Here is a 72,089-nt window from a genome sequence, read left to right on the forward strand (position 1 = left end):
AATATTCCCTATACAAGCGAGATTTAAGGCAAAGTCAAAAACTCAATTTTTCCAGTTTTCTTTTAAAACCGGAAGTTGCCGTTTTTGCTTCCGGTAGGATCAACATATTTCAAAAGAACAAGAATGAAACAAAAATTTAATGTTCGTTCTGCGTCAAAAGAAAAAATCTGAAATTTTCGATTTCTTTGATCACTTCCGGTGAGGTCCGAAGTGACGACTGACGGAGTTAAGCATATTCGTCAAACCTACTTGTCATGATCTATCATTCTTGAAAGTTTGGTGCCTTAATCTGAGGAATTTCGTAAACAAAATCTCATTTTGAGGACAGGAAATCGCGTGACCGGAAGTAGATTTTACAAAGATATTTGACGTTACTTTAGATATTGTCGGTGTCTTTAACATATTTGAAAATTATTTCAAATACTTCATTCACAAGCGAGATTTATGGGAAATAAAAACGTTCAATTTATTTCGATTTTCTCTTATAACCGGAAGTTGTCGTTTTTGTTTCCTATGGGACTTACATATTTTGAAACTGCAAAAGAGATGCAATAAAGTGATGCAAGTTTTTATAAAAAGAAGAAAAGTTGAAATTTTCAATTTCTTTGATCACTTCCGGTGACGACAGGAAATGACACCGGACGTGCTTAACCCAAACTGGCCCGCCTACTCCTTAAGGTCTATCACTCCTGGAAGTTTGGTATCTTAATCTTTTACCATTTCTGAGATCTCACTCGGACAAAATATTTTTTGGAAAAATGGAAATCGGACATATCTGACGAACGGAAGTGAATTTCGAAAAAATAAAGAAAACATTGTCTGTAGGTATTTTTATTCTCTATGATTCCTGAAAATTTCAAGAAAATCCATCCAGCCATCTCTGAGAAATCGTTAGTGAAAAAAAAAAGAATAATAATAATAAACAGTACAATCACTATAAGGTCTTCCGCCTGAAACGGGAGACTTTAATAAGAAACAATGTAAAAACAATATGTTCCCAAAATTTGTTTGTTAAAAACGGATGTCCCGTATCATAGTAAGTGTGGCACGCTAAAGAGCTCTCATGACCGTAAGCGCCGAGCATAGGCCTGAACATAATGAGAAAGCCCTTTTTCTTTGATATCATATAAAAGATCTTGTAATTCAACACTGTTTCTGTTCAATATGTTACCTACTATTGAGTTTTGTCTTTCTTTTGATGTCTGTATTGTGTTTGTGCCTACATAACTTAAACCGGTGCAATTTCGAAGGATATGTAAATCTTGTCGCGGTCCACCCCCCCCCCCCACCCCCAAGATCTATAGATATGGACAGAACAGAAGCAGACCTTTTTATTTTTCACAAATGCAAAAAAATTATTTACGACTAAATAAATGTGATTTTTAGATTTTGAAATTTTCACATTTTCAGGGAAAGTGCTTATTACAAGAAAAGCACAGCTTAAATAAAGGTAGAGAAGCTTAAGATCATTGAAATTAGGTTGCATCTTGCTTAACGTCACTCTAGAGAATTTTTCACTCGGATAGAGACGTCACCAAGACCGGTGAATGGCTTCAAATTTAGTCTATGCTCAGCGCTTACGACCATTTGGCAGTGAGCGTTCTTTAGCGTGCCACACCTATTGTGAAAAAATAAATAGTACTCATGAATTTGTAATCAGAAACCAAATTGCACTGTTTATTGTGTGTTGGTTTTTGACTACTGTTTATTTTATGCTGTTTTCGGAACACTGTTTATTTGTTTGCTGGATTCTAAGTATTGTTTATTGTGTGATGGTTTCTCATCGGTTTGTAATTATGTAACATATGTTGCTGTTGTAACTCGCAGTAAATATCACATTTTTTGCTGACAAAAAAGAATAATAGAAGGGTCTTCCGCTGAAGGCAAAAAAGAAGCAAAAGAGTGATAGAAGGGTCTTTCAACTTTTCCGTTGAGATGGAAGACCTCAAAAACCAGAACACATTAAATAGTATTCAAAAACCAGCACTCAATAAACAGGACAGAGAAACTAGTAACAATAAACAGTACTCAAAAACCAGCAATCTATCAACAGTACTCAGAAACCAGCGCAAAATAAATAGTACTCATGAATTTGTAATCAGAAACCAAATTGCACTGTTTATTGTGTGTTGGTTTTTGACTACTGTTTATTTTATGCTGTTTTCGGAACACTGTTTATTTGTTTGCTGGATTCTAAGTATTGTTTATTGTGTGATGGTTTCTCATCGGTTTGTGATTACTGTTTATTTTGTGCTGGTTTCTGAGTACTGTTTATTGTGTGAGTACTGTTTATTGTGTGCTGGTTTCTAAGTACTGTTTATTGTGTGCTTGTTTCTGAGTACTGTTTATTGTGTGCTTGTTTCTGAGTACTGTGTATTGTGTGCTGGTTTGTATTTGTCCTGAGTTTTTTGTTCTATGTTCTTTGTTCTTTCATGTGCTGGTTGCTGAATAATGTTTGTTTTATTCTGGTTTCTGAGTACTGAACTCTAAAACCAGCACATAATAAAAAGTACTCAGAAACCAGCAAACTATTAACATAATTCAAATACCAGGTATCTTTAAATAGTACAAACAGTATTCAAAAATAAGTACACACAAAAAGTACCCAGAAACCGGGACACAATTAATGGTACTCAGAAACCAGCACAATAAATAATACTCAGAACAAAGATAAATAATATTCAGAAGATCAAAGACGATAAACAGTACTCGGAAACAATCACAGAATAATTAGCACCGAGAAACTAGCACAATAAAGTTAGGAGACAAAATACAGTACTCTGAAAGCAGCACTCAATAACTATCTCCGAAACCAGAATACAACAAACTGTATTCAGCAACCAGCATATGATAGATAGTACTCAGGACAAATACAAAAACCAGTTTCTAGAAATCAGCACACAATAAAAGCCAACAAACAATAAATAGTACTCAGAAACCAGTAATCTATCAATAATACCCAGAATCCAGCACAGAATGAATACTGCTCAGAAACCACCACATAATAAACAGTACTCGGAAACCAGCAGACAATGAACAGTACTCCGCAACCACATGATAAATAATACTTTAAAAGAACAAAGACAATAAACAGTATTCAGAAATAAAAAATTCTCAGAAAATAATTAAATAATACTCAGAATATCAAATACAATAAAACCAACACACAATAAAACTACTCCGCAACTAGCAAGCACACGATAAATAGTACTGAGGACAAAGACAAATAAACAGTACTCAGGAACAAGAACACCATAAATAGTACTCAAAAATAAATAGTCAAAAACCCAGTTTACAATAAAACAGTGCTAAGAAATCAGGACACAATAAATAGTACTGACAAACCAGCACATAATTCACAAGGCAGCATACAATAAATAGTACTGACAAACCAGCACATCATTCACACGGCAGCATACAATAAATAGTACTGACAAACCAGCACATGATTCACAAGGCAGCATACAATAAATAGTGTTCAGAAAGCAGTAGAACGCAACCAACACAATAAAAATTATAACTACTCATTTTTTGTGTGCTGGATTCCATTTATTGTATTTGATCTGAGCATTATGAGTATCATGACCATCCATATTATAAATAGTACTCAGCAAAAAATAAACAGTATTCAGAAACTAGTATACCATAAGCAGTGTTGGTTGTGTGCTGGTTTTGTGTATTTTTTATTGTATTTGTCATATGGAATAGAGTATTCCGAAGGCCAAATACAATAAAAAAAAAAATCATGTACTGTTCGTTGGTTTGTTGGTTTCTGCTTTCTCAGTACTGTTTATTGTCTGCTGTTTTCTGAATACTGTTTATTGTGTGCTGGTTTCTGGGTACTGTTTGATATGTTCTGGTTTCTGAGTACTATTTATTTTCTGCTAGTTTCTCAGTACTTTTGTGCTTGTTTCTAAATATCGTTTACCGATATTGTATTTGATCTTTTGAGTAAATTACTGTTTGTTGACTTTTTTAAAAATTTTATTTCTCCTTCTGAGTAAAATCTATCGTCTTTTTCTAGTATGCAGGGTCATGAGTACTATTTATTGTGGGCTGGTTTCTGAGTACTGTTTATTTTTTGCTGGTTTCTGAGTACTGTTTATGGTATTTGCCGTTCTGAGTACTATTTATCGTGTGCTGGTTTCTGAGTACTATTGTGTTTGTGTTGGGTTTCTAAGTATTGTTTATTGTGTACTGGTTTTCGAGTACTATTTATTGTGTGCTGTTTCCTGAGTACTGTTTATTGTACTGTTTATAGTTTCTTGGTTGCTGAGTGATGTTTTTTATGAGATGTTTTTGAGCATTATTTATTGTTTGTGGGGTTTCTGAATACAGTTTGTTATATGCTACTTTCTAACTACTGTTTTAAATATGCTGGTGAGTATTGTTTATTGTGAGCTGGTTTGTGAGTAGTGCTTATTTTGTGGTTTTTATTGTTCTGGTTTGTCTTTGTCTTTGTTTTTCTGAGTACTATTTATCTTGTGCTGGTTCCAAAGTACTGCTTATTGAGTGCTGATTTCTGAGGACAATTTATTATTTGCAGGTTTCTGAATACTGAGTAGTGCTGAGTAGTGTGCTGATAACTGAGTACTGTTTATTATGTGCTCGTTCCTGAGTGCTATTTATTGTGTGTTGGTTTCCGAGTATTGTTTATTGTGTGCTGGTTTCTGAGTAGTGTTTATTTTGTGCTAGGTTCTGAATACTGTTTATAGATTACTAGTTTTTGAGTACTGTTTATACATTGTTTGTTTCTGAGTACTATTGTGCTGGTTTTGGGTACTGTTTCATGTGTTCTGGTTTCTGAGTAGTATTTTTTTGTGTGTTGATTTTTCAGTACTTTTTATTGTGTGCTGGTTTCTGAGTACTGTTTATTGGATTTGATCTTCTAAGTACTATTTATCGTGTGCTGGTTGCAGAGTACTGTTTATTGTATATTGGTTTCTTAGAATTATTTATAGTTTCTTGGTTGCTGAGTACTGTTTTTTGTGAGCTGTTTTTTTAATACTACTTATTGTTTGTGTGTCTGAATACTGTTATTTATATTCTATTTTCTAACTACTGTTTTTAAGTATGCTGGTGAGTATTGTTTATTGTGAGCCGGTTTCTGATTAGTGTTTATTTTATGGTGTTAATTTATTAGTACTATTCATTGCTTTTTTCTTCTGAATACTATTTATCGTGTGTAGGTTCCAGAGTACTGTTTATTGTGTGTTGTTTTCTGAGTACTGTTTGATGTGTTCTGATTTCTGAGAACCATATGTTTTGTGCTGGTTTCTGAGTACTATTTTTTTGTGCTGGTTTCTAAGTATCGTTCATTGTAATTGATCTTTTGAGTACTATTCATTGTTTGCAGGTAGCTGAGACCTGTTTATTATATACTTGTTTCTGAGAATTTTTTATTTCATTTGTTCTTCTGAGTAATATCTATCGTGTGCTGGTTTTTTAGTACTGTTTATAGTGTGCTGGTTTCTGACTCGCGTCTAAGTATTGTTTATTGCCTACTGGTTTTTGAGTACTATTTTTGGCCTTCTCATTCCTGAGTATTGTTTGCTGTATTTGTCTTTCTGAGTACTATTTTTCCTTTGCTTGTTACTGAGTACTGTTTATTTTGTGTTGATTTTTGAGTACTATGGTTTCTGAATTCTTTTTATTGTCTACTGGTTTTTGAGTACTATTTATTGTGTGCTTGTTGTTGAGTACTGTTTATTGTATTTGTCCTCCCGAGTACTATCTATCGTTTGCTGGTTGCTGAGTATTGTTTATTGTGTGCTGGTTTCTGAATACTATTTATTTTGTGAGTACTATTTATGTGTGCTTGTTCCTGAGTACTGTTTATTGTATTTGTACTTCTGAGTACTCTTTATTGTTTGCTTGTTTCTGAATACTGTTTATTATATGCTATTTTTAAGTATGTTGGTGAATATTGTTTATTGTGAGCTGGTTTCTGAGTAGTTTTTATTGTGAGCTGGTTTCTGAGTAATTTTTATTGTGTGCTAGTTTCTGGGTACTGTTTGATGTGTTCTGGTTTCTGAATACTATTTATTTTGTAATGATTTTCGAGTACTATTTATTGTGTGCTGGTTTCTGAGAACTGTGTATTGGATTTGATCTTTTGAGTCCTATATTTCGTGTGCTCCTTCCAGAGTACTGTTTATTGTGTGTTGATTTCTGAGGACTGTTTATTGTGTGCAGGTTTCTGAGTAGTATTGATTTTGTGTTGGTTTATGTGTACTGTTTATTGTGTGCTGGTTTCTAAGTATTGATTATTGTGTACTGGTTTTCGAGTACTATTTATTGTGTGCTGTTTCCTGAGTACTGTATATAGTTTCTTGGTTGCTGAGCGCTGTTTTTTTATGAGATGGTTTTTGAGCATTATTTATTGTTTGTGGGTTTCTGAATACCGTTTATTATATGCTATTTTGTAACTACTATTTTAAATATGCTGGTGAGTATTGTTTATTGTGAGCTGGTTTCTGAGTAGTGCTTATTTTGTGGTTTTTATTGTTCTGGTTTGTGAGTACTATTCTTTGTCTTTGTTTTTCTGAGTACTATTTATCCAGAGTACTGCTTGTTGAGTGCTGATTTCTGAGGACAATTTATTATTTGCAGGTTTCTGAATACTGAGTAGTGTGCTGATTACTGAGTACTGTTTATTATGTGCTCGTTCCTGAGTGCTATTTATTGTGTGCTGGTTTCCGAGTATTGTTTATTATGTGCTGGTTTCTGAGTAGTGCTTATTTTGTGCTAGGTTCTGAATACTATTTATAGATTGCTAGTTTTTGAGTACTTTTGGGTACTGGATGTGTTCTGGTTTCTAAGCAGTATTATTTTGTGTTGATTTTTCCGTACTTTTTATTGTGTGCTGGTTTCTGAGTAGTGTTTATTGGATTTGATCTTCTGAGTACTATTTCTCGTGTGCTGGTTGCTGAGTACTGTTTTTTGTGAGCTGTTTTTTGAGTACTACTTATTGTTTGTGTGTCTGAATACTGTTATTTATATTCTAACTACTGTTTTTAAGTATGCTGGTGAGTACTGTATATTGTGTGCTGGTTTCTGGGTACTGTTTGATGTGTTCTGGTTTCTGAGTACTATTTATTTTCTGCTAGTTTCTCAGTACTTTTTATTTTGTGCTGGTTTCTAAATATCGTTTATTACATTTGATCATTTGAGTAAATTACTGTTTGTTGAATATTTTTCATTTTATTTGTCCTGAGTAAAATCTATCGTCTTTTTATAGTGTGCAGGGTCATGAGTACTGTTTATTGTGGGCTGGTTTCTAAGTACTGTTTATTGTATTTGCCGTTCAGAGTACGATAAATTATCGTGTGCTGGTTTCTGAGTAGTATTGATTTTGTGTTGGTTTATGTGTACTGTTTATTGTGTGGTGGCTTCTAAGTATTGTTTATTGTGTACTGGTTTTCGAGTACTATTTATTGTGTTCTGTTTCCTGAGTACTGTTTATTGTACTGTTTATAATTTCTTGGTTGCTGAGTGCTGTTTTTTATAAGGTGGTTTTTGAATACTGTTTATTATATGCTATTTTGTAACTACTATTTTAAATATGCTGATGAGTATTGTTTATTGTGAGCTGGTTTCTGAGCAGTGCTTATTTTGTGGTTTTTATTGTTCTGGTTTGTGAGTACTATTCTTTGTCTTTGTTTTTCTGAGTACTATTTATCGTGTGCTGGTTCCAGAGTACTGCTTATTGAGTGCTGATTTCTGAGTACTATTTTGAGTATTATTTGCAGGTTTCTGAATACTGAGTAGTGTGCTGATTACTGAGTACTGTTTATTATGTGCTCGTTACTGAGTGCTATTTATTGTGTGCTGGTTTCCGAGTATTGTTTATTGTGTGCTGGTTTCTGAGTAGTGTTTATTTTGTGCTAGGTTCTGAATACTGTTAATAGATTGCTAGTTTTGAGTACTGTTTATACATTGTTGGTTTCTGAGTACTGTGTGCTGGTTTTTGGGTACTGTTTGATGTGTTCTGGTTTCTGAGAAGTATTAATTTGTGTTTATTTTTCAGTACTTTTTATTGTGTGTTGGTTTCTGAGTACTGTTTATTGTATATTGGTTTCTTAGAATTATTTATAATTTCTTGGTTGCTGAGTAATGTTTTTTGTGAGCTGTTTTTTGAGTACTACTTATTGTTTGTGTGTCTGAATACTGTTATTTATATGCTATTTTCTAAGTACTGTTTTAAGTATGCTGGTGAGTATTGTTTATTGTGAGCCGGTTTCTGAGTAGTGTTTATTTTGTGGTGTTTATTTATTAGTACTATTCATTGCTTTCTTTTTCTCAATACTATTTATCGTGTGCAGGTTCCAGAGTACTGTTAATTGTGTGTTGGTTTGTGAGTACCATATGTTTTGTGCTGCTTTCTGAGTACTTTTTATTGTGTGCTGGTTTCTGAGTACTGTTTATTGTATTTGATTTTTTGAGTACTATTTATTGTTTGCTGGTAGCTGAGTACTGTTTATTATGTACTGGTTTCTGGTAAAAAAAATTTTTGTTCTTCTGAGTAAAATCTATCGTGTGATGGTTTCTAAGTACTGTTTGTAGTGGGCTGGTTTCTGAGTACTGTTTATACAATACTCGCTTCTAAGTATTGTTTATTGCCTACTGGTTTTTGAGTACTATTTTAGGCTTTCTTGTTCCTGAGTAATGTTTATTGTATTTGTCTTTCTGAGTACTATTTATCATTTGCTTGTTGCTGAGTACTGTTTAATGTGTGCTTGTTTCTGAGCACTATTTATTTTGTGTTATTTTTTAGTACTATGGTTTCTGAGTTCTTTTTATTCTCTACTGGTTTTTGAGTACTATTTAATGTGTGCTTGTTCCTGAGTACTGTTTATTGTATTTGTCCTTCCGAGTACTATTTATCGTTTGTTGGTTGCTGAGTACTGTTTATTGTGTGTTGGTTGCTGACTACTGTTTGTTTTATGTTGGTTTCTTAGAATTATTTATAGTTTTTTGGTTGCTGAGTACTGGGTTTTTTTTGTGAGCCGTTTTTTGATTTATTGTTTGCTGGTTTCTGAATACTGTTTATTATATGCTAATTTCTAAGTACTGTTTTAAGTATGCTGGTGAGTTGGTTTCTGAGTAGTTTTTATTGTCTGTTAGTTTCTGGGTACCGTTTGATGTGTTGTGGTTTCTGAATACTATTTATTTTGTATTGATTTTTGAGTAATATTTATTGTGTGCTGGTTTCTGAGTACTGTTTATTGTGTGTTGATTTTTGAGCACTGTTTATAGTGTGCAGGGTCATGAGTACTGTTTCATTTGTTCTGGTTTCTGATTGCCATTTATTTTGTGCTGGTTTCTGAGTACTCTTTATTTTGTGCTTGTTTTTAAGTATCGTTAATTTTTGTATTTGATCTTCTGAGTACTATTTATTGTGTGCTTGTTGATTTCTGAGGACTGTTTAATTTGTTCTGGTCTCTGAGTACTATTTATTTTGTGTTTGTTTTTAAGTATCGTTTATTGTATATATAAATAATTCTAAGAAACCAACATGCAACAAACAGTACTCAGCAACCAACACACAATAAACAGTACTCAGTAAACAACAAACGATAAATAGGACTCGGAATGACAAATACAATAAACAGAACTCAGCAACAAGCACACAATAAATAGTATTCAAAGAGCAGTCGACAATAAAAAGAACTCAGAAACCATGGTACTAAAAATCAACAGAAAATAAATAGTACTCAGAAACCAGCCCACAATAAACAGTACTCACAAACCACAATAAACAGTGCCCAGAAATCAACACACAATAAAACAGTACTCTAAAACGAGCACACGATAAATAGTACTCAGAAGATCAAATCCAATAAACAGTACTCAGAAACCAGCACACAATAAATAGTACTCAAAAATCAATACAAAATGAATAGTATTCAGAAACCAGAACACATCAAACAGTACCCAGAAACCAGCACACAATAAAAACTACTCAGAAACCAGCTCACAATAAACAATATTCACCAGCATACTTAAAACAGTACTAAGAAAATAGCATATAATTAACAGTATTTAGACACACAAACAATAAATAAAAAAACAGCTCACAAAAAACAGTACTCAGCAACCAAAAACCTACAAATAATTCTAAGAAACCAACATGCAACAAACAGTACTCAGCAACCAGCACACAATAAACAGTACTCAGCAACCAACAAACGATAAATAGAACTCGGAAGGACAAATACAATAAACAGAACTCAGCAACAAGCACACAATAAACAGTACTCACAAACCAGCACACGATAGATTTTACTCAGAAGAACAAATAAAACAAAAAATTCTCAGAAACCAGTAAACAGTACTCAGCTACCAGCAAACAATGAATAGTACTCAAAAGATCTAATACAATAAATGATACTTAGAAACGAGCACAAAAAAATAGTACTCACAAACCAGAAGAATAAATAGTTAAACAGCACAAAATAAACACTACTCAGAAACCAGCTCACAATACTCACAATAAACAATACTCACCAGCATACTTAAAAAAGTACTTAGAAAATAGCATATAATAAACGGTATTCAGAAACCCACAAACAATAAATAATACTCAAGAACCAACACTAAATAAATAGTACTCAGAGAACAAGCACACAATAAACCGTACTCAGCAACTAGCAAACGATAAAGAGAACTCGGAAGGACAAATACAAACAATGAATAGTACTCAAAAGATCAAATACAATAAATGATACTTAGAAACGAGCACAAAATAAATAGTACTCAGAAACAAGCACAAAATAAATAGTACTCAGAAACCAGAACACATCAAACAAATACCCTGAAACCAGCAGACTTTAAACAATACTCAAAAACCTGCACACAAAAGATAGCACTCAGAAGAACAAAGACAATGAATAGTACTCACAAACAAGAAGAATAAATAGTTAAACAGCACAAAACAAACACTACCCAGAAACCAGCTCACAATAAACAATACTCACCAGCATACTTAAAACAGTACTTAGAAAATAGCATATAATAAACGGTATTCAGAAACTCACAAACAATAAATAATACTCAAGAACACTAAATAAATAGTACTCAGAAACAAGCACCAGCAAACGATAAATAGTACTCAAAAGATCAAATACAATAAACGATACTTAAAAACCAGCACAAAATAAATAGTACTCAAAAACCAGCACAAAATAAATGGTAATCAGAAACCAGAACAAAGGAAACAGTACTCAGAAAACAGCACACAATAAACAGTCCTTAGAAATCAACACACAATAAACAGTACTCTGGAACGAGCACACGAGTAAAATAGTACTGAGAAGATCAAATGCAATAAACAGTACTCAGAAACCAGCACACAATAAATAGTACTCAAAAATCAATACAAAATGAATAGTATTCAGAAACCGGACACATCAAACAGTACCCAGAAACCAGCACACAATAAAAACTACTCAGAGAGCACTTCACAATAAAAAATATTCACCAGCATAACAGTACTTAGAAAATAGAAGATAATTAACAGTATTCACACACACAAAAATAAAAAAAACAGCTCACAAAAAACAGTACTCAGCAACCAAAAAACTATAAATAATTCTAAGAAACCAACATACAACAAACAGTACTCAGCAACCAGCACACAATAAACAGTACTCAGTAACCAACAAACGATAAATAGTACTCGGAAGGACAAATTGTTTTCGGGTTACTCAATACTGTTTATTGTGTGCTGATTGCTAAATACTGTTTGTTATGTTTTGGTTTCTGAGTACTATTTATTGGGTTCTGTTGAGTTTTTATTTTGCACTGCTTTTTGAGTACTATTTATTGTGTATTGATTTGTGAGTACTGTTTTGATAAATATTGTTTATTGTGTGCTTGTGTCTAAGTACTATTTATTGTGTGAGTATCATTTGTTCTCTACTGGTAACTGAGTACTGTTTAATGTATGCTGGTTTATGAACATATATTTTTTTATTGTATTTGTCCTTCTGAGAAATATCTATCGAGTTAAGGTCACTGAATACTGTTTATTGTGTTCTACTTTATGAGTACTGTTTATTGTCTTTGTTCTTCCCAGTACTATTTATTGTTCCTGAGTACTTCTTTCTGAGTAATTTTTATCGTGTGCTGATTTCTGATTACTGTTTATTGTCTGCTTGTTTTTTTGTGTAGTTTATTGTGTTGCTGGTAGCTTAGTACTGTTTGTGCTGGTTTCTGAGTATTTCTTTTTTGTATTTGTTTTTCTGAGTACTATTTATTCTATGCTGGTTTCTGAGTAGTATTTTTTTTCTATTGGTTTATGTGTACTGTTTATTGTGTGCTGGTTTCAGAGTACAATTTATTGTTTGCTGGTTTCTGAAAATTGTTTATTGTGTGCTGGTTTCTGAGTACTATTTATGAATTGTTAGTTCTTGAGTATAGTTTATACATTGCTGGTTCCTAAGTACTGTTCCTAAGTATTGTGTGGTTGTTTCTGAGTACAATTGATTGTTTGGAGGTTTCTCAAGACTGTTTATTATATGCTGGTTTTGTATTGTTCTTCTGAGTATTTTTTTTTTTATTGTGTTCTTGCTTCTGAGTACTGTTTATTTACTGATTTTATTATTTACTGAGTATTTGTCCTGAGTACAATCTATCATATGCTTCTTGCTGAATAATGTTTATTGTGCTGGCATCTGAATACTGTATATTGTTTGCGGGTTTCTGAGTACAATTCATTGTTTTCGGGTTACTCAATACTGTTTATTGTGTGCTGAATACTGTTTGTTATGTTCTGGTTTCTGAGTACTATTTATTGTGTGCTGTTTTCTGATGAGTATTTATTTTGCACTGCTTTTTGAGTACTATTTATTGTGTATTGATTTGTGAGTACTGTTTTGATAAATATTGTTTATTGTGTGCTTGTTTCTAATTACTATTTATTGTTTGAGTATTATTTGTTCTTTACTGATAGCTGAGTACTGTTTATTGTGTGCTGGTTTATGAATATATATTTTTTTATTGTATTTGTCCTTCTGAGAAATATCTATTATGTGCTGGTTACTGAATACTGTTTATTGTGTTCTACTTTATGAGTACTGTTTATTGTCTTTGTTCTTCTCAGTACTATTTAATCGTGTGGTAGTTCCTGAGTACTTTTTATTGTTTGCTGTTTATTGTGTGCAGATTTTTGATTACTTTTTATTATCTGCTTGTTGATTGGTATTGTTTATTGTGTCCTGGTTTCTGAGTATTTCTTTATTGTATTTGTCCTTTTCAGTACTTCTAATACTGTGCTGGTTGATGAGTACTGTTTATCGGTTGATTATTTCTGAGTAGTATTTATTTTCTGTTGGTTTATGTGTACTGTTTATTGTGTGCTGGTTTCGGAGTACAATTTATTGTTTGCGGGTTTCTGAAAACTTTATTGTGTGTTGATTTCTGAATACTGTTTATCATATGCTAGTTTATTGTGTGCTGATTTTTTAGTACTATTTATTTTGTGCTGGTTTCTGAGTACTATTTATTTGGTGCTGGTTTCTGAATACCGTTTATTTTTTTTTAATCATCTGACCATTATCTATTGTGGTTTCTCAGTACTATTTATGAATTGTTAGTTCTTGAGTATAGTTGATACATTGCTGGTTCCTAAGTACTGTTCCTAAGTATTGTGTGGTTGTTTCTGAGTACAATTTATTGTTTGGAGGTTTCTGAATACTGTTTATAAAATGCTAGTTTCGGAAATCATCACACAAAAATGGTACACAGAAATCAGCGACATTTAAACAGTATTCAGCAACTAGTACCCAATAATTAGTACCCAGAAGGACAAATACAATACTATACCATTTTGACTGGGTTCGAGGTTAACAGCTGTTTTGTTTGACCCGAGAACGGTTAAGAAGCCGTAGGTTGAGGGCAACAGATCCGTTCGAGAGCCAAACAAAACAGTTGTTGTCCGAGGACACAGTTTATAACTGTTTTTTTATACACCTACATTTTTTATAGGTTTTTAGGAGATGCACATGGTATTGTTGACTTCGAACAAGCCAGTGGAATTGCGTACTTTTATAAATGTATCCACTAGTAGCAACAACCACGCTCGCTAGGTGGCGCGTCATGTTTTATTTCTATTTCTACAGGAAAAGTGGGACGAGGTTCCACCCTGTTTTTTCCACATTCCAGAAAATCCCTTTGAGATTGAAGCGTTTAAGCAGAGCGAGTATATCATATTAATAAATATTATGCATGAATGAATTATACTGAGGTCAAACATGGACGATAATTGCCCGTGTTCATATAGTATTTGATTGATTTAGATATCCAAGGAAAGATAACTCCTATTATTAACGTACACACAACGTACCGGTGGTATACAATAATACAATGTTTATACATTTCTGAATGATGAGTGAATCTTTATTTTCATCAGAATTTTTTCTATCACACTCAGAGACCAGGTCCCCATACCCCTACCAGTGTCAACCTGTGACTGATAGTAGTGCGGTATTTAATTTGATATAGTCTAGAGGAAATTCGAAATATGGTAGTGACATTTCTTCCTCACTGAATTAGCTGGATTTTTAGCGTTTAAAGAAAAGTTGGGTATGGACTGGGGGGGGGGGGTGTTAAAAATGCTATTTACCAAATTTTCAACAATATTAATTACAAGGCAAGGCAAAAGGGGTCATAAGCTACAGATGATGCAAGTTGCACTGCCACTAGTTAGTGACTTACTTACAGATAAATAAAGTAACTTACAGACAAATGTTTTATTTATTTATTTATCAACCATTTCAATTTTTTTTAATATCATGGTTTGTACTTGCAGAGTCATCGCAATAAAGGGACATTAATTATTATAGTGCTACAAAAAAATCCAGTTTTTAAATTTCTAAATCTTAAAAAAATAAATAAATAATAAACATTTCAACCATTCAGTCTCAGACAGATTCTGATACCACTCAGTCCCCCGACTGGCCAGAGAGTTCTGCTTCTGTCAGTTTTGATGCAACTAGCTCAGACCCCCCCCCCCCCCCCCCGACTGGCCAGTGAGTCCAGTGTTTAGGTAAATTCTGATAATGATGCAACTCAGCCCCCCCCCCCCCGACAGCTCTCGGAAAAGACTTGCTAATGTTTAATAAATCAGTTTTCCAATTAATTTTACTTTTATTCCTCTTCCTTTCCTGTATCTGTGAAGTCCAGAGGTGATATATATTCTTTCCAAAACAACTAAGAATGTTCATGGAACAATTTAGTATCAATTGTTTTCCGTTTATGTTGTATGCCTTATTTCAAGAAATAACTTTCAGGTCACTTTTTAATGTGAAATGGAACATTTTCAATTTTTGACCACCTGACGGTAGGGGTGTTTAAGACACTATACCTCATTTTCTGTAAGGAAGTGGAGTAAAAGGAATTCAGATTTGGATTCAGCATACTCAAAATTGGTAATTACACTTGATTTTTATTGTTTTGGGTAATGATGTTTCAAGAAATAAAGTTGGGTCACTTTTTGATGCGAAATGAGACATTTTTCGTTTTTGGCAACCTGACGGTAGGAGTGTTTAAGACACTATACCTCATTTTCTATAAGAAATTGGAGTAAAAGGAATCCAGATTTGAAATCAGCATACTCAAAATTGATAATTGCACCTGATTTTTATTGTTTTGGGTAATTTTTTACCACTAGTTTAAAAGAAAACATACCCAATATCCGAATTAATAAAAATCAATCATTACATTTTTCGCATTGCTGCTAAGCATTTCATCTAAAAAATTCCCTATTTTAGCGATAGGTAAAACTCGCCATGTCGTAAACATAGGCAGCAGACCGATAGCCAATTGAAATAAGGCAGTATATTGCCCGGTCAACAGTTCGTAAACTTTTGAACGGTCAATAGACCATGAGTATGAGAATTGGTTTTACTGTTAAAATGTTTCTTTAAATCGTATTAGTTTTATATAGCAAAGAAAATGAAGGTGTATAACGAACTGAACTCAGAAACCAGCACACAAAAACAGTACTCATAAACAACAAAACAGCAGTACTCAGCAACTAGCAAATAAGTACCAAGAGGGACAAAGACAATAAACAGTACTCAGAAACCAGCACACGATAAATAGTACTAAGAACCAGCACACATTAATCAGTACTTAGAAACCAGCACAGAAAAAAAATAGTACTCAGAAACGAACACACAATAAAGAATCCAAATTGTGGACACAGTTAAAAAATTATTCAGAAACTACTACACAGTACTCAGCAACGAGCATACAATAAACAATACTCAGAACCCAGCTGGTTTCTTAGCACTATTTATTGCGTGCTAGTTTATGAGTACTGTTTATTGTTTGCTTGTTTCTGAGTATTATTTATTGTGTTTTGCTTGCTGAGTACTTTTAAGTGTGTGCTGATTTCTGAGTACTATCTATGTGTGTTGGTTGCTGAGTACTCTTTACTGTGTGCTGATTTCTGAGTACTGTTTATTATTTGCTGATTTTTTAGTACTATTTTTTGCTCGATTCCGAATACTGTTTAATGTGTGCTGGTTTCTGAGTACTGTTTATTGTTTACGTTTTACTGAGTACTTTTTAATGTGTGTTGGTTTCTGAGCACCGTTAACTTTTTGCTGGGTTCTGAGTACTGTTTATTGTGTGCTGGTTTCTGAATACTGTGAAAAATGGGGTTTTATGACTTCTCTTAGAGCATTAATATTTGATGACATGGCGGAAAGAACATGAAGGCAAGGTATTGAAGATCGCCGCTTTCAGTTTTGGGCTGTAGTGGTACCACCAGGTAGCTCCTGGGGTCTGGGCAGATTTGGATATTTCAACAAAAGAAATCTTTTGAGAAAATGCTGTAAGGAAAAAGGATCATATAATGAAACAAACACTAACTCAGTAACATATGATGAATGATACCTCCATCCGACCAGTTTTATCAAAAACTGTGGATTAGCTCGCCTAAGTTTGACATTGCGCAAGACGTACAAAAAACAGTATAAAAGGAATTTTGTGACTGCATTTAGAGCCGTGATCTTTGAAGACAAGGCAGAAGGAACATCATGGTAGGAATGTAAGCTTGAACTAAAGAACTGAATGCATGCTATGAAGGACGAACCACAAACCAAACCTAATCAATGATATAGGAATTTGAAGTTTGGGCAAACTTGTCTGACGAGAATTTTAAACAATATTGAAGACAACTTCTCTTGTTGACCCCTCCCCCTCAGTATCAGCCAAACAGAAATATGTGGCCCGTCTACTAGCTATTCTCAACTAGTTTGGAAGTGACATTGACCTTCGACCTTTTGACCCCAAAAGCAATAAACAACAAATAACACAACTACATTTCTAATTCAATTAGTGACAACTGACCATAAGTCAACATTAATTATTTATCTACAAAATACAGTGTAGTTAGAACTAACAGAATCTGTTGCATACCTACACTATAAAACCATTATTTTCTCTATGAGACACCAAAAAAAATAAAAAAAATATTCAAGCGAGGTAAGCAACACTTTCAGATATAACGGACCTTTTGTCTGTCTGGGATCGAGCAATGACTATGATCCCCTACGGTATTCCAACCATTGGGCATATTCACCCTTAGTAGAGCAGAAAAATGGAACTCAAAATCCCTCCCGAACCCAAGGAGGCACTACATCCCCAAACTGAAAGCGGCGAATGATAGCTCTAGGGGTCCTCTACCTTCCCTTGATGTTCCTTCCGCCTTGTCTTCAAAGATTAATATTCTAAAATTACTTTCCTGCATGTAAGGTGACAAAATCAATTGTTCAAAATGATCAGAAAATGAAAAGTGTGGTCTTTCCATCCTTTCATTACAAATTACTGATTCGCCATTGATATACAACCTCTCATGTGAGATAAGTTGCCCATGAGTGTTGCGATTGAGTGTTAATTGAAAACATGAATTGAATTTAAAAAAATTCGTTTAAAATAGGTTTCAAATTAAACATATTTTTCTCTGAGTCCTTAGTGGCTGCTAGCTTCTACGTGCTTATTGGCTACTAGCTTCTACGTGCTGGTTAATGGCTGCTAGCTTCAGCCTGGTTTCCCTGGGTTGGGGTTCTGACCCCTGGGTGGGGTCAATGTTAGTATATAGTATTTATGTGTGTGTAAACACTTAAAGAAGAAAACTAAATGCACAATGGTGTAGAGCAGGAAGGCTTCTACCAAAATTGTAAAGAAGTAGGTATAGTTTCTACTAGAAAATAGATGATTTCTGCAGGGGTCCCAAACTCTGGCATTCAAATAAGGAATATATAAGCAACTCAAAATTACGTTTAATTTGATCCGAACTTGCTTTGTGTTGTATGACAGGAGCGTGAAGTTGGCATAAAATTGATGAAAATGCCAAAATCAATGAAAAAATTTCATAAATTTTCTTTCAGAAAACATACAGCCCATGTGTCGAGCAAATTGATATTCAAATACATTTTTCGTCTTCTCTTAATACACAATATATATTAATTGCATTTTGCTCAACGGATGGGCACACCTTTTCCTAAGCAATAATCTGGATCAAATTTAACAGTTATCAAACTCTTTTTGAAAAAAAGGCGGGAAAAACTCTTATTCATGACGTAATAATGCTATAAAATTAGAAATAACTTTGAGATAGTATACTTGGAATGTATAAAATTTCACTTATTCAAAACACAGATCAAGCTTGATTCAAGACACCTTTAAATCAGAGAAATTTGTTGGGCCTTTTTATGTACACAATTGTACCTTGTTCTTTCATGATGGTGTTTGTGTAAGCTTGCTGATACTGTATAAAATCTAAATGAGAATAGCAGAGAAAGATGTGCAAAAAATGGTGAATTTCACAACCCAGGTTGGGTCCAAATTAGTCCCATCTTATAACGTTTTAAAGTTAATACACCTATTATATTATGTAAAGCCTTTCATCAGTGTATGTACTTTTGAGGGCATCTTGTTTTATACTGTTGCTAAGCATTAGGCCTTAGCTTAGATTGAACAGTAATTTTTTTTCTAGATTTGATAGCCCTTGGGAGTAGTGATACTTTTTCATTAGTATTCTGGGGAGTGATAAGGCCTGTGGGCCTTTTGTTCTTTATCTAACATATAGAAAATTTAGCACAAATATGGATAATGAATATTTGGTAGGACTGTGATATATATCAATGCACCATATAACGGTTACACCTGTCATTCATAATTAGCAAACTTCATGACACAATGCCGCTAGTTTAAGAACCCAAACAATAATTCTATGTATGTTTGTTATGAACGTCTTCAATCATTGCTACACATCCTTCGATTCTTTTATTTGCTGTGTCTTCATCACTACAATTTCTTTGCGCTCCTTCCAGGTCAATTGGTTGCCAGCTAATGGCATGACTCTTTGAAAATGTTTATCCATCCCCCTATGAAAATATATCAGAAATAGCAATTATTCATTAAAGTTATGCAATCAACTTCTATTTCAAATGTATAACATATGTATGACTCTTGAATAACAGAACTTAAAAACACCAGTGAGACTTAGTTCTAAAAATTTTACTGGAAAGAGGCAGAAACGGTTATAATGAAGCTTATAGGGTGGTTGGCTTCACTTATATTTTCTTTGCAGAAAGAACAGTAAATCCGATTACATACACTACCAACCATGAATAAGTACATGTATAGACAAAAGATGTTTACACATGAAATATTTTCAGTATAATAAAAAGCTGACTTAACTGTGTAATTTAAAATAATCCACTCAGTTAATCAGCTTCAATATATGTGAAACAATATTGGACATTCAATAGTTTTTGAAAAGTCTGTTAAATTGTGATATTTTTTTAATGCGCAATCTTTTAATTTTTGCATTAAATATATCTGTTGTTGTCTTCATTCAAGGTCTTTTGAAGAAATGAGTGTGATGCACACAATCCAAGCTTATGAAGAATGTTTATGCCTTTGGTTGTCGTAAAGTGCAATTGATACCATGTGTTGAAAACGATTCAACTACATGTTTCTGGTATTTAAAAAATGCAAGTTAATGTTCCTATCTTGGTTAAATCTTTCAGTTTTCTTTAATCAATTGCACTTGGGTAATTTATATGCTTTAGCTCGAATATGCGAATGCTCGCTGACATAAGTGATGTCATGTTTGGTCTTCAATGTGTTAAACATGAAAAGTTGTGCCCTTGTGCATTTTGGAACATTTTCACAAGTGGAATTGAAAGTCATTTTTCGTCTGCAAGATTTTGGTGTTGATGCTGTCTTGGGAGATTTTAAACCTTCATCTTTAATCACTGTCATTGTTTTCTTATCTGCAAAAATCGAAATACACATTCATTTTTTGTCAGAATTCACTAATAATTCATGATGATACTGTTTTTGAATACACCATGTATGATATGGGCCCACCGCGATAACGGTCATCTGAGTATTATAGCCCACACAGGGAGTCTCATATTTGCATTTCTGCCTCAAAATGGAGTCTTTCGTCCACTTGTTTATCATCTTTCAAAACATGTTCTCAAAGATAATTATATGAAAGTAGAGAAGATCTATAGCAGTTAGCACCGACGCTTAACGCCAGGTTCTAAAGATGTTTCATACCAAATCTGAAAAGAAGTAAAATATGTTCAATTGTTAACACTTTTTTTGCCCCACACCAAAACCTCTACCCCTGGGATCATGAAATTTACAATTTTGATAAATGGCTACGTATTATTTACATATATTTAGTTTCAATTTAATATCAATACCATTCAAGATGTTTTTTCAAATGTTTTACATATACTTTAGGTTTATTGAACTTATATTGGTGAATATTGGCACTCGTTGGCTATGAAAATGCACGAGCTTGCGAGTGCATTTTGACAGCCAACGAGTGCCAATATTCACCAATATAAGTTCAATAACCCTTTTATTATATAGCTAAAGTATTCAGTTGTTAAATTATATCCCTTTTCACTCAAAATACTCCAAAAAAGACGAGAATTCATCATTATTGGCATCCAAGGTGAAAGTGTGCAATACCAGCATGCATTTCTTAAATGTTCAACATTAAACCCGCCATTGATGCATGAAGCAAACTAATTTTGTGAATGGGGACATCATAATTTATACCGAGCGAAGCTCGGACGGGCCGAAGGCCCGTCCGCGAAGCAAGGCTCTAAAGGTAACACGTATGTAAAAGAAAAAAGTCAAAATCAGCAAAAGAAAAGAGATAATCTCTATATACGTTCAGTGAAATTTTCGTGATCCATATGGGCGCCGCCATTTATTTTTTCATTACCTGCTTCAACAGTTATTCGTGTTTTATTTTGAATGCCAATAATAGAAGTCTCTAACGTGCAATTCGTAATTTAAGCACTCATTTTGTTCAAAGTGAATAGTATAATTATCATTGTAACAGGTTTTAGCAAATAAATACATATAAAACCGTAATACGACTAAATAGATGAACGAGTTCATGAGTTTCTGTGAATAAGAGTATACGATAAAATTACGGTTACTTTTTTACCATTTTGAATTTATTGGTTAAATTTGTTTAGTTTTAACGGCCTTTTTCATTGCATACGGAATGTATTATTGTTGTTTATATATAATTGTTTGCTTTGAAAAAGAGAAAAAAGTCGAGGCTAAATGTGACGTCAAAATGCACAGTTTACGTCGCCTTGCGTTCTATTTCCCGCGTTCAATGAATAGGCGGATCATGTAAAACTGTTGTCCCCATATAAACTCCTTTAATATTGAGATGTTACTGGGTGTTTAGGGCAAGGAAATTTCATTCAAAATATATTTTTTTAAATGAATCACAATCTACCGTACTTAACGGAATTATGATTACCATTCGGGACACGGAGTTACGTACATGCTTCGCTCGGTCCAACGGTCACACTGTATACATATTATACAGTAAAACATTTTGTTCAAGTAAATAAAATGGATATATCAAATACCGGCTCTGACAGATTCGGAGGACCACGTTGTTACGGTAACGTCAATATTGAACGCTCATACTCGGAATGTTTCGGGCGCACACAATTTACGCAATGCAAAGTTAGCGTTCAATAAATTCTCAGGATATTGTACGCTAACATTCTCTAGATTTTACGCAGATTTTATATTTATTAGCTATATAATTAATGTAAATACTATATACCAAGTTTCGCCCAGCCCCCGTGGATCATGAAATTTACAATATTGGTAGAGGCCTTCTTATACATGTACGATTGTAGAAAAAGACACTTGAAATTTGATCAACTTTTGCCCCAACCCTAAGGTCCCAGGGGTGGAAGAGTCCTGAAATTTACAATTTATGTTCTCCGTCCAAAAGATGCCTCAAACCAAATTTGATTGATTGATTGATTGAGGTTTTACGCCGTTTTGGCAATATTTCACAGCCATTTTACGGCGGTAAAGAAAGGAATTAGAATGGTAGTTATCAAGAAGTTAAAAATGTTCTATTATTAACGCACGACGGACACTGGATGCACACCAATTGCAATAGGTCACCTGAGTCTATTTTGGTGACCTGATAAATTCTAACATGCACTTATTCCTAATTAAGATCTTCCGTCTTCAATGGAAGACCTTGGTATTTTTCAGTTTCTTTTTCTCTATTATTAATTTTCTTCTAAATCATTATTATTTCTTTTCATACTCGATTACTCAAAAAGGCGAAGGTAGATCTAGCTTAGAGAAAATTTCCTTTTGATGACGTCAGTTCCGGTCCGAGATAACGACGACTTTCGATTTTTCAGAGGATCTCGTTGTCCGCAGCTTTTCTTCGAAACCATTCAAGATAGGAGGCTGAAATTTTCAGCGATTGTAGACGAGATGTATTTATGCTCATGTCAAGAATTTCATTGATATCGGTTAAAGGGCCTCGAAGCTCGCCTGGGTCCGAAAATTGCCAATATTTGTCTGTTCTTTCCTTATTTCAAACATAGGTGGCGCAAGATCCGATTAAGTCTTTGTTGACTTCCGAAGACAATAATAGCGATTTTGTTGAGAGGTTCGGAATTTTCAATGCCGTCTTGTTGTTGTGTGCCGGGATGCTCCAAACATTTCAAAGATGACGACTTTGTAGCTGAACTATCCACGGTGGGTTGAGAATTTGCTCTATGAATATTTAATGCGAAGTAAACTAATGCGCATTAAATTAGTATGCATCTCTAAATTAAAGGGTGCGGGAAATGAATTAAAGAATAAACTATATTATTGAAAATTATTTTTATAGATATTTTGATGAAAATTGGGTAGGCCTAGATACAGAATTCATTGTTCAAAACACTAGGCTTATACATAGTGTACTATGTTTACAATGTACATGTAACTGATCTAGACACAAGGAGTTTTGTCGTGTTTGTTTTTATATGTTCCTAAGAAATTACTTGTTATTTCCTCTGATAACCAGCATTCATTCCAGACAATATATCGCTTATTCATGAGCCCAGTTTAATTAAAAAACCTCGGAACGTCACTATTGGTTTGACGTAATTTTAATCACTAATACGTATTATAAGTCTACTATGACGTCATTTAGTATAAAAAGAATTTAACAATGAGCGGCATATTTGTTTAAAAAATGTAAAAACGAAAATCATATTATCACTATTCTAAAACAATTTTGTCTTTAAGTTATTTAAAAGCAATTCCTTCCTTATACTTGTATATTACTCAGTATGCCTATGCAGAGCATAGATTTACATCTGACATTATCTAATGACATGCTGTTTGTACAATGGCTTTTTTAGTGAGTATTATCATTTTGACTAATTATTCTCACAAATATAACATTAATATATATATATAGGGGATATTCGGGTAATTTCGGACAGACGGGTAATTTTGGACGGTTCTCAAAATAAACAAAATACTTATCTAAATAAAGATGTAAACGTCATATTGCGTATGCTTTTCGGAAGCTAAACAGATTTCGGGGTTTTCCGTGTCATTTATATGACTTCCTGTATAACTAAAGTTAAAATTGATAACGGTGAAACCTGGCCATTCCGATCTAGATAGTATTGTTGGCGGTATTTTCAAAACCGAGTACACAAGTCAGTCAAGTTCGAAATTCGGATTACAGGTAAGTTTCTGATAAATTGCAGTTACATTATAATTTATTATGATTTAGTCTTCAAAAACATATAATTAATTTTTGTATTTTCATTGACAATTGAATTTTTAGTTCAAGAAACACGGGTAAATATGTGTACGAAATTAAGCGTCTTCAGAAAAAGCGAACGTTTAATTTTGGACAGTGTCTAAGATATAAAATAAAATAGGTTTAGATTTATTATAGCGAGCGCAGCGAGCCATCGCGGAGCGCTGGCTCGTACTGCGAGCTCTAATGACTAGAGCGCGGAAAATAATCCGAGCTAAATCTCAACCTCTAACAAGAATTTTTTTTGACGCCAATCCCAGAAGTCCCTCGTACAAAATGGCGGATGGTTCGATTCGTAAAATAATAATTAAAAAAATCTTTGAAGTATTACAAACCTTTCTTATTTGAAAGGAAAGGATGACAATCATATTTTTCCCCCTTTCTTTTTCTTTTTAAAATATTGTCTAAAGAAATGTAAACAGTCACGTCACAACTACCAGGCTACGTCACAACATGCTCGTTGCATTTCCCGCTAAACTGGTTCCTAAGAGCAAGGCAGTAATCCTACGTATTGACAGTGAACCAGATCAGTTTTCCTTGTTTTCAATATAAATTTTTTGAAAATGTATTCAGATATGCTGCGCTCGCCCCAACGGTCACACCGTAATCATATTATTTTAATAGGAATGTTAATATTCAAAATAAAATTTGACATTCCGTTTATATCAGAATGCCTATAAAGTACATTACAGCCTAGCCATTATCTCCTAACACTGCCGTTGAATACATCACATATTTCAAAAATTGGAAATACAAATATTTTCTCGAGTAAGTCAAATGTTTAAAAGTAGCAACAAACTCAAAGTTGCACAACATGTGCGGTACACGACGGTCGGCTCCATTCTAACAGATTAACACATCAGACATATTAAAGATATTAAAAAAAAAATTGTATTCAGGTTGGCACAGGAAATCGAATGCATTTCCTAAATCAGATCCACCCTTATGATAACCTTCGATTTACGGCGCAGGATTATTTTGCTTACAGTTGAGCATTGAGGTCTTAAATTAAATATCACTGCGCTGAAGATTGCATCGGAGGTCAAAATTCTACAATAATGTAATATATATATATATATATATATATATAAAATGAAATAGAATAAACTGTAAAAATATAATAAAAATCATAACATATTTTCCCCACTCATAATCTTCTCCTCTATTTGTAGAAATTCAAAATGTTCACTTTTTGCAACGCCACGTCAAAAATATTTGGCCTCAAGTTTATGCTAAAGAAATAATTCTATTGTCTTCGAAGATTTTCTTTTTACAAGAATTAGAAGGTGGCAGAAATCCGATCGGACGGCACACGGCACTAACGTTACACAGGACGTGCGAGTCCGTTCCACATAATACAGCTGCCATTTCATCTCTTTCTCGTTTAAGTATTACTATGCGTGAAACATTGGGAGTTAACTCAAGAAATATGATTTAGTCTGACCTCCATGATTTTTAGGCGTACGCCCCCCACCCCCCATTTTTATTTTCATTCTCTAACTTTGTTTGATAATATATCTTTCTCTCATTTCTTTATGTTGACAGCGTCGAATTTATCAGAGTGATACTAGTACTGATTGGTAGTTTATTTTACGCAAATATTATAGAGCCTGACTGGGAACTTTCAAAAAGGTTTTACCTACAAAATGGACTATAAATATTGGTATTGCATGGAATTTTACTGTGAAGATTATTAAATCTGATCAGTCATTTAAAAAGTTAATATTTAAACATCACCTAGACGTTTGATTATTACGACCCCCCCCCTTTTTTAACACATGTAATACAGGCATGACAGTATTTCTTTACTACAAATAACCCAGCCAATCGGTTTCAGATTTTCTAATCGGTTAGTGTGATGGTTACAGACTACTAATTTGACCCCTATTTCATTGACCACGCAAGTAGTGCCTGTTTATAAATAGAGGTTTTTTCTTTAAAATTCTTGGGGATGTATGTGGGGTGGATTTGTGTTATTATAGGGCATAGATGGAAAGAAGAGGGTCTGAAAAAAAATTAAAAACTTATAATAATGGGAAATTTTGCTCTTAAGCGTGTAGTAGGAAGGGTGTAAATAGGCCATTGTTTACCTGCTTCTCAAAGGGAAAGGGAAATATGCAGGGTAGGGGTTACTTGCGGTGTCATAACAGGACTTGTGTGCGGTGGATTTTCCTGAGATTCACAAATATTTTTTGACTTGAATTGCTCTAAGTCTGTACCAAGTTTCAGGTAAGTTGAGGCGGTGGAATTTTTTATATTAATTTTTATGTTATAAAGGAATGTATAGCAAAATAATTGGTAGTCTGTGTCCTGATGGAACATAGAGTTATCTTTCTTGGCCCTTGTTATTTTCATTTTGATAATTCAGAGTTCTCTCTCCTTTGCGGAACTCTTCATTCTTAAATCATGTTTACAGCGCGCGGTGCCCCATCGCATGCTACAAACGCCAGTAGACTTTCTCATGTTTCCATCCTGTCCCCTCAAATTGTAAGTATTATTATGTATTTACATAATATATTGGATATTCTATCTATGTGGTATTTAAGTTATGCCATGTTTATAAGCTATATTTCATGCACCCAAGCATTTATAATCTAGATTGTACAATGTTGTAAGTCGCCATGTTTTCTCGTGTTATCCATTTTATAAATCAAAACATGGTTTACTCTATTTTTGTATAACTTTATTATTTGATAACTTTAATACATAACTCTAAAGTTAAATTGTAAATTCTACATTTCTAGTTTGGTTTATTATCCTATTTAGACCCGACACGTTAATTTCTGTCAGGTTACAGTTTCAGACTGGGTGCATATTTTTTGGTATGTTGTCATGTCATATCATTACAAGTATTTTTCTTGTGTTGATTATATATGTATGCATCATGTTTGCAGGTATCTATGTTTGTTATATATATATGTTATTTTCTTTCATGTCATATTTATGTGTTATTTGTACTCGTTTCAGCACTTTACCACACGCCTACACACACACATACCCACAGCTTCAATAAAGGACTAAGCCAAACATTGTTGTGTACTTGGTTATGCTAGCTGTTTTCCAAACAGCATAGTTAGCATTTTTTCAACCGAATAATCGGTTCACCGGCGAATCGTTGTTATCCATAGTATTTAACACATACATATATATGTAAGACTCCAAAGTGCAATGGGACTCCAAAGTGCGATGGTCACGCCAAAGTGCGATGGTCTGCGCCAAACCCCGATGGTGTGGCACGCCAAAGTACGATGGTCCTCACTAATGCGCCAAAGTGCGATGGTCTGACACGCCAAAGTGCGATGGTGTGACACGCCGAAATCCATTGGTTTGTAAACGACACAGTGTTTTGGTACAGACTGAACCAACCGTGTGTTGTTTTACCAAAATATCAGTGCAAAATCCATGTACAAAAAATAAGAACAAGAACTTATTTTATTACCATCTAGTTTTGGTATTAAACACAAAATTTTCCAACGCGAATCGTATAAAATGTTTTGTAATTATAGCACCTCCCCAGGAATTTGATACGTGTACGTCAAAGTAATGATAATGAATTACAGAATGTTTGGGCGAAGAAGATAGTTCGACAACAAATGTACTTTGCCGTTCTCACTATCCTCAACAGTGTAAATGTTGCTGTCGTCCATGTAACATTTCTTCAGTTTTATTTCGAAAGACGTTAAGAATGACGTCACAATGACGTGACGTCACAAACGTTACTGAACTCCGCACCATCGAACTTTGGTGTCACCATCGCACTTTGGCGTCCGTAACGTTAACAAACCATCGCACTTTGGCGCAGACCATCGCACTTTGTCGTGACTATCGCACTTTGGAGCTACCATCGCACTTTAGAGTCTTACATATATAATTATAAACTAACCAAACTTTGGATACATACCATCTCACATGAACGACAACTCGTACAAGCAAGAATTACGAAAATCCGGAATACTTTACCGATATCGCGTAAGTATTACGAACTATTATTATCAAAGTAGAACATGCTTCGTTTAATTGTGTTAACTCTTCCTTTCGTTTTCGGTGCAAAATTTCTTCTAGTAATATGTTTTATCCTGTTACTGTATAAAGTTTAGCAGCGGACAACTTGGGGGGGGGGGGGGGGGGGGGGGGGGGCGATGTTGGAAATGCCTTTATAAACGTTTTTAGAACCACCCGGTAAAAAAATCGGACGGAGGTTTCCCAGTTCCTGAAAATTTAATTCAGAGATTTGACGCGTTTATGACGGAAATTAGAAAATGGCGAGTTCATAATTTTATTCCTACCCCATCGTACAAATGTCATGAAGATCGGACAACATTGAATAATTGAAAGCGTTGGGCAGGGGTATCCTATAAAGAAAAGTTTCAATGTGTACTGCTGGAAATGTCTTTGAAAACATTTCCAGAACTCCCTGGGGAAAAATGAGCAGGAGTTGCCCTCCCTAGAAATTTGACATGTATTTGTTGGAGAGAGAGAGAGAGAGAGAGAGAGAGAGAGAGAGAGTTGGGGAACAGCAGGTAAACAATAGGCCCTACATGTATTCTAGAAAAGTTGAACTTCCTTGAGTGTTGGGGCCTCGTTAGAGCATCGAGCTCAAAATCACACGGCCTCTCACCTCTGGTCGAACCCGCGCTGGTATGTGAGAAAGTTTCCCAGTTTACTTTCGGAAGGTCGGTGGTCTCTTTCCAGGGTATCTGGGTTCTCTCTTCCACCAAAAACAAATCTAGTCTATCTTCGAATGAAGTACAATGGACCTAATTCGTTTCTAGTACATTATATTTTATTGAATTGCGGTAGAATATGCAGTAAAATGTACTAAATTGACGAGGTCTGTCCACTTTGTTACAGGTACAATAATGAATTTGATTCATCTAAATTTTACTTGGCGGATAATTCATCACGTCCCGTCGGACCTCTATACCAAGAAATTTATTCGCCCGTGGCAAAATTGATCGTCACGGTCGGTCGGGCGAACGGTTATTTCAAACCCTGCAACGGGTTCAAGACTCTTAATCTAAAAAGAACAAGAGAGTGAAGTTGGTCGAAAATTAGATAAAGCAGCAGACGTTTTAAGTGAATCAGCAATACAGGTTAAAAATAATTATAGTTTTAAACCGCGTTGATGTTTTCGAGGGGTTATTCGGCTTGGAAAAGTGAGCATTTCTATGTGTTTGTGAGTGTGGGTGGGTGGTGTTAGATAAACATAAATATATTGTAAAATAGAAACAACAGTTGTATTTTTGGTTAGAACATCAAGACATGATTAAACTATATCAAATAAAAAATTCATCCTTAATGGTACTCAAAAATAAAATTATATATATTGCTTATGATATTGTATATTAGCATTGTATATATACTCATAATTGAGATTTATCATATTCAATCTATTTTGCTTGAGTAAAATAGAAGTTATTTCTATTACATATTACATATTAATTCAATAATGCAATTATTGTATTCCCTATGATAAATGTAAGATATCTAGATTTTATCATAACAATGTGATAATTTATTTATGTTGATACAATGTACTGCAATTGATATGTTGTTATATGTTTTATAGAGTGTATATATATATATATATGTATATATATATATATATATATATATATATATATATATATATATATATATATATTATATGCATATTCAAGATCACAAATATAGAACCTAACGAAAAAGTTAACTGTGTTGTGTCTACCTTAATACCACACGGTTACAGATACATTGGTCAAATTTTCAGGTGGGGTTTTCGAGTGAGAAAAAAAGGTCGGTAAACCCGCGACCTACGTTAATTCGCATTAACTTACGTTTAATGCGAATCGAATTCTTCGTGTGAACGAGGCATAAGATTAAAGATCTCTAGTCTATAATCTTGAACCGCACAGGGTCGGGAAATTTTCGTGTCATCGATGTATGAACGGAATATGGTAGTTCTTACAGAAATATATTTAAAATTTCATTTAAAGATTGATTTTAGAGTTAGCGAACACTTACTGACAGCAGTTTGAGCCCCCCCCCCCCCCCCCCACACACACACACACTTCCATCCGTAGTCAGTACGACTGACTGTAATCACACTGGACCCGCAAGTTACATTACTGTAGCTTTAAGGCAGTGAATATTCCTAGAACTTGTTTTGATTACTGCATTGAAATTAATTTTTGACACTTTACTTTCATTGTTAATTTTGTTATAATTCCAAATTTTTTGTTAACATTGTGTTGAATTTAAACTTTAGGGAAAATGACAGTCTGGATTCTTCAATGCATATGACAATAATGAAAATATGCGATGAAATTGTGAAACTTTTTACAACTTAACCAAAGTTTGCATTATCATGGTTATTTTGTTATGTCATGTTGATCAACTGACCCATGGAAATTCAGTCCAATACATCACAGAAGTGAAAACCAGCCCTAGCCTATTTCAATTTCAAGTTTGTCTTTTGATGCAAAAGAGGAGGAAAATTCACAGGATTAAGATATTTTTAATTCTTTTTTTTTTTTTTTTTTTTTTTAGAATTTAAACATTTTATTTTTAAAATATATTTTTATCAGAATTAAATGCAAAGTTCTCATAAATAAATAAATGTTTATTCGGTATATACATACATACAAACATACATACATAAATACCAAGGATAACCCATGAGAGCTCGAAATCTTTTTTATTATTAGGGGTCCTTTGATGCACGGATGTTTGCGCTAGGGGGTCATTTATTTAGGGGGTCATAAAGCTGTAAATTTATCCAAATCAAGTAAATGCAAATGATATGAAATTTATAAAAAAAAAATTGGGATTCAAATTTTGTGTTAAATCAGTGTGTTATTTCTGAGTGTGCATTTTAAGCACTGACCCTCTTAAGAACCAAAGAAAGCCGAAAGTAGTTCCATCAGTATTTCCATGAACTTATCTTGAGCACTTTTTTGTCTCTCTTCGCACATAACGGAAATTTTTAGTCTGACTGAACGTTATCATTTCCAATCACGTTTCCAAGAAAATGTAATTTATCGGCTTCAAGTTTACACTTAGAAGGTCGAATAGTCAAGTTGACTTTCTATATTTTCTACTCTTCAAGATGGAAACCCAAGATTCTGAGAAAACGCACATTGTCATCAGAGTAAGCCTTGTCTACATTATGTAGTTTTTTGTCCATTAGACGTATGAATGTTGCAGGTGATATTTTAACCAAGAACTCGTAGAGTCCAAAGGGTGTAACAAATGCAGTTTTCTCTTATGTTGTCGGAGGGAGCAAAAACTTTTACAATTTTGTTTGAGATGTCGTTAATTCATGGTACTGGATACGCATCTCAGTTTTCGGTACAGCTGCAGAACTAGCTCTCTGAGGAAAATATTGTGACGGAACAGATCTACAGATCCACCCCTTACAAAAACCTTCAATTTACGGTGCATAAAAAGCTGCGCACTGTTGAGGCTTGATATCGGTGTATTCTTGTGTTGCTGTATCATAAATTTAAAATTCTTAACATATTTTCCTTCTATACTTGTGTTCAAACATACCTTCAAATATTCATAAAAGCCCCATACGACCCGAAAACTCACAGCTTCAAATGATTTCTATATGGTGTACTAGACCGGAAGATGACAGTTTTCACGGCTCCGGTGGACTAGACATGAGAATGACAGTTTTCACGGCTCCGGTGTACTAAACCGGAGGATGACAGTTTCCACGGCTCCGGTGTACTAGACCGGAGAATGACAGTTTCCACGGCTCCGGTGTACTAGATCGAAGGATGACAGTTTCCATGGTTCCGGCGTACTAGACCAGAGGATGACAGTTTCCACGGCTCCGGTGTACTAGACCGCAGAATGACAGTTTCCACGGCTCCGGTGTACCAGACCGGAGAATGACAGTTTCCACGGCTCCGGTGTATTAGACCGGAGAATGACAGTTTCCAAGGCTCCGGTGTATTAGACCGGAGAATGACAGTTTCCACGGCTCTGTTGTACTAGACCGGAGGATGACAGTTTCCACGGCTCCGGTGTACTAGACCATTCAAAAGTATCTTGCGCATATTTGATATATTCTTGTCATGTAGTCATAAATATGACTTCAAAAATTGACACAGAATAATTAATGACATTGTACTTTTATTTGTGTTTTGTTGTACAAAAAATAACAAACATACTGTTACACACAAGCATACACACACAAACACACACGTGTAAAATTACATAAACATAAATCATTTCTAATTCATCATCTACCGTTTTATAAATGATTTAGTAGAGGATTGTAGGATTGTATAAATTTTATAATCATGCAAGTTACAATAAATAAACAGATCGGGATTCTATACGCTATTGTTTTGATTCTTATCCTCCTTAATCATGTTTGTTTTCTTGTAGAATTTTGGTAAATATTTTCCGTACGTGTGTTCGACTGTGGCGTTCTTTGGGTCACGTGGAGGTTTGTCTGTTGACTGAGAGGATGTTAACGACCTGAAATAAATATATTATTAGTTTTTGATGATTTTTTTCCGTGGGGGAAACAATTGAAATGATGCATAGGTTAACTTACAAGAAGGAATTTGACAGTGACGTGTTCATGTATGTTATGTATTTAATGGAATCTCTCTCTGCTTCTGATAGCCTCTCTGCTCTTAATCTGAAAAGAAGGCAAGATGTGTGTTACTATTCTTTGCTAATAACTTGTTATCTCCGATACAATGTGAACACAGCTTGAGAACAAGATATGATTATAATCTGCCAGTCTCCCAAACGAAGCAACGGCTCTGTTTAATTTATATTTATCATACATTTGCTGTATACGGCTCTGTTTACGTTATATTTATTATACATTTCCTGTATAATCAAGTTTGTAGTCACCATCGTTGAAGATCTCATTTATTATCTGAAGTTATATTAGTGTCTATGACCAAGGACAAGTCTAAATTCGATCATCCAATCATCTCTATTGGTCTAGGTTCTGAAGTGAAACAAACTTTTTTGCGATTTCCTAAAGTTATATCTGTTCAAATATGTATGAAATTAGTTTCCCTATAGAGGTCTTTGTTAGGTCTCACCTCATTTCAACCATAAGGTACATCTGTACCTAAACCCCCTTCAATATGAAAACAAGAACATTCCCACACAGCGAGATACACTGAACTATCATAGGTTTGAATAGTAAATGCTTTTGTCAACCGGTTACGAAGAACGGACACATTCAAGCGAGAGAAAGAGAGAAATGAGCAAGAACAAAAAATCTCCAAACTTCGTCTGGGATACTTGAACATACTTACGATTCGCTAGGAGAAGACAGGTTTGGCATGAGTTCGGTGTTTAGGGCGAAGATTGTAGGTGACGATAGATTGATAGATCTAAAATGAAATCAATATGATTGCACAACTGTCACAAACAATATTATACTCTTACTGAATACATGTGTGGAAGATATGCCAATTGTAATAATCAGCAAAAGTAGTAAATCAGATACCTATTATATAGTAGTCAGATGTCTATTGTAGCAGTCATGTGTCTATTGTAATAGTCAGAGGCATATTGTAGTAGTCAGATGTCGACTGTAGTTGTCACATGCCTATTGTAGTATTAATATGTCTATTGTAGCAGACAGATGTCTACTGTAGTAGTAAGATATCTATTGTAGTTATCAGATGTCTATTGTAGTAGTAAGATGTCTATTGTAGTAGTCAGATGTCTACTGTAGTTGTCAGATGCCTATTGTAGTATTAAGATGTCTATTGTAGCAGTCAAATGTCTATTGTTGTAGTTAGATGCCTATTGTAGTAGTCAGATGTCTATTGTAGCAGTCAGATGTCTATTGTTGTAGTTAGATGTATATTGTAGTAGTCAGATGCCTATCATAGTGGTCAGCTGCCTATTGTAGTGGTCAGCTGCCTATTGTAGTATTCAGATGTCTATTGTAGTAGTCAAATGTCTACTGTAGTAGAAAGATGTCTATTGTAGTAGTCAGATGCCTATTGTAATGATCAGTTATAGTTGTCAGATGCCTATTGTAGTAGTCAGATGTCTATTGTAGCAGTCAGATGTCTATTGTTGTAGTTAGATGTCTATTGTAGTAGTCAGATGCCTATCATAGTGGTCAGCTGCCTATTGTAGTGGTCAGCTGCCTATTGTATTATTCAGATGTCTATTGTTGTAGTCAGATGCCTATTGTAGTAGTCAGATGTCTACTGTAGTTGTCAGATGTCTATTGTAGTTGTCAGTTGTCTATTGTAGTAGTCAGATGTCTATTATAGTAGTCAGATGCCTATTGTAGTAGTCAGATGTCTATTGTAGAAGTCAGATGCCTATTGTAGTAAAAAATGTCTATTGTAATAGTCAGATGCCTATCGTAGTGGTCAGATGCCAATCGTAGTGTTCAGATATGTATTGTAGCAGACAGATGTCTACTGTAGTAGTAAGATGTCTATTGTAGTAGTCAGATGCCTATCTTAGTGGTCAGATGCATATCATAGTGGTCAGATGTATATTGTGGTAGTCAGATGCCTATTGTAGCAGTCAGATGTCTACTATAGTATTCAGATGTCTATGGTAAAAGTCAGATGCTTATTGTAGTATTAAGATGTCTATTGTAGTAGTCAGATGTCTATTGTAGTTGTCAGTTGTCTATTGTAGTTGTCAGTTGTCCATTGTAGTTGTCAGTTGTCTATTGTAGTAGTCAGATGTCTATTGTAGTAGTTAGACGTCTATTATAGTAGTCAGATGTCTATTGTAGTTGTCAGTTGTTTATTGTAGTAGTCAGATGTCTATTGTAGTAGTCAGATGTCTATTGTAGTTGTCAGTTGTCTATTGTAGCAGTCATATGTCTATTGTAGTTGTCATTTGTCTATTGTAGTAGTCAGATGTCTATTGTAGTGGTCAGTTGCCAATTGTAGTAGTCATGTCCATTGTAGTTGTCGGATGCCTATTGTAGTAGTCAGATGCCTATTGTAGTATTAATATGTCTATTGTAGCAGTCAGATGTCTATTGTAGTTGTCAGATGTCTATTGTAGTTGTCAGATGTCTATTGTAGTTGTCAGTTGTCTATTGTAGTCAGATGTCTATTGTAGTAGTCAGATGTCTATTGTAGTAGTCAGATGTCTATTGTAGTTGTCAGTTGTCTATTGTAGTAGTCAGATGCCTATTGTAGTTGTCAGTTGTCTATTGTAGTAGTCAGATGTCTATTGTAGTAGTCAGATGTCTATTGTAGTAGTCAGTTGTCTATTGTAGTTATCAGATGTCTATTGTAGTTGTCAGTTGTCTATTGTAGTTGTCAGATGTCTATTGTAGTTGTCAATTGTAGTAGTCAGTTGTCTATTGTAGTAGTCAGATGTCTATTGTAGTTGTCAGATGTCTATTGTAGTTGTCAGTTGACTATTGTAGTAGTCAGATGATGTCTATTGTAGTAGTCAGTTGTCTATTGTGGTAGTCAGTTGTCTATTGTAGTTGTCAGATGTCTATTGTAGTTGTCAATTGTAGTAGTCAGTTGTCTATTGTAGTAGTCAGATGTCTATTGTAGTTGTCAGATATCTATTGTAGTTGTCAGTTGACTATTGTAGTAATCAGATGTCTATTGTAGTAGTGAGTTGTCTATTGTAGTAGTCAGTTGTCTATTGTAGTTATCAGATTCTATTGTAGTTGTCAGATATCTATCGTAGTAGTCAGATGTCTATTGTAGTAGTCAGATGTCTATTGTAGTTGTCAGATGTCTATTGTAGTAGTCAGTTGTCTATTGTAGTAGTCAGTTGTCTATTGTAGTAGTCAGTTGTCAGTTGTAGTTATCAGATGTCTATTGTAGTTGTCAGATGTCTATTGTAGTAGTCAGATGTCTATTGTAGTAGTCAGTTGTTTATTGTAGTAGTCATATGTCTATTGTAGTTGTCGGATGCCTATTGTAGTAGTCAGATGCCTATGGTAGTATTAATATATGAATTGTAGTTTTCAGTTGTCTATTGTAGTTGTCAGTTGCCTATTGTAGTTGTCAGATGTCTATTGTAGTTGTCAGATGTGTATTGTAGTAGTCATATGTCTATTGTAGTAGTTAGATGTCTACTGTAGTTGTCAGATGTTTATTGTAGTTGTCAGTTGTCGATTATAGTAGTGAGATGTCTATTATAGTAGTCAGATGTCTATTGTAGTAGTCAGATGTCTATTGTAGTTGTCAGTTGTCTATTGTAGTTATCAGATGTCTATTGTAGTTGTCAGTTGTCTATTGTAGTTGTCAGATGTCTATTGTAGTTGTCAATTGTACTAGTCAGTTGTCTATTGTAGTAGTCAGATGTCTATTGTAGTTGTCAGATATCTATTGTAGTTGTCAGTTGAGTATTGTAGTAGTCAGATGTCTATTGTAGTAGTCAGTTGTCTATTGTAGTAGTCAGTTGTCTATTGTAATTATCAGATGTCTATTGTAGTTGTCAGATATCTATTGTAGTAGTCAGATGTCTATTGTAGTAGTCAGACGTGTATTGTAGTTGTCAGATGTCTATTGTAGTAGTCAGTTGTCTATTGTAGTAGTCAGTTGTCAGTTGTAGTTATCAGATGTCTATTGTAGTTGTCAGATGTCTATTGTAGTAGTCAGATGTCTATTGTAGTAGTCAGTTGTCTATTGTAGTAGTCAGATGTCTATTGTAGTAGTCAGATGTCTATTGTAGTTGTCAGTTGTCTATTGTAGTTGTTAGATGCCTATTGTAGTATTAATATGTCTATTGTAGCAGTCAGATGTCTATTGTAGTTGTCAGATGTCTATTGTAGTTGTCAGTTGTCTATTGTAGTAGTCAGATGTCTATTGTAGTTATGAGATGTCTATTGTAGTAGTCAGATGTCTATTGTAGTTGTCAGTTGTCTATTGTAATAGTCAGATGTCTATTGTAGTAGTCAGATGTCTATTGTAGTTGTCAGTTGTAGTTGTCAGATGTCTATTGTAGTTATCAGTTGTCTATTGTAGTAGTCATATGTTTATTGTAGTAGTCAGATGTCTATTGTAGCAGTCAGATGTCTACTCTAGTAGTCAGTTGTCTATTGTAATTGTCAGTTGTCTATTGTAGTTGTCATATGTCTATTGTAGTTGTCATATGTCTATTGTAGTTGTCAGATGTCTATTGTCGTAGTCAGATGTCTATTGTAGTGGTCAGTTGCCAATTGTAGTAGTCATGTCCATTGTAGTTGTCGGATGCCTATTGTAGTAGTCAGATGCCTATTGTAGTATTAATATGTCTATTGTAGCAGTCAGATGTCTATTGTAGTTGTCAGATGTCTATTGTAGTTGTCAGATGTCTATTGTAGTTGTCAGTTGTCTATTGTAGTCAGATGTCTATTGTAGTAGTCAGATGTCTATTGTAATTGTCAGTTGTCTATTGTAGTTGTCAGTTGTCTATTGTAGTAGTCAGATGCCTATTGTAGTTTTCAGTTGTCTATTGTAGTAGTCAGATGTCTATTGTAGTAGTCAGATGTCTATTGTAGTAGTCAGATGTCTATTGTAGTAGTCAGATGTCTATTGTAGTTGTCAGTTGTCTATTGTAGTAGTCAGATGCCTATTGTAGTTGTCAGTTATCTATTGTAGTAGTCAGATGTCTATTGTAGTAGTCAGATGTCTATTGTAGTAGTCAGTTGTCTATTGTAGTTATCAGATGTCTATTGTAGTTGTCAGTTGTCTATTGTAGTTGTCAGATGTCTATTGTAGTTGTCAATTGTAGTAGTCAGTTGTCTATTGTAGTAGTCAGATGTCTGTTGTAGTTGTCAGATATCTATTGTAGTTGTCAGTTGACTATTGTAGTAGTCAGATGTCTATTGTAGTAGTCAGTTGTCTATTGTGGTAGTCAGTTGTCTATTGTAGTTGTCAGATGTCTATTGTAGTTGTCAATTGTAGTAGTCAGTTGTCTATTGTAGTAGTCAGATGTCTATTGTAGTTGTCAGATATCTATTGTAGTTGTCAGTTGACTATAGTAGTAATCAGATGTATATTGTAGTAGTGAGTTGTCTATTGTAGTAGTCAGTTGTCTATTGTAGTTATCAGATTCTATTGTAGTTGTCAGATATCTATCGTAGTAGTCAGATGTCTATTGTAGTAGTCAGATGTCTATTGTAGTTGTCAGATGTCTATTGTAGTAGTCAGTTGTCTATTGTAGTAGTCAGTTGTCAGTTGTAGTTATCAGATGTCTATTGTAGTTGTCAGATGTCTATTGTAGTAGTCATATGTCTATTGTAGTTGTCGGATGCCTATTGTAGTAGTCAGATGCTATGGTAGTATTAATATGTGAATTGTAGTTTTCAGTTGTCTATTGTAGTTGTCAGTTGCCTATTGTAGTTGTCAGATGTCTATTGTAGTTGGCAGATGTGTATTGTAGTAGTCATATGTCTATTGTAGTAGTTAGATGTCTACTGTAGTTGTCAGATGTCTATTGTAGTTGTCAGTTGTCGATTATAGTAGTGAGATGTCTATTATAGTAGTCAGATGTCTATTGTAGTAGTCAGATGTCTATTGTAGTTGTCAGTTGTCTATTGTAGTTATCAGATGTCTATTGTAGTTGTCAGTTGTCTATTGTAGTTGTCAGATGTCTATTGTAGTTGTCAATTGTAGTAGTCAGTTGTCTATTGTAGTAGTCAGATGTCTATTGTAGTTGTCAGATATCTATTGTAGTTGTCAGTTGAGTATTGTAGTAGTCAGATGTCTATTGTAATTGTCAGTTGTCTATTGTAGTAGTCAGTTGTCTATTGTAATTATCAGATGTCTATTGTAGTTGTCAGATATCTATTGTAGTAGTCAGATGTCTATTGTAGTAGTCAGACGTGTATTGTAGTTGTCAGATGTCTATTGTAGTAGTCAGTTGTCTATTGTAGTAGTCAGTTGTCAGTTGTAGTTATCAGATGTCTATTGTAGTTGTCAGATGTCTATTGTAGTAGTAAGATGTCTATTGTAGTAGTCAGATGTCTATTGTAGTTGTCAGATGTCTATTGTAGTTGTCAGTTGTCTATTGTAGTAGTCAGATGCCTATTGTAGTATTAATATGTCTATTGTAGCAGTCAGATGTCTATTGTAGTTGTCAGATGTATATTGTAGTTGTCAGTTGTCTATTGTAGTAGTCAGATGTCTATTGTAGTAGTCAGATGTCTATTGTAGTAGTCAGATGTCTATTGTAGTTGTCAGTTGTCTATTGTAGTAGTCAGATGTTTATTGTAGTAGTCAGTTGTCTATTGTAGTTGTCAGATGCCTATTGTAGTATAAATATGTCTATTGTAGCAGTCAGATGTCTATTGTAGTTGTCAGATGTCTATTGTAGTTGTCAGATGTCTATTGTAGTTGTCAGTTGTCTATTGTAATAGTCAGATGTCTATTGTAGTAGTCAGATGTCTATTGTAGTTGTCATATGTGTATTGTAGTTGTCAGATGTATATTGTAGTTGTCAGTTGTCTATTGTAGTAGTCAGATGTCTATTGTAGTAGTCATATGTCTATTGTAGTTGTCAGATGTCTATTGTAGTTGTCAGTTGTCTATAGTAGTAGTCAGATGTCTACTGTAGTAGTCAGATGTCTATTGTAGTTGTCATATGTCTATTGTAGTTGTCAGATGTATATTGTAGTAGTCAGTTGTCTATTGTAGTAATCAGATGCCTATTGTAGTAGTCAGATGCCTGAGTCATGACATTTGACATTGTGACTTGAAAACCACAGGGGGCCATCTTCTATATAGCTTATGTCCAGATTAATTTTTACCAAACATCTTGAGGCTATAGGTTGAATTTGTGACTTGAAAATCAATAGGATCATCTGCTCTCTCGGTACAACCACTTACAAAATTTGGTATCCATGTAGCAATTGATTCTTTATATATTGAGCCGAAAATATTATATGTCCAGGATAGTTTGACCTCTTGACCTCAAAATCAAGTAATCTCCTTAGCAGAACCATTGTACCAAGTTTAATGTATGTCAAGCAAAGCCTTCTCAAGATATTGAGCGGATAATATCTTAGCCCAATGCCCAGTTTGACCATTGAACTTGTGACCTGATAATCAACAGAAGCTATCTACTATTTAGGGGCAACCACTGTCCGAAGTTTGGTAACTTTCAAGCAAACGCTGCTTTAGACATTGAGTTTGACTCTTGACCTTGTGAAATAAAAATCAATTGTGGGCATTTACTTCTTAGGAGAAACCCGCCGTGTACAATTTTGAGCAGATAAATATTGAGCGGACAATATCTTATCATACCCAGTTTGAACTTTGACCTTGTGACCTGAAAATCGAACCCGGATCATCGACTTTCTAGGGGAAACCACTCTACCAAATTTGGTAACTGTTAAGCAAGGATTCTAGGGCAAACAAGACTTGGCCTAAGACCAACAGACTGATCCTTGATCTTTAGACCTTGTGACCTTAAAATCAATAGGGACCATCTACTCTTGTTGGTAACTGTAAAAAAGGGGTTCTTTAGATATTGACCGGACAATACTCAGTGCTTCATCTAGAGACCGATCGATAGGTTCAAAACAATATGTCCCCTTTATTTCAAAAGGGGATTAAGAAGAAACATGAAGAAACACCAAAACGTTTTGCGCTTTCATTTCCAATGTTAGAAGCTAGAGAAACATGAGGACGTTTAGTATATTATAGCGCTTTCATTTGTAATCTTAGAAGCTTCTGAAGATTGGAAATGAAAGTGGCAATACTTTACTTGTGTATAAAAATGTAAAAACCAATATTCCTATGAAGCAGAATTTATTAAAAAAAAACAACTTCTACATGAGAAGAAAAAAATCTCTTGCTGTGGCCTTCAGTTCGACATTTAAATATATGGACGACGTTTTCTCTATGAACAATAATAATTTTCATTCATATGTCGATTCGATAAATCCAAGTGAACTCAAAATAAAAGACACCACAGAGTCGTCCACTTCTGCTTCATACTTAGATATTTTATTGAAAGTAGATATTAACGGCAAACTGACAACGCAACTTTATGACAAACGGGATGATTTCAACTTCTCCATCGTCAACTTCCCATATTTATGTAGCTATATTCCATTATCACCTGGATATGATGTTTACATCTCTCAACTGATTCGATACGCAAGAGCTTGTTCTGCGTATGATCAGTTTTTAAATCGAGGCAGGATACTGATGGTGCAGCCTCGTTTAAAGTCAGCATTTTGCAAATTCTATGGTCGTTATAATCTAGTTTGCCAATGCGACCTATCATTGGGTCAAATGCTGTCTGACGTGTTTCATACCGATTGTTAGGCCGTTCTTGACACACAGATTTTGTTTGTCTGATCAAGATATAGAGCTCACGGCGGGTGTGACCGGTCGACAGGGGATGCTTACTCCTCCTGGGCACCTGATCCCATTTCTGGTATATCCAGAGGTCCATGTTTGCCCAACTCTCTATTTTGTATTGCTTGTGGGAGTTGTGAGATTCATCACTGTTCGATGTCTTCACCTTTCATATACTCCTGAAGAAACTAGTCGAGTATACTCTATCGGCTTTGTGATATCTTTTATCATACTACTGTTTGTGTAGAATTTTCTATACCTATTTCTGGATTTTACTGATCAACGACACGTACAATAAGATAAATCCTAAAATCCTAGGGCCGACCTGTACCTTCCTCAGGACAAATTAAAAAGTTGTACATTTAAGAGTGGAGGTAACGAAAAAATCTCAAGAAGGGCTATCATGAAACCCTGAGCACATCTGATATGAGATCAGGTGCCCAGGAGGAGAAAACATCCCCCGATGACCGGTCACACTCAAGTCGTACGTTAAATAATTAATTATACGATTTCTTTAGCATTGAACAAATCAAATTGAAGCGTGTCAACCAAAAAGGGACTGTAATGAATTAGTATTAGAAGATATAACTATGTTAAAAAATCCGAAATAGTAAAATAATAGTACGACTTGAAAATTCAAGGTCGAAATCTTTTATTTTATACCATGATCTGTGACCTTGACGATTGACCTAGTTTTATGAAAACGTAACCCATTAAATAACCCCTAAACCGTTTTAAGCTAGGACTTTAATATTTTGAATATATATATTCTTTATTGCAAGATCTCGTGATACCATGGTGTCATTAAGACCTTGACCTTGTATTTAAACATAGTTTTAAAAAATCTTACCTATTCAATATTTCCTGAACTATTTGAGGTAGAACTTTTATATTTTGTTATTTGTATATAGATTTTTTTTATTACAAGACCTTTCATTTAAAACAATGATCCATGATCAAGTAGAGTTCGAGTTCAAGTAGTGCTCTCCACCTTCTCCAGAACAGCAATGTCATGTTAACCATTGATGTTGAAGGCTTGAAGCATCTCCATGTCGTGTGAACATAAGCTCAGTCATTCGTGACCCTTTGGGACTAGATTAGGCACACAATATGGGGGTCAATCTTTTTCATGAGAATAAAGTGTGAAAAAAATCTTTGAAAAATCACAAAAGTTGAACAACGGTAGGGCCAAGGTGAGCGATGTGGCCCAAGGTCCCCTTGTTATTGTATCACTATTAAAGGTATATAGAATAGGTATGAAGCGTCCATTTATATTTCCAAAACCGGACAATGTCGCACATCTAGGATTTCACTTTCCGTTGATTAAAATATTTGTACAATGGGTATCTTAATTTTTTTTTTTTTTTATTTCTTTGAACGTTAACGAGTTTACTTACTTTGCGTTCTTTCCAGTCAAATCTGGTAATGACGAAGATAAAGTTATTGATCTATTCTCTGACTTTAGAGATGATTCAGATGAACAATACGAAATTTGTGTCGCCTGGCTAGAGCTGCCCGAGGACTCTGAGAAACCGGAAGAGGAAGTTTGGAATGACACATCGGACGATGTATCTTCTAAACTGGAACTGAAAATAAGATGAAAAAGTGAATATCATAAAACAGAAATTGACAAGTAGTCCGCCAGGATCCAAGAACGTACATAACATTTCTGGAATACGAATGTATTCTATATTTTATCCATGTCTGTCATCGAAAAAAGGTGTTAGGTCAGATACATCCATTGATAGTGTGTTAAGAAATAGAAATCGCTTCATGAAAAGTATTCCAGCATGAAATGTTGCAGTTCACATTCTCACGTATTCTCAAAAATGAAAATTATTTTCATTTCATTTTCATTTCGATCGCAATTCCCAGCCGTTAATACTTAACTGTTCGTGACTTGTCATGTTTACAGTGATGCTGATGAAATATTCCGGAACCGACAGTGTGACGTCATAAATCAAACTTCAATGGCCATGCTCTTAGCGGCGAGTAATTCAAAATATATGATACATTAATATTGATCCTATTGCAATTAATTGTCGTCCGTCGTCGTGCGTTTGCGTCGTGCGTTAACAATTGAACATTTTTAACTTCTTAATAACTACCAGTCTAGTTTTTTTTTCAAATTTGGTATGAAGCATCTTTGGGACAAGAGGGACATAAATTGTAAATTTCAGGACTCCATCACCCCTGGGGCCCTAGGGGTAAGGCAAAAACTGTCCAATATTGACCAATTTTCAAAAATCTTGTTCCAAACCCCTACCCCGGGGATGATGAAATTTACAATTTTGGTAGAGGCCTTCCTGCTCTACATCACTATGCATTTAGTTTTTCTTACATGTGTGCGGTTGTAGAATGTATGGTGATGTAGAGCAGGAAGGCCTCTACCAAAATTGTAAATTTTATCATCCCCGGGGTAGGGGTTTGGACCCCAGGGCAGGGCCAAACTTGGTATATAGTGTTTATGTGTAAAACACTTAAATAGCATCTTCTTTAGTTCTGTTGATACTAAATTGAAACTAAATAGATATTTAGAAAGAACAGGTAGTCCTTTAACAAATTGTAAATTTAATGAGCCCAGGGGTAGGGGTTTTGGTATCAGGGTGGGGACAAAATGATCAGTTATTAAATGTGTGAACAATATAGACATTTTTGACTTCTTGATAACTATCATTCCAATTCTTTTCAAATTTGGTAAGGAAAATATTTGGAACAAGAGTGGCACAAATTCTAAATTTCAGGACTCCTGCACCCATAGGGCCTTAGGGGCGGGGCAAAAACAATCAAAATTGACCAATTTTCAAAAATCTATAACCGCACATGTTTAAGAAAAACTAAATGCATAGTTATCTAGAGCAGGAAGGCCTCTACCAAATTGTAAATTTCATGATCGCCGGGGTAGGGGTTCTGATCCCAGGGTGGGGCCAAACTTACTATACATGGATATTTAGAAAGAGCAGGTAGTCTTTTACCAAAAAATGTAAATTTGATGATCCCCAGAGTAGGAGTTTTGACTCCAGGGTGGGACTAGATTTAGTATATACATTGTAGTATTTTATGTGTAAGTTTGCTGATAATGTATAAAATCTAAATGCATACTTAGGAATAGCAGAAAAGGATGTACAAAAAATGGTGAATTTCACAACACAGGGATTGACTTTAGGATGGGTCCAAATTAGTCATATCTTTTGATCTTTCAATGTTAATACACCTATTATACTATGTAAAGCCTTTCATCAGTGTATGCACTTTTGAGAGCAGTGAAGTTTTAAGAACACGTCTTGTTTTATACTGTTGCTGAACATTAGTATTTTGTTTAGATATTCAGAACAGGATTTTTTTTCTAGATTTGATAGCCCTTGGGAGTAGTGATACTTTTCACTAGTATTCAGGTTACCGATAAGACCTGTGGGCCTCTTGTTGTTGTTAAAGATATCAGTAAGCAATACTTTATTCATAAAAGCAACAATATGGTTAGGGTTTCCTTTCCCTTAAATTTATGCTAATTTGGCGCTGCATAGTCATCCCCTTTAGAGAGGTGGCTATATCCCCTAACCACTAGGAATCTTCCGCTACTATACACCTATGCGGATGGTTGCAATTTTAAGAATACTCTTGCATATACATAAGTTAATTGAACGGGTAACTCCTTTTCTCAGTCGTTCAACTATTAAATTCAATGAGTTTATCAAGGATCATGTTTTGAATAAGATGTATTTTCAAAGGAATTTAAACCAATGTACTGAATACATTATATCCTTTCCATTAATGAACTAATTATACCATACACTGAATTGACGATATCCTTAATAATTCAACTACTAGTATTGCGTGCTATATTTTCTTCATTCAATTAGAGCACATAATACATGTAATTGAATGTATGATATCTTTAAATCAATTACTGATATCTTAATGTATCAAATCTAATAAACCAGTGGATGTTTTTATCCCATGTTTTGTTTGTCTTCTCAAGTAATCACATCTTCAATATTTATTACATTTTGCTATATAACCATATTTTCGTGAGGGTAATGCTGCTTGTTAGCCAGGTTTCTGGGGTGGGTGGGGCTGCTTTATAGCCAGGTTTTCGGAGGACAAATGGCTACTCTTGTACTCTGTACAAGGAAACAGTGTATGGGCAGAAGAATGCGTATATCATATCATATTTTTAAAGAATTTTCCTATATACATGTATCAGCACCCCTATTGTAACCCCACCCTACACCCAGGGACCATGATTTGAACAAACTTGAATCTACTCTGTGTCAGGAAGCTTTCATGTAAAATTCCAGTTTTATAAATGAAATACAAATGAGAGAGTTAAGTTATCCTACTGTTGAGTATGTACGTGTGATTTGAAGTTATAGTGCGATGTAAAACTTATATACGGTACCAATTTTGATGCACCAGATGCGCATTTCGACAAATAATGTCTCTTCAGTGATGCTCAACCGAAATGTTTGAAATCCGAAATAACTATGAAGTTTTGGAGCTAAATATAGCCAAAAACAGCGTGCCAAAAAAGTGGAGCCAAATTCGTCCAAGGATAAGGGCTATGCATGAGGGACATAATCCTTAATTTTGAAATGAATTTCTAAATTTTATAACAGCAATTAAATATACATCCGTATTTTCAAGCTAGTAACGAAGTACTTAGCTACTGGGCTGTAGAGACCCTCGGGGACTAACAGTCCACCAGCAGAGGCCTCGACCCAGGGGTCATAATGTAAAACTTATAAACGGTACCAATTTTGACGCACCAGATGCGCATTTCGACAAATAATGTCTCTCCAGTGATGCTCAACCGAAATATTTGAAATCCGAAATAACTATGAAGTTTTGGAGCTAAATATAGCCAAAAACAGCGTGCCAAAAATGTGGAGCCAAATTCGTCCAAGGATAAGAGCTATGCATGAGGGAGATAATCCTTAATTTTGAAATGAATTTCTAAATTTTATAACAGCAATTAAATATACATCCGTATTTTCAAGCTAGTAACGAAGTACTTAGCTACTGGGCTGTAGAGACCCTCGGGGACTAACAAACAGTCCACCAGCAGAGGCCTCGACCCAGGGGTCATAATGTAAAACTTATAAACGGTATCAATTTTGATGCACCAGATGCGCATTTCGACAAACAATGTCTCTTCAGTGATGCTCAACCGAAATCCGAAATAACTATGAAGTTTTGGATCTAACACCCAAGAGAAAAAAAAAATAGGAGGAATCTTTTCGTGTTTTTACACTAAACACATAAAAAATAGTTTAATCTAAATTTAAAGGGACTTTCATACGGTGATAGACGATTAATCAAATAGTGAATAACTTTTGAATTTTCATTATTATAGGTCGTAAATACCCCTCTGGGTCCTCCATTATCCTAAATTCTCCAAAAGGAATACTAAAACTTCAGGCATAAAGTAGATTTTTCAGAGGAGAGTCTACTCTATAACATCAGGGGCTTCATCCCATGCCCCCACTAGGGCTTAGTCATGTACACACTGAAGGCATAACGGCGTCTTTAGACCCATTGCCTCTTAAGCTGAACCTGATTGCGCGCTATAATAGAATACCAGATTCTTTTAATTAACTTATGAACATATATTGGTTATACTTTGACACTTCAAATTGATGTTGTCTTTCGGATATCAAAAGAGTCACTGACAAGTTAAAATCTGAAAATATTTATTGGAAGCCTCACTATAAACGGAGGAGACTGGGTATATAGTGAGATACCCCCCCCCCCCCCCCCCCACACACACACACGGAATGCTGGCTATATACTGCTATTGAGACGTCCCCGGGTGAAGGCTCATTATATAACCAGTCTTCCGGGGGTAAGTCTCATTATATAGCTAGTCTTTCGGGGGTGGAGGGGGAGGAGAGGAAGTCTCACAATATAGCCAGTCTTCTGGGGAGGGGGTCTCACTATATAGCCAGTCTTCCAGGGGTAAGTCTCAATATATAGCCAGTCCTCTGGGGGAAAGTCTCACTATACAGCCAATCTTCCGGGGGTAGGTTTCACTATATAGCCAATCTTCCGGGGGGAAGTCTCACTAAATAGCCAGTCTTCCAAGGGAAGCCTCACTATATAACCAATCTTCCGGTGAAGTCTCACTATGAGTACATGTATATCAAGCAAATAATAAAACCCTTCCTACCAAACCACCTTAAAAATGAGTACATGTATATCAAACAAATAATAAAAACCTTCCTACCTAACCACCTTAAAAATGAGTACATGTATATCAAACAAAAAAAACAAAAAAAAAGGATTAATGATGGTCTTGCTGTCACATATTCTATTCCACTGTGCATTTTATTTTTTAGTTGAAATATTACCTTGAACAATATCTATCATATTCCGTCTTCTCCTGTCCATTCTGAATACGGTCCTTGCACGGTTGTTTCAGAAACCGAAGAGTCAATGCTAGAATTACCAACGTGCCGACAGTGGACAAAGCCCCCAGTAACACTTTATCCTGTACACTGAATTTACTGACATTGTCTGCAAGGATCACAAGCTGTGTTTTATTTGTCGGCAACATCTCCATGCTGTCTTCGACGATAATAAATGATGTGGCAGACAACTTCTGCAAGAGAGCGGTATATTATGAGAGTGAAATGATGAATTACAATTTCATTCAGTCGAGTTGTCTATTAAGTAAGTAAAATTTGTATGTAAGCATTGAAGATGTCAACATTGGAGTGAATTCGTGTAGATAGTGGATTATATTTTGGAAGGTAATTTGTTCCACTATTCCTACCGTTTTCTCATAAGCTCCTTGCAGAGAAAGTTATGTATAAGGTATGCAATGTGCAATTTAAATTTCTGTGCGACATCATTGTGTCAATTTGAAGCATTATTCCATCCCTCATTATGATCCCTCATTGTTTTCACTCGGTCGTCAAGCTTAGTTAACTGTATGTAAAACAAGGTAACACATGAAGTAGACGGAGGTATTTTAAGGTTTGTTACGATTGTCCCCAGACTGTCCATTAACCTAATATTATACAACATGCATATTCTAAATTTGAAACCACAAACAGAAACCTGTTTCCATGTCAATAATATTTTTCACACGCCTGAGGATTTGTTTAACAACGCCCATCCAAAATCTTAAATGTAAAAAAAAAAATTGTCAGAATCTCAAATCTATTATACTATAGAATCCCAAATCTATTATACTATAATTGTCAGAATCCCAAATCTATTATACTATAATTGTCAGAATCCCAAATCTATTACACTATAATTGCCTTATAATACTATAATTACAATTGCGACACGTTTTAGCTTTGATCGTATAAAGAATTAATAATAAAACTTATATCGCGCCTTCTATAATACAAATTACTCTAAGGCGCTTTACAAAATGAGGAATGCAACGATAAAACACAATTAAATGAAATTAAATGACAGTATGACATAAGATCTTACATCTGTAAAATTATCAAAATAAAACTAATATCAAGATCGATAACTAAAGGTTTTTTTTTATCTAATTAATATTAAGTGAATAATTATTTTCTCAAAGATATCGGGGGCAGGGATTGAAAAACAAACACAAGGTGTTAGGTAGACACTTAGACAAGCATTTTCATTTTTAATGCGTACGTTTAAAATCTCGCAAAAGCTGGATATGGCGAGAGAATTTGGGCAACTTTTCGTAAACAAGCTGCCATATAGTTCAAAATCTTATTCGTAAGTGGTTTATAGCGATGATGCAATGTTATTTTAACGTCTCATTAGAGAATGTTTCACTTCTGCAGAGAAGTGAAGTGCTCCAAATTTTAACCTATTGATGACGCTTACGATCGTAGCAATGAAGGTTATCTCGTACCGATTTAAAGGTCAATATACCAAAACATTCGTAACTTTTCTTGTTAAGGCCGGGATCAAGTATTGAACCCGGGTCCGCAAATTTCGTTGCAAGCGCCATATTCACTAGAATACTGCAGTCAGTCTGGTGCAATGTCACTAATCGCATTGGATTTATAAGAATGAAAAGCGGAAAAATGCACGATCAATCGAATATACGTAAAAGATGTCACTTCCCCAGGTGGTAATCATCAAGTAAAAATTTACAGGCAAATAGCGTGCATTAATGAATTACATGTACAATGTAAAGTTTCGATCCAAAAATATATATCTATATTTTGAGGTATTTATAATTTCTGCTTTAAGTTTTGCTTAATTGACATGGTAACTAAGAACAATATCCTACACCTGTAGGTGAGCGTCCCCAAGATTGGATTTCACATCGATCATCTTTGTAATGATTTCTGCTAGCCAAGAAAAAAAAATTTCACATAATATTAATTGATAATTTCTAAGACTGTTATTGACCATATTAACAGTAGGTAGATACAGAAATAAATTGTTTCTCTCCTGATGTAAAGTTGTAAATTCCTATGTACCTTCCATATTTTCTGCGCTTAGGTGGTGTTATATTATATACATCATAATCAATATCATATAACATGTTATTCCTGTGGGGATTCGGGTTAGAATAGATCCTCAGTACTCCTTGCTTGTCGTAAGAAGCGACTAAATGGGACGGTCCTTCGGATGAAACAGCAAAAACCGAGGTCCCGTGTCACAGCAGGGGTGGCAAGATAAAGATCCCTCCCTGCTCAAAGCGCCGAACATGGGCCTAAGTTTTGGAGACGTCTCCATATGAGTGAAAAATTCTCAATAGCGACGTTAAACAATTTACAACCAACCAACATAACGTGTGAATATTCATATTATTGCACAATAGAGAAGGAATGAAAACAGGCGGTCGATAGGAATTTCCGTTAATTGAACAAAGCTGCTCCAATTTGATCTAATTACTTCGATGAATTTATTTCCGTTTAGTTGTTTTGGCGTGTTTAGATCTTTTAAAGAAACATTTGTTTTCTACTCTTATCAGCCTTTGGTGTATTAAATATGATAATAGGGATATTATCAATAAAAGTGTGCAGAATTTTTAAATGTTCTTAAGAAAACTTCACGACAAACCTGATTAAGACATTAAAAAAGAAAATGAAGATATTTTAGACACTGGAATCACTTGAAGTGAAAAATCAAACCCAGAGAGACTAAGCAACATACGACAAATCCAGAGAGACTAAGCAACATACGACAAATCTTACATGATTGTTTAAATGACTTAATTAAAGTTTACTGAGGTTTAATTTTCAGCATTTTTTACTATTGGGGTGAATGATCTCGCAACAAACGGGAAATTCCAGTAAGTAATAAAGTTGGTCGCAAGTTCTTTTGTAAAACGTCCCGTGGGGATTCGGGTTAGAATACGTCCTCAGTACTCCTTGCTTGTCGTAGAAGGCGACTAAATGGGGCGGTCCTTCGGATGAGACCGCAAAAACCGAGGTCCCGTGTCACAGCAGGTGTGGCACGATAAAGATTCCTCCCTGCTCAAAGGCCGTAAGCGCCGAGCATAGGTCGAAATTTTGCAGCCCTTCAACGGCATATCAGTGATATTCTCGAGTGGGACTCCCGTTAAACAATATTCAGTTCAATTCTTTTGTAAAACGCGCCACTGAGAACCGTGCGGTGGTAAACATTTCAATGTATTGATTTCAGAATCCCATATGAACATACATTATTCCAGGTATCATTTACAATTTTTTTTATCATATTCTTTTAAGAATATACTGATTTGTGCAACTTTAAATCATACTCACCTCAGCAGTACGATCCTTTAAAACCCAATAATTAATCACTAGACAAAGTGTAACAATAGTACTTTGTAATGTTAGTGAATTGTGATGTAACATTAACATTGTAGTGGGTCAATTTTTGCATGCCAATTAAGATAATAAACAAGAAATGTTCGGAATTAATAGTCTCCTTGACAGGTGGTGAAGTTAAGAAAAACCGGTTTGGTGTTCTAATTCAAGAACTGGGCGTAAGAGACCAGAGATTGCGTTCAATATACATGTAGCCTTATAAAAAAAAAAGGAAAATTAACGAATATTTTATACATTTCATAAAGACTTATTCTGTACACGTTCTAGCAGAATTGAAATTAAATTTATAATAAAAGTGAGGTTCTTTGGCACTATATAGAAACAACTTGTACACAGTTAACGTTAGTACTACATTTTCTGGTATTGTTAGTATTAACTGCACTAATTTCTGGTGTTAAATTTGTTTCTGGTTAACGGTAGTAACACAATGAAATATTACGATTTATTCGCATGGAATAGTTTAACACAACGTAAGGAATACAAATCCATCATTACAAATATAAAACAAGAGGCCCATGGGTCACATCGCTCACCTGAGTCCCCTTGTGCCATATTTAAAGATTTCCCATACATATTTGCATGTAAAATTTTGATTCCATATTGTGACCCCAACCTACCCCGGGGGCCATGGTTTTTAAAATTTGAATCGCACTATGCTAGGAAGTTACCATATAAATTTAAACTTGTCTGGTCCATTGGTTCTTGAGAAGATTTTCCCTATATATTCACATGCAAAACTTTGATTCCCTATTGTGATCCCACCCTACCGCCGTGGTCCATGGTTTTAACAAAATGAATCTGCACTATGTCGGGAAGCTTCCATGTAAATTTAACTTTTTTGGCCTAATGGATTTTGAGAAAATGACCCTAATCTGTTTTGCATTTTGAGATAATCTCCCCTTTGAATTTGATGCCCCATCGCCCTTCATATGAACAAATTTAAATCCCCTCCATCCAAGGATGATTCGTATCAAGTTTGATTGAAATTGGCCCGCTGGTTCTGGAGAAGATTTTTTTTTTTAAATTCGTCAGTGTATTTTCACCATTATCTCCCCTTGGGGATGGGTGTTGCCACTTATTTGAACAATCTTGAATCCCCTTTACCCAAGGACGATTTGTGCCAGGATTGGATGAAATTGGCCAAGTGGTTCTGAAGAAGATGAAAATGTGAAAATTTTACGACATACTATGGAAAGTTTTTATAAGAAAAGCTCAACAGTCACTTGAGCCATCAGCTCACGCGAGCTAAAAAGAAGTAGAAAATGACCTTTTTGTACAGCGAATATGGAAAAAATCATCATAATTATAGAATGTGCGAGTTAAAGTCACTTTTGAAAATTGCCCTAAGTTTTAGTAAGATTTTTAAAAAGATGAGGGCTATAAACCAAAGTCTTGAATTATTAATAAAGAAATAAAATCTTTATAATCGCCATACCGAATTCATTTTTGGTATAGACTTTTTAAGAATATATGCTTTTTTTTTTTGGACTAAACGAATGTATTTACAATATTTGAATAATTCCAAGTTTCTTGTTACTGTAATAATAAATTACGTAATTAAAATGCATGAAAGGTGAAGTTAACAGTGATCAATCTCATAACTCTAATAAGCAATATAAAAAAGAGAGTTGGGCAAACACGGATCCCTGGATATACCAGAGGTGGGATCAGGTCCCTTGGAGGAGTAAGCATCCCCTGTCGACCGGTCACACCCGCCGTGAGCCCTTTATCTTGATCAGGTAAACGGAGTTATCCGTAGTCAAAATCTGTGTGCCAAGAACGGCCTACCAATCGGTATGAAACACGTCAGACAGCATTTGACCCAATGATAGGTTGTATTGGCAAACTAGATCGTTATAACGACCATAGAATTTGCAAAATGCTTGACTTTAAACGAGACGGTTGGAACCCCTGCACAACCAACTAGCCTGCTTCGATTTGAAAACTGACCATAAGCAGAACAAGCTCTTGCGTATCGAATCAGCTGCGAGAGATATAAACACCATATGCAGGTGATAATGGAATATTGCTACATAAATATGGGAAGTTGACGATGGAGAAGCTGAAATCATCTCGTTTGTGATAAAGTTGAGTTGTTAGTTTGCCGTTAATATCTACTTTCAATACATATATAAGTATGAAGCAGAAGTGAACGACTTTGTGGTGTCTGTTATTTCGAGTTCATATGGATATATCGAATCGACATATGAATGAAAATTATCATTGTTAATAGATATTACGTCGTCGATTTATTTAAATGTCAAATTGAAGGCCACAGCAAGAAATTTTTCTTCTCACGTAAAAGTTTTTGAATAAATTCTACTTCATTTGAATATACAAACATGTCGGCTAACAAAGGAACACAATTCATGCCCATGGGGATTCCAACAGACTGTTGGAAGACCTGATCACCAAAGACCACGAAGATATTGTCAATGAGGAACTCCAGCATATTTTTTATTTTTACTTCAGAGTACATGTGCGTGGAATCAGAGTGACGTTTAACAAAGTAATTTTTTGGATGACTGATCACTAGATAGGAATATTTACGTTTTACATTTTTGTTGAAGAAACTGCTGTCTCTGATGAAAAAAAAAGTGTAGTCTTTAATTTATCCTGAGGAATTGTCGTGTAAAGTGTTGAAAAGTCATACGTTTTGATGTTGATTTGAGAAGAGTTCTGCGATTTCAAGTTTACTAAAAGTTCTTTAGATTTTTTAGAATCATTTTTACATTTGATTTACACAACTTCTCACATATGTAGTCGCACAGTACGTTTTAAGTTTCTCCTTCACAGCTGTTAATATTTTCGTGAGGAGCAAAGATTTTACTGGATCCAGCAATGTATCTTTGTAAGGGTTTTTATGAAGTTTAGGAATCCAGTATAGATACAGTAACTCATATTCATCCTACCTATTGACTGGGATATTAAATGTGTTTAAAACTGAAGCATGGTGTTGAAGAATTTCGTCTTTTGAAAGGTCATTTGGGGTATAAGTACGATAATCAAAAGTGGAATTAATGCCAAGTTCGTTTAGAAAACAGTTGTATTAATGGGCCTTACAAATAAAGACAATCTTGTTACAAACTTTTTCTGCTGGAACCAAAACATATTCCTCATGTAACCTATCTAATTCTTTTATCACTTCTAGTTTACTAAACACAGATGGATAGATGGTACGTACTTTTGTTTTAATATGTCAAATGCGGGATTTTAATATTCCTCTTATACTTTTAATTCTTTCTGACAATGTATCAAGTTCTTCTTTTTCATATCTAGCCGATCGTTTGGCATAATCCTCGACATAATTCATAATAGAGATGAAGTTCTGTCGCCAATTGAAAGACCGAGGTTCTCTGTATTTGGGACCTTTTAGAATAAGTGATTTGAGGTCCTCATTTTCAACTACATCATGTATAATAACATCACCAGTAATGACATGTCCAGCTGGACTATATCAACATTACCAGTAATGACATGTCCAGCTGGACTATATCAACATCACCAGTAATGACATGTCCAGCTGGACTATATATCAACATCACCAGTAATGACATGTCCAGCTGGACTATATCAACATCACCAGTAATGATATGTCCAGCTGGTCTATATCAACATCACCAGTAATGACATGTCCAGCTGGACTATATCAACATCACCAGTAATGACATGTCCAGCTGGTCTATATCAACATCACAGGTAATGATATGTCCAGCTGGTCTATATCAACATCACCAGTAATGACATGTCCAGCTGGTCTATATCAACATCACCAGTAATGACATGTCCAGCTGGTCTATATCAACATCACCAGTAATGACATGTCCAGCTGGACTATATCAACATCACCAGTAATGACATGTCCAGCTGGTCTATATCAACATCACCAGTAATGACATGTCCAATTGGACTATATCAACATCACCAGTAATGACATGTCCAGCTGGACTATATCAACATCACCAGTAATGACATGTCCAGCTGGACTATATCAACATCACCAGTAATGACATGTCCAGCTGGACTATATCAACATCACCAGTAATGACATGTCCAGCTGGTCTATATCAACATCACCAGTAATGACATGTCCAGCTGGTCTATATCAACATCACCAGTAATGACATGTCCAGCTGGTCTATATCAACATCACCAGTAATGACATGTCCAGATGGTCTATATCAACATCACCAGTAATGACATGTCCAGCTGGACTATATCAACATCACCAGTAATGACATGTCCAGCTGGACTATATATCAACATCACCAGTAATAACATGTCCAGCTGGACTATGTCAACATCACCAGTAATGACATGTCCAGCTGGACTATATATCAACATCACCAGTAATGACATGTCCAATTGGACTATATCAACATCACCAGTAATGACATGTCCAATTGGACTATATCAACATCACCAGTAATGACATGTCCAGCTGGTCTATATCAACATCACCAGTAATGACATGTCCAGCTGGACTATATCAACATCACCAGTAATGACATGTCCAACTGGACTATATATCAACATCACCAGTAATGACATGTCCAGCTGGACTATATGAACATCACCAGTAATGACATGTCCAGCTGGACTATATCAACATCACCAGTAATGACATGTCCAGCTGGACTATATATCAACATCACCAGTAATGACATGTCCAGCTGGACTATATGAACATCACCAGTAATGACATGTCCAGCTGGACTATATCAACATCACCAGTAATGACATGTCCAGCTGGACTATATCAACATCACCAGTAATGACATGTCCAGCTGGACTATATCAACATCACCAGTAATGACATGTCTAGCTGGACTATATCAACATCACCAGTAATGACATGTCTAGCTGGACTCTATCAACATCACCAGTAATGACATGTCCAGCTGGACTATATCAACATCACCAGTAATGACATGTCTAGCTGGACTATATCAACATCACCAGTAATGACATGTCTAGCTGGACTATATCAACATCACCAGTAATGACATGTCCAGCTGGTCTATATCAACATCACCAGTAATGACATGTCTAGCTGGTCTATATCAACATCACCAGTAATGACATGTCTAGCTGGTCTATAGCTGAAAATAGATGAAGAACACGTAGGTGGATTAGGTCTATATCTAGGCACTGCATGGTGGGTTTATAATCAAAAAGTTTGGATGCAATAGTAGAAGTATATTTGTAGGAAATACTGGACGTACACTTGGAACTTAAAATAAGTTGGAATACCCAACCTGAACTCTTTTATGACGAAGAATGTTGCTTATGTTGACGGCATCTGTTCCTTTTGTTTGTAAATTTGAGCTTAAGGAACTGGCGGCATGTTTTGGAAGGAATATCATCCATGACCCGTGGTGGTTTAAAGAGCCTGTGATTGGCAACATTGATAATCATAGAGTTCAGTCTATATCCAAGTATAGACTAGCTGTGACTTCTTGAAATAACGTATGCAAAACTCTCAATGGAACAGAGTAAAGTTTTGTACGAATATTAATTGTCTGTTGACGTAAGGTAAAAGTGAATCAAACGTGACATCATTTATACTGGGTCTTTTATATGAACGATGTCAGTGACTGCGTTTTCGTCTTTGAATATTGGGAAAGAGTCCCATCACATTCACGTTATTTCCTTGTGGACTACACATCATATACATTATCATTGCATCCTTATGGAAATGCAGTACCTAGGGTCCTGGTTCTATGCTCGGCGCTTACGGCCTTTGAGCAGGGAGGGATCTTTAACGTGCCACACCTGCTGTGACACGGGGCATCCGAAGGACCGCCCCATTTAGTTACCTCTTGCGACAAGCAAGGGGTACTAAGGACCTCTTCAAACCCGGATCCCCACGGGATTAAGCTCATGTAGAAGTAAACTTAAGGTAGGTTTGATACAAATTGGTATGCTTTGAAAGTTACACCAGGACAGACATATGCCTTAATACTATTCGGATAACCTTTTAAGGCCAGTGAGAGGAGTGCACTCGACGCTCTGTTTAAGGGAGGAATTGATTCGAAATCAAATACGTGCATATCGTGTTCTCTATATTCATCTGTAACTGCGGGACTGGACAGGGCTGGTCATTGCGTGTAGTTGAAATGATTGCAGTGATGCATTCAAGAATAATCATGCATTATTCAGGGTATCTAATTTAAGAAATCGAAGAAGCAAGCTTTTTTCCCAAAATTATTTGAGAGTCAGTGAGAACTTCATAAAAAGTTTGAACTATACATCTCGATTTGGTTGTCCAGTAGTCAGGGGACAGACACTTAAAAATGACATTATCACTAAAATCTTTCAAGCAGAAGGTTTTGAATTAAAGCACTATTAGCCGAACAATTACAAATGATATGTGTGACTGTTATATATATTCCCTTATATCAAGCAAGGTCTATTAGTTTGCATTCTCTCTTTGTTTCCACAGGAAAATCAAAATTTCTGTAGGATTTTCAAAATTGCAGTGTGATGCTTTTGATTTTTCACTTTCTTACTGAATCCAAATATTTATAGGCCCATATAGAGGAAACTGTGAGACCATCAAAAGCACAATATCAAAAAGGTCTATAAGTATTTTACTCGCTTGTTTTATCCAGAATGATACTTGGTGCAAAATTTAAACAAACAATGCATAATTTGTGAAAAATATTTACTACATTGTCCGTACTACAGAAAACATTCTACATTATGCAACAATATATAGAATGTGTTGAAAAATACGTCAAAGATAGATTTCTTTTCATCAGAAGAAAATACATTTCACTTTATTGTATTTAAATTTGGGCGATGGGGGAGGCATAGAGCTGTACATCTTGTATTGGGTGATATAAACAGTTTATCACTCTATGTAGTGGACAGGGATATTTTGATAATTATCAAAACTGCACTGTTCGATGACATTTGAGTAAACAATACATTTTAGAAATGTTCTACTTTTTTTCATCTGTGGTTCACATCACTACTATTTTTTACGAATTCAGGAAAAAAATGATTAAATATTTGTGCATGGAACTTAGTACGACACTCAAGTTGATGATTGAAATAACAGCCATTTCTCATTTAAGGTATTCAATGTATAACAAAAGGATAATGAACAATTTTGAATGATTTAAATCAGCATAAATCTTTATTGATAAGTTATTATGAACCCTTTTTTTGCACTTTATACTTTTTTGAGAGGTTATCTGCCCTTGATAAGAAAAGAAAAATCTAATTTTCTAAAAATCTGTACGGCAAATGATTAATTTTATTTCATATTTTCATAAAGAGAAAGTGTATGTAACTTTTTACCAAGATGAAAATATACTTTCTTTTAAATATATTTTGATAAAACATGCTCTTCGATGTAAATTCTAGGTGAGATAAATCGAGCAGTAATCAAAATTCTGAAAATTCCTTTGGTGGATTATTTTTATTTGATGAAATCCATGATTACAAAAATCCCTCATCCATATGGTATGAAATAATTATGACAATTATAAATTGAATATACCTGAAGAAATTCTTTTTACAGGGTTTAAAACAGTTGAGAAGAAAATGGTCAGAAACAGACAGAATATAATTGTTATGCATATAAAAATGTCACAAGGTGTTTTTAGGATTTAATCACAGTTTACATCGTTCTCTACTTAACAAATAGGCACAAAACAAAAACTTACCTGTGCGTAGTGTTTCTAGTAAAGCAGACACGTTATTCTGATATTTAACCAAGAGGTTCACCCGGAATCGTGGGAGTGTACGCTCGCATGATTATACCAAAATTTATCAAATCATTATGTCATGTCCTTCCGATTACCGCACTCATGCTAGGGTTGTTTTGTTTTTCAGCATTATGGATGTGCGGTGTGTTACGACGGGATTAACTAGTTATTGAGAGGGCGTTTGTGATGTAAACGCTCATTGTTATTGATGACGACAATTAGCCTTAAACAGTGTCATTTTATTTACTAAACTGGCAAAATTGTTTTTGCTACCAAGCACAAACAATTTACTATTTATTTGAACTATCTGTATATATATATATATATATTATACTCTCTCTCTCTCTCTCTCTCTCTCTCTCTCTCTCTCTCTCTCTCTCTCTCTATATATATATATATATATACATACATGTACTATTTATTATTACATCCGTACTTTAGTCCCATGATTAGTTCTTTAAACCTCAAACAATTTTATTTTCACTACAATTGAGCTTTACGTCCCAGCTACGAATTTAATTTTTATCAAACCCCCCTATTGGAAGGAGTTAAAATTATTCATTTATTTATATTAGTTTGTTAACCTGTTCTTTGTTGTTTTAGGTGGTTATATATATATATATATATTATACTTCATTCCAGCCAGTTTACTCCTGTTGAGATTAGACTTGTTTTAAATGTCTGTGAAAACCGTGACGATCTTCAATATATAGACGCCCTGTTTTTATACACCCGTCGTTAGACGGGACATAATAATTATGGCCCTGTCCGTGCGTCTGTCTGGATTTTCGGACAGACCTAATGAAGGTCTGAAATGGGTGCTGAAATGCATGTCTGTCCGAAGTCGTGTTTTCCGGAGTTTTCTCCGTAACGGATGCACGTACGGCTTTGAAATTTGATCACAATTTCTCCCTCAGGAAGCATAAGAGTGAGTTTGCATGTCAGCTGGATTGGTGCACCTTAACCTACCTTAGGACTTTAAGTAGGTCAAACAGTTTTCCGGACTTTTTAACGTTACGGATACAGATGTTACCCTGAAATTTAGTCGTAAGCTTCCTCTCTGAGGAATACAAGTTCGGTTTGCATTTCAGCTGGATTGGCCCATCCGTCCGTGACCTTCATTAGGGGTAAAAGTAGGTCAAGCAGTTTTCCGAATTTTCCCCCTCATAGATTTCCTCTCAGAGGAATACAAAATCAGTTTGCTTTTCAGCTAGATTGGTCCGTCCTTGACCTACTTTCGGGCTAAAATTAGGTCGAATAGTTTTCCGGACTTTTTTCATTACGGATAGATTTTGCCCTGAAATTTAGTCACAAGCTGCCTCTCAGAAGAATACAAGTTCAGTTTGCATTTCAGCTGGAGTGGTCTGTCTGTGTGTCAGTAGAAGGTAATATGTTTTCCAGACTTTTTTTTTTCGTAACAGATGCATGTAGGACGTTGAAATTTGATCACATTTTCTTCCTCAAGAAGCATAAGAGTGTCAGAGAATGCATTTCAGCTGGATTAGTGAACCGTAACCTACTTTGGGGCTAAAAGTAGTTCAAACCGTTGTGCGGACTTTATTTTTCGTTGTGGATACAGATATTGCCCTAAAATTTAGTCACAAGCTTCCTCTCGGAAGAATACAAGTTCAGAGAAATACATAATCAGTTCATATTTCAACGTAATTGGTGCACCATGACGTACTTAAGGGCTAAAAGTAAGTCAAATAATTCCATTGACTTTTTCTCATCATAAATATTATCAATTTACATTTAGATAGCGCTTTCTCTAATTAAGACAATTACCCTAAAGCGTTTTACATGTAACACAATAAAAACAAACTAAAACAAAGAACAATAAATACATAGACAAAGGCAAAAAATAATACTAAAACTGAGGTGTTTTTTTTAAAAAAAAATAACTGTATACATAAATACCAAATTACAGATTAACTGCAAGTTTAAAAATTTGATTTTCTGTCCTACATTCATATTTAAGCATATGTAAAATCATCAATCAATTACACTATCCTGTCCATGAAAATATACTTATATTTGTACACCTCTAAACAATGTCATTAATATATTAAAACATTATAAATCTTTATTTCATATTGATAAGATGTACGTCTTAAACAATAAAGGTATACTTATAATATGATTCTAAGCGGTATACGGACGGAAAGTCACAGGACAAAAAGTCACAAAATCGGTAGGACAAAAAGTCACACGACAAAAAGTCACAATGATGATTTTTGCTTAAAAAAGAAAAAAAGACAAACTCATTTTGTTATAAAATATACAATGCTGATATTCATACCAATCTTTGTATTTTGTGCATGAATAAAATGGTGTTTTTCTTGTTCTTTGACTTCACCATTTACCAAAAGTTGTTTTACACCATAACTTTGAACAACCTTTATTACTCTGCATGAGTTCCATTTTTGGAATGATGATTGACTTAGCAAATGACACTCTATATATACTTTTAAGCTAACAATTACAGGTACATGGCACCCAAATGCATATTTAGTTTCTTAAACTTTACAAAAAGAATAGATATGTTTTCAAATATATATCAAAATCAATATTTTCTTATAAACTGTGACTTTTTGTCCTGTGATATTTTGTCCTACTTTCATAAAATTTCTTATTGTGACTTTTTGTCCGTGGTCATTTTGTCTGACTTTTTGTCTATGGTGACTTTTTGTCTGTGATGACTTTTTGTCTGTGATGACTTGTTGTCCTGTGACTTCCTGTCCTACATATATACACTGTATGTATATGTTTAGTGTAAATTGTATTTTATTTCAAAGAGACAAGAGCATGGTTAAATATTTATATAACATTGAAATTTCTTATATTGGGAAACAAGTGCATATTAATTCCTCTCTCATTTTTTTAACTTACAAATGGCGATCACGTTTTGACAGAAAGAAATGAACAACAGTAAAAAAAAAAAGTGATACAACTGGAATGTCGAATAATTAATAATCGTAATTGCAATTAAAATGATTTGGATCACACATGTTACAAAATGTAAACACTATGAATATGTACATGTGCATGTAAACAAAGGGCAGGTTGACTCAAAATAAGACATAGGGGTAAGTGTCAAATTTACAAAATGGATAAGATACATTTAGGCAAGAGATAAAATATTCATTATGTATGTTAACACAGGTAATACTGTAAAGAAAAATGATCTATGACATGCTTGTAAACAATACACTTTGAAGACGAATTAATGTGTTCAACTAAATATTTAACTTAGTTATATAACTCAATTCTTTTCAAATCAAATATAGTATTTTCTTGTTCACACCAAATGTTTACCCTAGACCAATCAAACTATTTTTCCTTCACACAATAAGCCCAACATTTGTTTCAATTTTTCATTCTATCACATTTGTAATATGATTTATCATAGCAATTTGTAATAATATGATTTTCACTATGTAACACTTTAAACAAAAATTTGAACATCCTAAACTATCGAATAATTCAAGAACACTAGAATTTTAGTCCATGAATAGTTTATTACTTTTGAAAGTGACTCTCTCCGCCCCGCCCCCCCCCCCCCTCTCTCTCTTGGTTTATGATATTTTTTTAGTTTATTTATTTAGGAATAGGCACATATACAATATAAATACAAGACAATATCACAGAGTAACACATAGTTAAAACAAAAGTAGTTGTTAAATACATAAGATAAAAAGGTAAACTTTAACAGCTATTTGACTTTAAGAGCACAGTGAATAAATTAATGTACATGTATATGCCTATGCCGAGGTTAACCCAAGAAAGCCATATGGCTTATTTCCAATGGGGTTCTTCTGATCTTATAATGTGAAATCCAAGTGATGGACTATAGTTGTATGCAGATGTCGCATCTCATCTCATTCATTTAGACTGATGTCTTCCTTTTTATGTACATGCATTTCTTTATGTGTTTCATTGTTAAACTGATATGTTCCTTAAATTTTCTAAATATGTTTCATGTATAAAAACTTAGAATTAATCTCAGATCTTTCTTTCTTTTGAAATGGAATTTTACTGCCCCATTTCAATATCAAACCAAATTACCTGTGATTTATTACAAAACAGATTATAGGTTACCTGTAATTATTTTTCTTTGTTCTTTGACACCCTTACCTGTGCACCATTCCCGTCTAGCTAAAACCAGTCACTATTTTTGTGTAGCCTGTGAGCGAATCTGATGCTTCGGCAGTTCTCAATTAATGCATTCCTGCAGTCGCGGGTATTTGAAATCGGCCTTCAAATAGTTGATAGTAAGTAGTATTTTGAAGTCCCTTATTAGTATTTAACATACAGATATGAATGTTATATCGGTGTTTTGTATTGTGTCCCATTTGCACGATTATTTAAATATTTCCTCCACGTATTTTGTGCAAAGACTACTCTATTTTCCTTCTTGATAAAAATTACATGCGTCAACTGCATGAACAACAAAACATTAAAATGACTCGACACTGGTGAACATAATTATCGACACTGGTGAACATAATTATCGACACTGATGAACATAATTATCGACACTGGTGAACATAATTATCGACACTGGTGAACATAATTATCGACACTGATGAACATAATTATCGACACTGATGAACATAATTATCGACACTGGTGAACATAATTATTGACTTGGTACCTATCAAGGTCAAACAACATCAATTGTACAGTCCTCAATTAATGGGAGCGCCGGTAGGGAACATGTATTGCTTATGCAATACTTTCAGTATGCTTGTTATATAAAGATTAGGATAGCTGTAGCGAAAGAAAAACTTGACCTGTGTATATTAATTAGGTAACCACATGTCCAATTCCAGATTCCTAAGTTAACTGACAAATGGAATGTTTATTCTCATAAACTGACATGTACCGTAGTACAGTGAAAAAGTAAATATAAGGAACAGTGATCAATTTCATACACGTAACTCCCAAAAGTAATATAAAATCGATAGTGAAACCCCGGATATACCAGAGGTGGGATCAGGTACTTAGTAGGGGTAAGCACCCCCCGTCGACCGATACAGAGTAGAGATGGATAGCAAAGAACAATTAAATATAACATACATTCCTAACCAGGAGAGCAAAGTCTCTCAATAATGGTTTAATCTTATCAATCTTGTATTTTTTACATTAAAAAGTTGTTCAAATTTAAACACATTTGAACATAAGTAAAAATTCTTTGGCATATAGGTAATTCTTAATTGTAGAATAAGTGTATTGTCATAATGAATAGTGAAACTCATCTCCAATTTCATTTTTCGAACACAATTGACAAATTCTGTTTTCTCTAGGTTGTCGTCAATTAATATCAATTTTAATGGAAATTGATACTTGAAAGTATAAACTCGTCTTTGAGGCTGACGGTAAAACAATACTATTTGCTGTGGTCCTTTCACCGCATGGAATTTTAATTTTTGATCACGATTTTTCAATTATGTCCAATACCGAGGAACAAAAATTGTAAAGTGTTATGTAGGAGGGGGGGGGGGGGGGGTAATATGTCACAAATTTAAACACTTTATGAGGCAGTGGGTCCAGGGGGCGAGAGATATCAGGAGGCAAACACCAGAGTAATTTCAGTTGTTTCAATAGAGCCAGTCGTTGACCACTGTTGTAAATTAAGTTGGAAAACGGGTTGAGAATATTGAAGAGCTTATATAAAAAGTTCGCACAAAATCCGATCATTCGGTAATGCAGGTTTTTACTGAATTGCGGGAAGTTTATGGGCCTGATAAGGTATCTTATGAGACAGTTCGTAGGTGGAGAAAGAAAATTCTGACTGGCACAGAGTCCGTCAAAGATGCAGCAAAACCTGGCCGACCTGTGACTGTAACAGGCAAGGCAAATGTCTCAAAAGTCAGGGAAATAATTGAAAGTGATGGTAGATACACGATTCGTGATATTGCCAAAGCTGTTGGCATATTGCTATCGTGGGTGCATTTCAGTTTGAAGCGTATTTTGAAAGTACGAAAAATTTCTGCCAGATGGATACCGCATATATTGACAGATTACCAAAAATGGGTACGAGTACAAAGCGGTAAGCAATTGCTCAAAATATTTCCCAAATTCAATCAAAGACAATTTGCAAACATTGTTACTGGTGACGAAACATGGGTTCACTATTTCGAACCAGTAAGAAAAATTGGAAACAAATTATAGCTAACTAAACACAACAGAAGGCCTGTAGTTGCCAAAAGAACCATAAGCACAAAAAAAGTTCTTTATCGCATATTTTTCTCATGTGGTGGTATAGCCGTACAAATTCCGGTGCCAAGGGGGAAAAGTGTTACAGGTCGGTATTACCGAGATGTTATACTAAAAAAGCTTAATAAATATGATCATAAACTACGCCCTGTGTCAGGATTTAGGCATGGAAGTTTGACTTACCAGTGGCGGACTTTAGTGTGTGTGTGTTTGTGTGTGTGTGGTGGGGGGGGGGGGGGGGGGTAGCCGGTGCGCCCCCTAACATTTTAAAAATTTATGTAAATCGTGGTATCTTGTTCAGAAAAATGTACTAAACGATAGAAGAAGCAATAATTTCTTCCACTCCCAGAGAAATAAATGACAAAATCTTTTGATTTCTTGAATTACTTGATTATGAGAACTTAATTTTTTCCTAAAAACCCTTAAAATTTGCGTTATCTTATTAATTTCACCTTATTAAAAAGGGTACCTGTAAAGTGCGAAACGAAATCGAAACCAAACGAAATCTACCGAAACCAAACGAAACCCACCGAAACGAAACGAAACCTACGGAAACGAAACGAAACAGATTGTATGATCGAACTCTTTTAATTATAATAATTGAAAATGGTATCTTAGGCCCCTGTTAAAGTTTACACATATAAATAAAATTCGCCTCCCCTTTGATGTAGGCTTTCGGCTTGACTGATACAAAGTTTTAAGAGTTGGAAAGGGGGGGGGGGTTAAGCACAAAGTACATAAATACCATGTGCAATTAGCTTCGGATCCATAAATTTCAGAACGGAAGGTTACAGTCTCACAGGTCAGAGGTCTGGGGAAACACACTAAACGAGGGATGGGGTCGTCGGCGTTGAATCCGATTTTGGACATAAATACATGTTTCAGTATTTTTTGCTCTAAAGACAAATACATGTATACATGTGGATATTGTGTATTTGTATGTAGTATATCAAACGGTGGATTCTGAATATGTCCTCCCGTTCTCTTTGTGATTTCTGCTTAAAATCCCTTTGTTCATAAGCCTTTTCAGTTTACAAAATGCCGACCTCCTCCTAATATTATTGCATTAAAAAAAAAAAATCCGATTTCCGTCCCGTTTTCAATTCCCCGTCTTTGCAACATCCCAAATGTATAGAGTTTTTCCATTATTGAAAGTACTCGCACCTCAGCAGTTAGAGATAAAATAAGAGGTTAAGAGATCTTCCTACTTTCAATTTTCTCAGACACCAGCTTCTTCTAACAATGTACATGTATCTATGCCCAAAGGCGGATCCAACGTCGGCGACCCCACCCTTCGTATAGTGTGTTTCCCCAGATCTCTGAGACTGTAACTCTCGGTTCTGAAATGTATGGATCCGAAACTAATTGTACATGGCATTTAATCAACTACGGATATGCACTTTGTACTTACTCCCCCCTTTCCAACTTTTAAAACTTTGTAACAATCAAGCCGAAAGCCTTCATCAAAGGGGAGGCGAATTTTATTTATATGTGGTAACTTTCACAGGGGCCTAAGATACCATTTTTATACCCCCGCAACAAGTTGTGGGGGGGGGGGGTATACTGGAATCGGGTTGTCCGTCTGTCCGTCCGTCCGTCCGTCCGTCCGTCTGTAGACGCAATGGTTTCCGGACTCTAAAGCATTATCCTTTCCACCTACCGTCACCATATCATACATATGGACTACCCATGGGATGAAGATGTTCCCTATCGATTTTGGGGTCAAAAGGTCAAAGGTCAAGCGCACTGGACATCGAAGAAGCAATATGGTTTCCGGGCTCTAAAGCGTTATCCTTTCCACCTACAGTCACCATATCATACATATGGACTACCCATGGGATGAAGATGTTCCCTATCGATTTTGGGGTCAAAAGGTCAAAGGTCAAGCGCACTGGACATCGAAGTAGCAATATGGTTTCCGGGCTCTAAAGCGTTATCCTTTCCACCTACAGTCACCATATCATACATATGGACTACCCATGGGATGAAGATGTTCCCTATCGATTTTGGGGTCAAAAGGTCAAAGGTCACGCGCACTGGACATCGAAGTAGCAATATGGTTCGGTTTGTCATGCCATTTGTTTTTTACACTCAGAAAAGAGGTAGTTTATACCTATTACCAACACCCTTTGGGAGATTGGGGTAAGCGGGGGGTATTCTTAGTGAGCATTGCTCACAGTACCTCTTGTTAATTATTATAATTAAAAGAGTTCGGTTATACAATCTGTTTCGTTTCGTTTCGATAGGTTTCGTTTCGTTTCGGTGGGTTTCGTTTCGTTTCGGTAGATTTCGTTTCGTTTCGTTTCGATTTCGTTTCGCACTTTACAGGTACCCTATTAAAAATGATAAAATATAGTACAAATGACTAAATAGGAGACATATTTCATGCCCTATAAAATCTGTAAAATCCAGGATCTTGCCTCAAACAGTGGCGCCCCCCGTAACCACAATTCCTGGATCGGCCCCTGCTTACTATTAATAAACTTAGTCAAATTTTTGATAAAACCGGTCGCGGTAGCTCAGTTGTAGAATGTTCGCTTCGTAACCGGGAGGTCGTGAGTTCGTCAAACCTAAGACGTTATTAAAATAGGTAGTGATTGCTCTTTCGCTAAACTCTCGGCATTTAGAAGTGAGAATCACGGGTCTTTCGGATATGACCTATAAACGGAGGTCCCGTGTCGCGGCAGGTGCTGACACGATAAAGAACCCTCACTGCTACGACCCTGAGCGCTAAGCATAGGTCTATATTTGTGGTACTTCACCTACAGCTTGTGACGTCTCGATATGTGTGAAAAATTCTCGACGGGATGTAAAATAAACAATCAGTCAATCAAACTTTTAATAAAAATCTTACCTATCCAATATCTCCTGAATTATTTAAGATAGAGCTTTCATATTTTGTATCAATCTTTGACTTTGACTTTGGTTTTATCCAGAACAGCAATTCATATTAAACAGTTAGTCATTTTGGTGTTGCTACATCTCTATCTTATGTGAATTCATTTTCGTGATCCTTTGGGGCTGGGTTGGGGGGCAAAGTATGAGGGTCAACATATTTTTCATGAGAATAAAGATTGATGAATAAAAGTCTTTTAAAAATCAACAACGGAAGGACGAAGGTGACTCGGGTGAGCGATGTGGCCCATGACCCACTTGTTTTGTTTACGTTTGGACAGTACCGTTACTGAAATGTTAATACATGTCGAAATTGTTTTGAAAGAGTTTGTAATTTGTGCAGTTTATATATCACTGGATAAGGTGAGAGCATTGTTTTGTATGAATTAGCTTTTTTCACTAATTAGTAATTAATAAATCCTGTATCAAATCTTTGAAATTGATTGCATAGCATTTGTGATAAAAATATTGAAGGTCGTATTCTAGTTTACATTTATTGTCATTATATGTATAAAATGAAAACTATCTTTAAAATCAAATACTTCATTTTGTTTTCTACATTCACATAACATATCATACAGGTGCATATATCAGTTTTTGACCCTTCTCTCATTGAACATCACAAGATACGAGACTTTCAATTAAGTATTCAGAATCGTAAATAACATAAATAAAAAATACTAATTAACCTTGTTATCATTTTGGAAAGGAGTTTGGCTAATATACATAGAGAAGTTAATAAGTGCGAAGGTGTTGGCTGGTTTGCTTTTATATTGTGCGATTTAGTTTTTGTGGGGAGTAGTTAGACTTTAGAATTCACGCTTAGTGCAATGAATGCAATATTTTGTTCTATTCTAAATGAAAATAAGAACCGTTCATATCTGCTTTTGAAACAACTCCAGTTTCAGTTCAAATGTTTGCTGCATTTAGAAATTTTATCTGCAAACTAAATTTCCTCGTCCTTTTCGCAAACATCATAAATTGTATCATGTAAAATGTTAATGTTATAACGATATAATGTATCCGTCCCAGAAAAAGTTAACATAATTTGTTGAAAATGATAGAATTTCTGTTTAATGAATACAATCATTATATATATCGTACTATTTTACATATATATGGAATAAATAAAGATAACAGCATTTTGACATTGATTTTACGAGGTATCAAAGTATCATGTACTTTTAATTTAATAAAATTAAATATGCAAAAAGGATAACTGTTTCACGGAGGTCAGTATTCATACATTTGATATGATTTTTAAAATTCACCTGATGGTTTTAGATAAACGTCAAAGTACAGTAAGTATGCCTGTATTAAAATTATTCCATCTACATACAGTAGATGTTGTTTAAACTTTTGAATCGAAATTTTCTTTCTTCTTATATCAAATGAAGAAATTTAGAAATAGCATAGCAAAGGGTAAAGTAAAATTATAATACACATTGGAAACATTTTTCCGACAAGGATTACTAAGGAAAATTTCTCCATTTCCACCGACAATGTCATCTTTCACAGGCTCAATGTGAGTTCCAGTCGTGAGGACTGCAAAATAAATGTTTTCGTTGCATGAAATTCTAATGAAAATGGAAAAACTATCTGTAGATGAAAACATAATGTAAAAATCGGAGTCAATTCAATCTGAAGTGATTCATCTGCTGTTTTAACAAATTTCGTCTGTTGTCACATGCTTTGTTACTAAGTCTATTACTCGAACCTCGTGAGTTTTGTATTCATTCTCAGTTTTCATCTTAAGAACAAATATATGATTTGAGAAAACTTTGAAGTTCTTAAACGTTCAAAAGTAATTACAGTATCGCATGAGACCCGTGAATTTAGCACTCGGAAACGAACATAAATATAACGCGAAAGTATTCACATTAAGGCTGTTCAAACTGACCCGACAGTCTAAAACAACTACATGTACGTAAGCAGACGAATGTTGTTGAAACCGAATAGAGCTTTAATGAAGGCATATTTTGTCCCAACATTTCTGTATAAAGCAAGGCAGTGATACAAAAAATACAGAGATCTAAGTAATGGGCAGAAAAGTTGCCGTGTAAATCAAAGATTTTCACAATGGATAGATCTGTAGTTTCTGGTCTATGCAAAAGTTCCTATAGAGAGCTTTGAGCCGTAACAAATCTTTAAAGAGTCAAGAGAAGTAAAATAACTTAAGGTCAAATCAAGGACATCAGTCGTATACAATTTGATTTTCAACGAACTATACACCCTCTTAGTCTCCACAAATAGACAAAAGAACTATTCACCCTCTTAGTCTCACCAAATAGACAAAAGAACTATACACCCTCTTAGTCTCCACAAATAGACAAAAGAACGAACTATACACCCTCTTAGTCTCAACAAATAGACAAAAGAACTATACACCCTCTTAGTCTCCTCAAATAGACAAAAGAATGAAGTATACATCCTCTTAGTCTCAACAAATAGAGAAAAGAACTATACACCCTCTTAGTCTCCGCAAATAGACAAAAGAACTATACACCCTCTTAGTCTCAATAAATAGACAAAAGAATTATACACCCTCTTAGTTTCAATAAATAGATAAAAGAACGAACTATACACCCTCTTAGTCTCCACAAATAGACAAAAGAACTATACACCCTTTTAGTCTCCACAAATAGACAAAAGAACTATACACCCTCTTAAGTCTCGACACATAGACAAAAGAACGAACTATACACCCTCTTAGTCTCAACAAAAAGAGAGAGAAAATATACACCCTCTTAGTCTCCACAAATAGACAAAAGAATGAAATATACATCCTCTTAGTCTCAACAAATAGATAAAAGAACTATACACCCTCTTAGTTTCAACAAATAGACAAAAGAATGAACTATACACCCTCTTAGTCTCAACAAATAGACAAAAGAACGAACTATACACCCTCTTAGTCTCAACAAATAGATAAAAGAACTATACACCCTCTTAGTCTCAACAAATAGACAAAAGAACTATACACCCTCTTAGTCTCAACACATAGAGAGAAAAAATATACACCCTCTTAGTCTCCACAAATAGAGAAAAGAAATATACGCCCTCTTAGTCTCCACAAATAGACAAAAGAACGAACTATACACCCTCTTAGTCTCGAAAAATAGACAAAAGAACTATACACCCTCTTAGTCTCAACAAATAGAGAAAAGAAATATACGCCCTCTTAGTCTCCACAAATAGACAAAAGAACGAACTATACACCCTCTTAGTCTCAACAAATAGACAAAAGAACCATACACCCTCTTAGTCTCCACAAATAGACAAAAGAATGAACTATTCACCCTCTTAGTCTCAACAAATAGACAAAAGAACTATACACCCTCTTAGTCTCAACAAATAGAGAAAAGAACTATACACCCTCTTAGTCTCCACAAATAGACAAAAGAACGAACTATACACCCTCTTAGTCTCAACAAATAGACAAAAGAACTATACACCCTCTTAGTCCCTACAAATAGAGAGAGAAAATATACACCCTCTTAGTGTCAACAAATAGACAAAAGAATGAAATATACACCCTCTTAGTCTCAACAGATAGACAAAAGAACTATACACCCTCTTAATCTCAACAAATAGAGAAAAGAAATATACGCCCTCTTAGTTTCCACAAATAGACAAAAGAACGAACTATACACCCTCTTAGTCTCGAAAAATAGACAAAAGAACGAACTATACACCCTCTTATTCTCCACAAATAGACAAAAGAACTATTCACCCTCTTAGTCTCCACAAATAGAGAAAAGAAATATACACCCTCTTAGTCTCAACAAATAGACAAAAGAACTATACACCCTCTTAGTCTCCACAAATAGACAAAAGAACCATACACCCTCTTAGTCTCCACAAATAGACAAAAGAATGAACTATACACCCTCTTAGTCTCAATAAATAGACAAGAGAACTATACACCCTCTTATTCTCCACAAATAGACAAAAGAACTATACACCCTCTTAGTCTCCACAAATAGAGAAAAGAACTATACACCCTCTTAGTCTCCACAAATAGACAAAAGAACTATTCACCCTCTTAGTCTCAACAAATAGAGAAAAGAACTATACACCC

General features: G+C 34.9%; 2 protein-coding genes across 9 annotated transcripts in view; both read right to left on the minus strand.

The window, feature by feature from the left end:
• Positions 1 to 32,251: 32,251 nt before the first annotated feature.
• LOC125661929 (uncharacterized) lies at positions 32,252 to 59,009 on the minus strand. 5 transcript variants are annotated; one of them, XM_048894094.2, is made up of 7 exons: positions 58,853 to 59,005; positions 49,648 to 49,703; positions 47,760 to 48,010; positions 42,810 to 42,998; positions 33,424 to 33,501; positions 32,700 to 32,786; positions 32,252 to 32,620 (listed from the first exon to the last, which is right to left on the minus strand). In XM_048894094.2, the coding sequence occupies exons 2-7, from the start codon at positions 49,687 to 49,689 to the stop codon at positions 32,473 to 32,475; spliced, it is 795 nt and encodes a 264-aa protein (XP_048750051.2). In that variant the 5' UTR covers positions 49,690 to 49,703; positions 58,853 to 59,005; the 3' UTR covers positions 32,252 to 32,472. The 5 variants fall into 5 exon arrangements, with proteins under 5 accessions (XP_048750051.2, XP_056003018.1, XP_056003020.1 ...); XM_056147043.1 differs by lacking the exon at positions 58,853 to 59,005 and adding an exon at positions 51,111 to 51,247; XM_056147045.1 differs by lacking the exon at positions 49,648 to 49,703 and having other exon boundaries at positions 58,853 to 59,009.
• A 10,065-nt stretch (positions 59,010 to 69,074) lies between these two features.
• Positions 69,075 to 72,089, minus strand: part of LOC125661921 (uncharacterized protein DDB_G0287625-like) — a 34,118-nt gene continuing 31,103 nt past the window's right edge. For 2 of the 4 annotated variants that reach the window (XM_056147046.1, XM_048894082.2), the window contains one exon: positions 69,075 to 69,553. In XM_056147046.1, the coding sequence (XP_056003021.1) occupies positions 69,529 to 69,553 (25 nt within the window). In that variant the 3' untranslated portion in view covers positions 69,075 to 69,528. The remainder of the gene's footprint in view (positions 69,554 to 72,089) is intronic. The other 2 variants (XM_048894084.2, XM_048894083.2) reach the window with 2 other exon arrangements.

This window comes from Ostrea edulis, chromosome 8 (genome assembly GCF_947568905.1).
Source record: "Ostrea edulis chromosome 8, xbOstEdul1.1, whole genome shotgun sequence".
NCBI lineage: Eukaryota > Metazoa > Mollusca > Bivalvia > Ostreida > Ostreidae > Ostrea > Ostrea edulis.

What these genes read in the sequence shown, in the direction of transcription:
- LOC125661929 (XM_056147042.1), bottom strand. Translation starts at nt 51,209, where the DNA reads ATGTTAATGTTACATCACAATTCACTAACATTACAAAGTACTATTGTT. An exon ending in TAAAGGATCGTACTGCTGAG is followed by an intron (nt 48,011 to 51,110) that starts GTGAGTATGATT and finishes GCTCTCTTGCAG; the next exon opens with AAGTTGTCTGCCACATCATT. An exon ending in TTGACTGGAAAGAACGCAAA is followed by an intron (nt 33,502 to 42,809) that starts GTAAGTAAACTC and finishes ATTTCATTTTAG; the next exon opens with ATCTATCAATCTATCGTCAC.